At 31.6% G+C, this 72089-nt stretch overlaps 4 protein-coding genes across 4 annotated transcripts; 2 read left to right on the forward strand and 2 right to left on the reverse strand.

Annotated features, from left to right (window-relative positions):
- Positions 1–17014: 17014 nt before the first annotated feature.
- Positions 17015–25087, reverse strand: LOC133285421 (vacuole membrane protein KMS1-like). Its single transcript, XM_061482637.1, has 8 exons — positions 24702–25087; positions 21989–22200; positions 21496–21574; positions 20929–21228; positions 19116–19264; positions 18204–18320; positions 17623–17802; positions 17015–17481 (listed from the first exon to the last, which is right to left on the reverse strand). Exons 1-8 carry the CDS (start codon positions 24754–24756, stop codon positions 17314–17316), a joined length of 1260 nt encoding a protein of 419 aa, XP_061338621.1. The 5' UTR covers positions 24757–25087; the 3' UTR covers positions 17015–17313.
- Positions 25088–51280: 26193 nt separating this feature from the next.
- LOC133285452 (linoleate 9S-lipoxygenase 5-like) lies at positions 51281–56460 on the forward strand. Its single transcript, XM_061482683.1, has 10 exons — positions 51281–51416; positions 51580–51761; positions 52007–52299; positions 53606–53843; positions 53961–54299; positions 54392–54477; positions 54575–54682; positions 54795–55099; positions 55209–55472; positions 55552–56460. The coding sequence occupies exons 2-10, from the start codon at positions 51602–51604 to the stop codon at positions 56318–56320; spliced, it is 2562 nt and encodes an 853-aa protein (XP_061338667.1). The 5' UTR covers positions 51281–51416; positions 51580–51601; the 3' UTR covers positions 56321–56460.
- Positions 56461–57520: 1060 nt separating this feature from the next.
- Positions 57521–58405, forward strand: LOC133285416 (photosystem I reaction center subunit II, chloroplastic-like). The gene has a single exon (XM_061482631.1). The coding sequence runs from the start codon at positions 57603–57605 to the stop codon at positions 58239–58241; it is 639 nt and encodes a 212-aa protein (XP_061338615.1). The 5' UTR covers positions 57521–57602; the 3' UTR covers positions 58242–58405.
- An 8519-nt stretch (positions 58406–66924) lies between these two features.
- Positions 66925–68685, reverse strand: LOC133285449 (uncharacterized protein C24B11.05). The gene is made up of 7 exons (XM_061482671.1): positions 68570–68685; positions 68304–68467; positions 68170–68207; positions 67999–68086; positions 67682–67891; positions 67471–67536; positions 66925–67336 (listed from the first exon to the last, which is right to left on the reverse strand). The coding sequence occupies exons 1-7, from the start codon at positions 68613–68615 to the stop codon at positions 67163–67165; spliced, it is 786 nt and encodes a 261-aa protein (XP_061338655.1). The 5' UTR covers positions 68616–68685; the 3' UTR covers positions 66925–67162.
- Positions 68686–72089: the final 3404 nt, after the last annotated feature.

Raw genomic sequence — 72089 nt, forward strand, 5'->3', positions numbered from 1 at the left:
CACGGGGAAGACGATTGGTAGTGCTAAAGAGCAAGGTGGGTTGTACTATCTGGTGTCACAATCTCCTGCAAATAAAGTAACAAATCACATCTTGATGTCTCATGGTCAATCAACTGCTGATTCTTTGATTTGGCTTCATCATAAGCACTTAGGTCATCCTCCATTTAGTTTACTCAAATCTTTATTTCCGTCATTGTTTTTGTCTAAATCTGTTGAGTCTTTTCATTGTGATGTTTGTGAATTTGCTAAGCATCATCGTGTGTCTTTTCCTTCTAGTATATATTACTAAGAGTGTTGAACCTTTTGATCTTATTCATTCTGATGTCTGGGGTCCCTCTAAAGTCCCTCATGGTTCTGGAAATAGATGGTTTGTTTCTTTATTGATGATTGCACTCGTGTAACTTGGGTGTACTTAATGCATGAAAAGTCTGAGGTACCACAACTGTTCTTTCAATTTTATAAAATGATTGAGACCCAGTTTGGTAAAAAACTCAAGAGACTAAGAACAGATAATGGTACTGAATATGTTAATCATAGCTTTTCCCAATTTATAAGAAATAACGGTATGATTCATGAACTTACTTGTGTTGACACCCCCCAACAGAATGAGGTTGCTGAAAGAAAAAATAAACACCTTCTTGAAGTGGCTCGTGCATTAATGTTTCAGACACATGTACCCAAATACTATTGGGGAGATGTTATTCTTACTGCAGTATTCTTGATCAGCCGTTTACCCACTCAGGTACTTGACCATGTAAGTCCTATTCACTCTATGACTTCTTTTTTCCCTTCTATTCCAACTATGATGAGTATTCCTCCACGAGTGTTTGGGTGTGTTGCTTTTGTTCATGTTCATAAACATCATCGCAGTAAGTTGGACCCTAGGGCTATTAAATGTGTTTTTCTTGGTTATGTTCCTGATAAGAAGGGCTACAAGTGCTATCACCCTAGTAGTAGGAAATTTTTTGTTTCTATGGATGTTACATTTCAAGAATCTGAGTCCTTTTTCCAAGGTCCTCATCTTCAGGGGGAGAATCCTTCACCAGAAATCTCATCACCTCCCTTCTTTGAGTTTGAATCATCAGTGTCTACTCCTTTACCTATGTCAGTGTATCCTCCACCTGGTCCTGTTCCTCCTGTGTCTGTTTCTCCTTTGTCTGTTCCTCCTGTGTCTGATCCTCTTGTGAGTAATCCTCCTGTGACTGATTCTCCTGTGATTGATACATCAAGTACACCAGAGATACGAAAGATTATGACACCTGAAAGAAGGAAACAACCCACATTGTCTCAGCAACAACCTCAATCGTCTGAACCACTGGTAAGTCCTGAATCTCATATTTCTGATCATGATGTTAATACTTCTGATGACTTACCCATTACTACTGATTCTAATGATTTACCCATTGCTCTTAGAAAAGGAAAAAGAGCTTGTCCCAAGAAATCTTGTCCCTCCTGTCCCTCTTGTACTCAATACCCTATCTCCCAGTTTGTTTCCTCTGCTAATCTTTATGTGCAGCACAAAAGCTTTGTTTCAGCACTAGACTCTGTTGCAATCCCAAAATCAGTACATGAAGCCTTGAAAGATAGGAATTGGGCTCAAGCCATGCAAGAGGAGATGAATGCATTGGAGAAAAATAAAACATGGGAGGTTATTGATAGACCTACTGGAAAGAAAGCAGTAGGGTGCAGATGGGTTTATGCCCTGAAATATAATTCTGATGGAACTCTTGAGAGATACAAAGCTCGATTAGTTGCCAAAGGTTACTCTCAAACCTATGGCATTGATTATGAAGAAACATTTGCTCCAGTTGCAAAGATGAATACGGTGAGAGTTTTGTTATCCCTTGCTTCCCATTACAATTGGGATATAAACCAATTTGATGTGAAGAATGCTTTCCTCAATGGTGAGTTAGAAGAAGAAGTCTACATGGAAATTCCGCCTGGTTTTGATTCTGTGAAGGGAGAAAATAAAGTTTGTAAATTAAAAAAGGCCTTGTATGGATTGAAGCAGTCACCTCGTGCCTGGTTTGGAAAGTTTACTAAGGTTATGATGACCTTAGGATATAAACAAAGTCAAGGAGATCACACTCTTTTTTTCAAGCACTTCCAAAATGGGAAGCTTACTGTGCTCCTTGTATATGTTGATGATATTATTATCACCGGTGATGATTTTGTGGAGAGACAGATTCTGCAAACACGGCTTGCCTCTGAGTTTGAAGTCAAAGACCTTGGGAAACTGAGATATTTCCTAGGGATAGAAGTAGCTCATTCGAGCAAAGGAATCTTTATCAGCCAGAGGAAATATGTTCTTGATCTTTTCAAAGAAGCAGGAAAGCTCGGGTGTAAACCCTCTAATACTCCTATTAAGCAGAATCACAAGATGGGCTATGAAGAGCAGAGTCCTCCAGTTGATAAAGGACAATATCAACGGCTAGTTGGGAAATTGATATATTTGGCCCATACTAGACCAGACTTAGCTTATGCTGTTAGTGTTGTCAGTCAGTTTATGCACGATCCAAAGGAGAAACATATGCAGGCAGTAGAGAGAATTCTTCAGTATCTGAAAGGTACTCCTGGTAAAGGGTTGTTATTCCGACGTGATGGCAATCTATCTTTAGAAGTCTACACAGATGCTGATTATGCTGGATCCGTGACTGACCGTCGTTCTACCACTGGTTATTGCATGTTTCTTTGTGGTAACTTGGTGACATGGAGAAGTAAGAAACAAGATGTGGTCGACAGATCAAGTGCAGAAGCTGAATTTCGAGCTATTGCTCAAGGCATTTGTGAGTTACTGTGGCTGAAAATTGTACTTGATGATCTAAAAATAAAATATGAGGGACCTATGAAGCTGCTATGTGATAATAAGTCCGCTATTTGTATAGCTCATAATCCAGTTCAACATGATCGGACTAAACATATTGAGGTTGACCGCCATTTCATCAAAGAGAAACTTGATAGCGAGTTGATTACCACTCCATACATTCCCACTGGGCGTCAATTAGCTGATCTATTGACAAAGGGGCTTCCTTCAGATAGATTTCAAGAACTTGCTAGCAAGCTGGGAATGATAAATATCTATTCCTCAGCTTGAGGGGGAGTGTTGTAAATAGTAATTATGTAGTCATTTATTAGTAATTATGTAGTCATTTATTGTTGTTGTAAATAGTAATTATGTAGTCATTTATTAGTAATTATGTAGTCATTTATTTGTATTTATTTAGTCCGTTAACTTGTATATTGGGCCAAGCCCATTAGGTCAAAATTAGGTCAAGAAGTCTCTATAAATAGAGACCCCTATGTACAGATTCAAATACGATTCAATAATATTTCAAATACCCTTTTATTTCAAGTTAAATTGAAACATATAGCAAAATTTAAAAGAGATCACATAAAACAATATAGCATTGTTGTTAAAATCTCAATTTATCACTACGATTTTACATTTTTATGATTTTTTTTTATCAAAATGATTTTACTAATATTTCAAACACTTTTACGTTTTTACGATTTTTTTACATTACGATTTTATGTTTTACGATTTTTTAATCTCTATCCGATTTTACTTAAAATTTCGATTTTAACAACATTGCAATATAGCACTCAGTTGCCAATATTTTGTCAATATTAATATGTTTCGTATCAATTAATAATAACACGAGATTTATTAATCTCCTTTAATAGAAAATAGCTTACATCATGTCATAGAAACAAATTATGTGGGTCTCATCATTTTAAAAAAATACAAAATAAATAAATAAATATCACAATTTTTTATGCCTCATTAGCATAAGATAATTGTCTCCTATAAAAGGAGACAATTTAAACCCTAATAACATATAGCAAAATTAGTCATATCAATTAATATTTATCTCATTTTACATGAGAAAAATAATTTTCCTACACACACAGAAGAGGTGTGGGTCCCACCATTCTTTTTTTTTTCTCTCCACTTATCTGTGGATCCCACTTATAATTTTATTTCTACAACATAAGATAACTATTTTTCTACAACATAAAAAAAGTATTTCCCATCAATTATTAACATAAAACAAAATTTATTAATACTTCATTATTTTGTGCATGATACATCTCAAACAATAAAAGTGAATGAGTTATTAATTTTTCTTCTTCCAGTTTTTGTGCTATTTCAGGGTGTGCATGACAACCTTTTCGGAATGAGTTTTTTTTTTTTAATTTCTGTTCCCTGGAATAAAAATGGACAGAAAACTCGTTTGGTAAGACCAGTTTATTTTTTTTGTTCTTGAGATGAACCGGTTTAATTTTTGTGATAGGAAAAAAATAATAAAGAATAAAAAAAGTTCTGCTTTTTTTTACGGACACAAAATGAGAAAACATTTGTCTCTCTCAATCACACCACCACTACCATCATCACCACCACCACCACCATCCTGACACAACCACTGCCAGCATCGTCGCTGTCATTGTCACCCACCACCATCACCGTAACCTCCACCCATCGTCACCATCACTACTACCATACCACCGTCACAACCACTATCATCACCGTATTCATTATCATCATCACCAACGCCGCCAACCATCACCATCATCGCAGCTACTATCATCACCGCCACCACCACTACCATTACCACTACCGTCACCAACTACCACTACCATCGCTGCAGCCACTGATCAGCATCAGCATCACCTCTACCATCACCATGCCATTGCCACTGCAACCATGACACCATTGTCACCAACCACCACGATGATCGTTGCAGCCACTGCCATCACCTTTGCCACTGCCACCATTACAACCACCACTGCTGCCACCACCACACCATATGGAAAGGAAAGTGATGATTCAAAAAAAATCTATGCTTAATAGGAATTATTTTTTATTACATTATTTGTTGTGTTATCAAACACAATTCTCATTCTCGGAATAAAAATAGAACATGTTATCAAATATTTTTTTTTCTCAAAAATTATTCCAAAGCACAGAAATAGAAAAAAATTGTTTCTTTTTAGAAATAGTGTCAGGGGATAAATTGATTCTTATGCACACTCTTAATGTTATGAATAAGATTTTTCAACTTGTTTTGGTGAATAACAAAAATTTAGAGATTAATTGTGGTTTTTTCAGTATTTATATTATTTTAACAATCATATAATTATTATTTTTCAACTATTTCATTATAAATTCAATTAGTTCCATTCTAGTACTATCTAATTAATGAGCATGGTTATATTTATAATTTTTTTTTTTATAAATTCTTATAAAATACACTATGTATTTCGCGGAGTACAAACACTTAAGTATATACTTCCCAGAGTACATAATACAGTTTGTAAACAAAAACTTTGTAAATATAACATACCCTCTAATTAATATAAGGATAGCTCTTCTGATATCAATTTCTTGATTTTAAAGCTCAATTTCAAAATTTCTAATTAAGAAAAATATATTCTTTATCATTTGAATTAATAATTACTGTCAATTATTTTCATAATGTGTTACCATTTATTATTTTAACAAATCAAATACACCCAAAAACAACACAACACAAGAGTCGACTAGCATTGATAAAAGAGATATTAATGCTCTATAATGTTATGATTGACTCTTACCATAATATCTCATTTAACCATATTTCGTTTCAATTATTTCTTAAAAGCATAATTTTTCTTTAAATACAATGGCTTGGCATGATCGTACTAAAATTTTACTTGGTGGATTGCTGTTTGTTTTTCTTAAATTTTGTTATTATGAAAAGTTGCTCTATATATTTACTATATCTATTTGTAATATTGTTTCTTTATTTTGATTTTTTTTTTTTTTTGTGTGGAGGTATCTTTATTTTGAATTTATGTATGTTTGAATCATCTTACCTGATATTTTGACATTTTCGTTGTTTTTTATTTGATTTCATGATTTTGATTAATTTTTTAGGATTTTTCAACCCTTACTTTCTTATCTATGAAAGTGACAAAAGTTAATATCAATGTTTTAAAACTCGGATCGGTCATCGAACCGGTCGAGGTACTGGGTCACTGGTTCCACCGGGTTCAATCGGATTTACTGTTCACATATTAAAAATATAAAAATATTACTTATATTAATAAAAATTCACATAAGAAAACTATCAATGAGCTTCAAAAAATAAATTGATTTTCAATGATAGCAAATATTATATACTTCTAAGCTTATAGCTCTAGACCATATCCTAATATTGCATTAAAATTGCAATATAAGTTTAAATGCACCTTTTGTGCTTGACATGATACAGATAAATTAAATCATGATAACAAATAGTATACATGAAATATACACTAAAAAAAAGTGTCACCGTTATCATGATAACAAATAGTATGCATGAAATATACATTAAAAAAAAAAAGTGTCCACTCTTGAGATGGAATCATGAGACCATCAGTGTTTATCACTACTTAACTTCATGAGATCATTATAAGATGCAACTAAATTACATAAATGAACTGCACTAATCTAAAATACCTTATTATTTTCTCCTTACTTTTAATCATATTCATCTAAAATATGAATATGATTTAATTCAAGAGTTCTTATCAAAAAAAAAAAAAAATTACCAAAAAAAGAAGAAGAAGGAATAACCGGTCTAACCCGGATCGTCGGGTTTCGGCCGGGTCAACCGGTCCAATCCGAGTTGACTGCAGAAGCAGTCCAACTACCCGCTTGGACCGGGGAACCCACCGGGTCACCGAGTCTCGGGTCGACCCGGCCGGTCCGAACTGGGTTTTAAAACACTGGTTAATATGTTCGAAGAATATTGAAAAAAAGAATTATATATTTTTTTATACATTACTCTATTTTTAAATTAATTTTGTATCCATACATTTTTTTTTTGGGGGCATTTGATCATAGTGGAATCATGAGATTCTTCACCATTAAGGTTGGAATTAAGTAATCCTTATTTTAGAGGTGGCGATATATATCACACGCTACAGACACACTCAATATAAGATGAATTTAGAATTAGGTTAAAAAATTTCATGCAAATACGATATATATAACTCACAAATTCATATTATGTGAATTGACATAATATAAATAATTTGTCATCCTCGGACTAAATTACTTAATATGCGGGTGTACATGTACAGATAAAACAAATAATTTATTTATGATACGCTACAACATACAAGAAGATTACGCAGTTCAATTTTAGTTTCTTGAGTTAATATCGACACAACACTAATTTTTTTTGTCAAATTTTGCAAACACAAATTTGAAAATGAGTTTACTGAACAACAAAAAATTCATGTACTATTCGTATTGTGTCAGCGGATTAAAAATTGTCACTCATACCTTATTGAGGGAAACAGTGACATTGTCAAAAAAAATTATCAGACTGTCACGTGGCATATTTTGTTACACTGTGTAGTGAAATAAATATGCATGCAAATAATTCGCTACACTGTGTAGCGAATTATTTGCAAACATATTTTGCTACACAGTATAACGAAATATGCCACGTGATATTTTGACAAATTTTATTATTAGTGTGACAGTCTGATAATTTTTTTTGCTAACAATAATATTTTGATCACTGTTCCTTATCGACGCCTTGTTGAAAGAGAAGAAATTAACAAAATATATATTTTATTTGATAGGACAGTGTTGAATCCACTAAGAATTTCCAAGCTTATATTCAATCGAGATTTGACTTAACGATTAATTATTAATGAACGAGAGTTAACTTTGTATTTAAGTTGAAGGAAGGGGTAGGCGTTAAAACCCAATTTTTGATTTTATATCTTAATCAAGTGAATTTCCTGTGAGTACCGAATAATTTCTTTCCTTTGATCAGATTCCATAATTTGTTTGATAATAATTTATTTTTATACATAAATATCTATTAAGTTTTATGATATTTTGTGTTATAATGATATTGACTAATGTTTTTAATTTTTAAAAAATCCGGTGCCATATTAGTAATTATACTAATTTAGTTTTTTATTTAATTATTTGTTTGTTATTTTGAAAATTTTTCTCTTTTAACATACTTGATGTTGAATTATAATAAATCTTAATTTATTGTCTTCAATCTTGCTAGATAATCATTTTGGTTTAGTTTTTCTTTTTTCATTATTATATTAGTATTTATATGACTTTATAATATAATTTAAATGTGTACAGTATTGTTATTAAAATCGGATTGAACCGGCGGTTGAACCGAAACCAAACTGCCAACCGATTTGGTCAAGATAATGAACCGACAATGCAGTTGAAGCGTGAATCGATCATAAATCACAATTCAAACAGTATTAACCGATTACAGTCATTGTAACACTTATTATTAGGTCATAGTGAATTCTTTAACAAAATTTATCTTTTAATATAATATAAATTTAATTTAATATAAATTTAATTTAACTAATTCAAGCAATAAGGAATTACCCATTAAGAGAGACCGAGCTCTTGTTTAATATCATTGCGGTAGAGCACCCCCGGCTTACACACTAGTACAGTAAAAAAAAAAACCAATATCCTATCAGCATATTGAAAAGGTTACAAGACCGAAAAGTGACTCTTTCCCCTTTGCCTCGTGAACTAAGTTTGGACCACAGACAACAACATCAATAGGGCTTTTTTACATTACTAATCTTATTTTTAAAAAATTTGGCTGGATTAAGTTTTTAATCAAACTTATTATCATACTAATGTATAAGAACGTGATATTGAGTAGGGGTGGCCTAAATGAGCTGTCAATCCGAGTCAACCCGACCCGAGCCAACCCGGATCAAAACGAGCCAGCTCGTGGGTTGGATTTTTTTTAATTAAAAATTAATAATATAAAAAATTGCTCTACCCGTACCCATTCTGGTTTGAGAAGCAAATGCTTATTCTGCAACTCATGTTATAGTTGGAACACCTCGAGGTATTATAAAATCCGGCCATCTACTTCTATAGCTAAGTACTGTGCTAAGGATTGTTGGGTTCTTGCTGTTAAAAATGGGAAAGTTGTGTTCAAGAGAGATGGCTAACCAACAACTCGTGCTGACTTAAAAGGTTTCAACTTTTTTTTTTCTTGTTTTGTATTGAGATGTGAATCTCATTGACATGGTAGAGTTCTCAGACAATGAGTTTGTTGCAGGATTTGATCTGGATCAAAGAAATGGGTTGCTCGGTTCATTTCACTGGACACGTAGCAACCCGCGAGCCAACTCATTGGCAACATTTTGAGCTAACTCGCGAGTTTTTTTTGGGCCAACTCGTGAGCTTTTTTCCGAGCCAACCCGCGAGCCAACCCTAACCCGACTCATTTTTTTCGGGTTGAACACGGGTTGGGCTGGGTCGAGCCGGGTTGACCCGTTTTGCCAACCCTAATATTGAGGCCATCGTTTTAAGACATGCATGATAGACTACCGTGTTATATTATTATGTGCAAGTCAAATACTTTTGTGTCTATGCAAGCAGAGTTGCGGTTGAATATCTACCGTGTCAAACACTTTTGTGTCAGTATAGACAAAGACACGGTTGTACATATACCAGTTTTGTGGTGTCAGGTCGCACTTGTCACGGCTCTGAACATGATGTGTTTACCCCTGTTGTGTCACTGTGTAAAGTGGTTGCACCACTACTGCGTCCAGAGGCCATCCCGTATGCCTATTTAATTGAACCTCACCTTCCCCCACCCTATTATCACCTCACTTTCTCCCCTCTCTTTTAGTCATTTGTCCGAGGGAAGATTTTTTTCAAGGGAAAGGTTATATTTACGAACTTTTTGTTTACAAACTATATTAAGTATGATCGATCATACTTCAATCAAAAGTGTATGAACCTATGGAGAGCTACATTTTCATGAAAAATATCAGATGCAGAACCGCTTTTAGACGCGTCATGTCAGCAACCACATCTTGTGTCAAGGTCGCGTTAGTCAAACAACCATTTTTCTAATTGTCATGACACATAACACGTTAGTCAAGCTACCACGTTCAGACGCAATATGCCAGGTGACCTCTCTCTTGCCAAGGACACACTACTTATTACCACATTAATACTTCTTCATTGTTCAGCACGAAACACGTCACTGATTAGTGCGTGTCTTAAAACGATGACCTCAATATTGCGTTAAGTTTGACCAAGAACTTAATCCGGTTAAACTTTTTAAATACTATTAAGAAGATAAGCTTTATTATAAAATCATAAAGGATAATATAAATACTATTAGGTAAATTAAATTTTTTTTCCTATTTTTAGCATGTGATATATAAAAAATATGATGCTCCTATAATATTAAAAAAAAATTCACTTAATTAGGTACAACCTAACAAGCACGGACATGGATTTTTTGAAAAATTTGCATTTCGGACACGTGTCCGACACGGACACGTTCCGACACGCGGTCAACGCTCCGACACGTTTTTTTTTAATCTTAATTTTATTTTATTAATTAAATATAAAAATTATTTTATAAATTAATTTTTTTCTATTATGAAATTTTACATGAAAATTTAACAAAATAAGAAAAATTATTTTTATTTATATTTACGTTATGAAATTTAAATATTTGATTGATTATATAACTTATTATGGACTCTTATATTTATTAAATATAAATTAGATCATATATATTAAAAAATTTATTTAATATCAAAACATGTTCCAACGTGTCAAAATATTATATTTTTTAAAATTAACGTATCGTGTCCCGTGTCCCGTGTCGATATCGGTGCATCATAGGTACTATCACAAAATTCGGGGAGCTGGGTCCCACCCATTACTCTCAGTTGGTTCTGTGTAAAAAATTCCACGCAGATGCTATCCTCTCCACTTTTATTTTACACGTGTCCTCATCTTCTTCCGCCTATACTCTCCATTTTTTTTTCCTTTTGAGTATCGATCACTGAATAAACTTTAAATTCTAACAATTATAAATTTCAAAAAAATATTTAAAATAATAACAGTCAAGTAAATAATAATAGTCAAATCTTAAAAAAATAAATTAATGTTCGTAAATGTAGAGAATGAAAGAAAGGAGAGTGCAGTGGACCGGAGGATTAAAATTGAATGATGCGCCGCCCCACATTGAATGGTGGTCCCCACCCACATGCGCAGGTGCCGACGGTAGATTACGGTGGTGGTGAGACCCACCACCAATTCGAGTACCGGTGGGCGGTGGCAGTACCGTCGCTTTTGAACTGAGTAATTAAGTGCGACTTTTGGTGGGGGATACGGAGGACTTCATAGTAATTTATGTCTGCCGAAACGCAAAATATCCATAAAAAATGTGGATATTTACTAGGGGTGTTTGTGATCTTGATTGGATCGGTTTTGGAAGCAAAAATTATCTGATCTAATCCCTTCGGTTTGATCATATAATCATTCATTCGGTTTGAAATTTTTTTCAAATCCAATCCGATCCTATCTAATTTTTTTCGGTTTGGATTGATCGATTTTCGATTTTTTGAAAATCTTAAAATTTATTTCATGATTATTGTGCAAATAACATCTTTTGTATATATTGGCTATGTAAAAAAATAAATTGAAATACAAAAGCATTAGAGAACTATAATATAGTTTTTTTTTTTTTGCAATGAGATATGAAGCTCTACAAAGATAAAATTTTGTTGATGAGATGTGACTAGATTTTTTCTTGGGTTTAGTAGATGGGTAAATGAGTCTTTGGGTTTAGAAATTTTTAGGCTATGATTAGGGAAAGGCCCAAGTAGGTAGATGAAAATTAATATATTGGATCGGTTTTCATCAACCCATCCAAAAACCGATCCAATCCAATTAAAATCTGTGGGTTTTTTTCGGTTTTTGATTTTTCGATTTTCGGTTTATTCGGTTATCGGTTTTTCGGTTCGGTCACTGCAGTTTAAATCAGTTGATGAACACCCCTAATATTTACATAAACAATTTTTCAAAAATGTCAACAAATTTTTTGTTTGATTCACATTAATTTAGATTGGAAGGTGATAATAACGTGGGTTATTCGACTTTTCATTTAATCACCTATTTTTTTCGTAAAATTAAGTCATGAAATATAGTCGATATATAATATCCGAAAGGGTAGATTCCTTCCCCATTTTACCATATTTTATGAAGTGTAATGTTTATGGGAAATACTTCTATAATGTAACATGATAGAGAAAATAATTCCTACTAACTCATTGTGTTAATATTTCTTTTGTTTTTTAATTTTTTTTTATGGTGGGCCCCACCAAAAACATTTTGTGCAGAAAATAATTTACCAATCCTATTACATGACATATCATTCCCCAATGTTTATATCAGTGTTTAAAAAATCGGTTCGGACCAACCGGGTCGACTCGGGTCTCGGTGACCCGGTGAGTTCCTCGGTCCGAGCGGTCATTTAAACCTGTTTTGCAATTAACTCGGTTTGAACCAGTTGACCCGGCCTAGACTCGGCAACCCGAGTTAGACCAGTTGACCCACTTTTTTTTTGTAAAACTTTTTTTTTGGTTGCTGAAAATTCTTGAATTAAATCATGCTCATATTTTGTGATAAATATAATTAAAAAGTAAGGTGAAAATAAGAAGATATTTTGGATTAGTGCAATTCGTTTATGTAATTTAGTTGCATCTTATAATGATCTCAACAAGTTAAGTTGGGAGAAACACTGATGGTCTTATTTCAACGGTGTACACTTTCTCCTTAGTGTATATTTCATGCTTATCATTTGTTATCGTGATTTAGTTTATCTGTATTATGTCAAAGCACTAAAATTGCATTTAGCTTACATTGCAATTTTAATCTAATGTTAGGATATGGTTTAGAGTTAGAATCTATATAATATTTACTATTATTGAGAACCAATTCATTTTTTAAAATTCATTGATAGTTTTCTTATGTAAATTTTTAATATAAGTAATATGTTCATTTTTTTTAATATGTAAACAATATATCCAGTTGAACCCGTGACCCAATACCTCAATCGAGTCGATGACCGATCTGAGTTTTAAAACTGTAGTTTATATAACTTCTATAATCATTATTGAGCACGATTAATTGCACAAACTGTTATAGGCAAATGTAAATGTAATAATATTTTTTTGGTGGAGAATAATTTTTTTTTACTATGCAATGAAGTACATTTTATGTTTTTAATATACTAAATATTTTAAATTTTTTTCATTGAATACTTATTTTATTAAGTAATAATAAATTTAAAACACTATTTTAGGAAGATATAATTGCACAGGGAAATATTCTCGTGTAATTAAAAATATTTTTATTGTAATTGAATCATAAATTATCACATCGTTAAAAGATTGTAACTTTTGGAATAATTATTGTGAGAATGAATTTTTTCAAATAACGTGACATGTTTCAATGACAATATGAAAAATCTTTTTAGGCTAGTAGTGCATCTCAATTGAATCGATATTTAAATAATCTAAATAGAATAATGATTTAACTTTCTCAACTTGAAGATAAGCTGCAGCCTGCAGGTTTTAATGTATGAAATAAAAAACAACTATAATATAAAATCTTTTAATGTTGGGCCAGTCACATGGGCCTAGGTTATGTACTTATGTCCACTAAAACTTTGGAATGGTTTGATCATATGACACTTTCAATGTTTCTGTATTTGGGCATAAACAATGGGAAAAATGTATATAATATTATTTTAGAAAATTTTGTTTAACTATGTATTTATGATTTTCATCCCAAAAAAAATGTTATTTTGGTGAAGATTAGACAAAGTTATCTAAAGTGATTTTAGAAAAAACAAACCCATAAACAATTTGAGTTTATTATTTTTAATTTATCTCTTACACACACATAAAAGTATATGTGGTATATAATTTCTTTCTTTTTCTTTTTTCTTCACCCATATGGGGGGTCCCACATGCTTTTATGTTTGTGTAAAAAATAAATACCTATAGTATAAGAGACACTAAACCCAAATAATTTAACCCAATTTTGGATGTGGAAGCAAACTGGCCTATACACGGTTAAGGTTCGCACCCTTTCCCCAGCTTTTTTTACTTAAATAAGGGCTTTTTTGGAAGTTAATTGCTAGTATTTTAAAAATTATTGTACCAAAAAAAAAAATTATCTATCACTTTGGGGTGGTTTTTATCTCGTCGCAAATCACTGTCATACCACTGTCAGTTTTTTTTCACGTCATTAAAAATGTGGACTTGTGCCGTTATTAAAATAAAATCAATGACTTATATCACGGTCACTCTTATATTCCAAATATTATGTCTCATGGTCATGGAAATAGAAATAAAATAAAAAATAAAGTTGTGTCACAAAACAGCACTGTGTTGTTCGAGTTCGCGTGGCGCTTCTCAAAGTGATATTGATATGTATTCCAAAAAAAGAAATGATATTGATATTAGTATCCAAAAAAAGTGATATTGGTATCGTCACGTATCACACCTTAATATAGCATTAACTCGTTATAATTTAATATATATAATATTAACACAACAATATGTGAATAATATTTTACTATTAATTATTATTTGTTTATATTATTTGTGTTAATGTCAAATGTACGTATTGGTATTAAATTATATGTAGGTTAGTTCTATGTTGAGGCATGCCACTTGACAGCATAACGTTGAGCGGGTCCTATAGACTTGTATCACTTGAATGTGGTATTATTAGCTATGTAAATAGATTAGGTCGGTCTACATGCACCTATGACCTAATCTATATTAGTTTAGACTTGACCTATTACAAATAGTAAAATAGAACATGCCTAGACTTTTAAAAAATCTTATTTAAAAAATAGATCATAGATTTTTTTGTACATGGCAGGCACATAAGCCTACAGGCCGACTTATATAATATTATTTATTTTAAATAAAATAAATGAAATTATTATTTTAATAATTTTGAATAATAAAATATTATTATGTTAGTTATTTTTTTAATTGTTGAATGTTTAATAGTCTAACAGGCTTAGGCTAAGACTTTTATTTTTTAAATATAGGTCAGACTAGACTTGTAATTTAGTGTCTATAAGGTTAACAAGTCAGGTCAGACTCAATATTTTTTACACAAACATAACTTATTTAAGCTAAAACCTAGCCTAGTTTAACCGATTTAGACCTCTAGAAATTATCACGTGAGACAGTTCTCCAATTTTTATTTTTATTTCTGATTTTGATGAAATATATCTGAACGATCACGTGAAATTGCGTTTTTTGGGACCCGGAACAAAAAATGAAACTATTTTGACACATGCTAAACATCATCCCAAAGTGTTAAGTAATTTTTCATGCAAACCGATTTGGCAAATAGATTAAAAAGAAATACTATTGTTTGATAAAAAGCCCCCCTCCTCCGAAAATAAATAAATAAAATAAACTGATAGGTTACTTACCACCTTACTAATATATATATATTTTTTTTTTTTATAACAACCACCTTACTAATATATTAACCGCAAATAAGATACGAATGTATATTAAATGCCTTAAAAGAAACATTATTCTAAGTAGTTGCTGTGGACAAACAATAGATCATGGATCTTGCCACTTATAACTGATTCTCAAAAATGTTATTTTAATAGTAATGCAAGTAGGACCTGAACTGAACACGCTGCCCTTTTCTTCACAAATTATTTAGTTAAAGCCCTCTTACATAATTTGTGCGAGATATTGTGCAATTTTTAATAAGAGCACCAATGGAGGGCCTTAAAGGTTGCTTTAATAATTAGCCTTTGTCAAAAATTGAACACAGTCATCACGAAGTACACGAAGTTTCAAAATCTTTCAAGTGAATAAAGATAATATATTTTTTTCCGCGTACAAGTAATCTCCACCAGCACTGATACTTATATTCTATAAGGTCCAAGGCAAATAAATTACACATAAAACCAAAGGGTACGACTACTGTTAACATTAATTTATTGTTTTCTGATTATTATAATAGCGTCCACCTAACCATTATCTGAATCACATGGACACAAATTTCGATATGCTTTGCTGACTTGGACTGCTTCCCATTGTTTAGTCGTGGCGAATAATTTTATATTATGAATATTTAAATTGTACCATTAAGCAGTTAGTTGGATTGTTATGATTATCATAATGAACATTAATATAATATCTGATGCTCTAATAGTCCCCATTAGACACTAACATCAACTTTTACTGGGACGGGACTTCATTATCCATTCAATCGTCATCAATATTATTGTTGTAAATAACAAATAACAACTATCCTATTATTCAGGAGACACAAAACGCCAAAAAGAAAGTTAAAAGAGTATATAATATGCACAAGAAATTTGTGAGCTACCTAATAATAATTATTTTCGAGAAAAATGAGGGAACTTTGTATAAGTATCTACAAAATAATAATGAAACTCCAATAAATTCAATTTATTACCTAAATATCAAATCATATAAATCCTGCATAGATAATAAGCGACCACGTGATCAAAAGTCTCAACTTGGTTTCTAAAGTCCTTTACATTTAATTTTTAAGGATTTTAGGTCAAATTCTATCATAACCCACTTTCTTCTCTATGTGTATCAATGAAAAAGATGTATAGCTTGAAATCTAAAAGATTACGTAGATCAAAACTATCTAAGACAAAAAAAAATTATTGTATCAAAAAGGGTTAACAAAATAAAAATAAAGTACTAAAAATAATTATTGTAACTTTCTCTACGTTCTTTTCAGCTCACCTTATTATATCTTTCGGACATGGCTTTGCCAAGTTTGCAAGTTTCCAATTTTCAATTTAATTCACCTGCCTCACATCGTTTTCATTGTAATAAAGAATGAAGTAAACTACAAGTGTTCCCTTTTTTTCTTGTTTCTCCCTCTCTCTTTTCCCCCCCCTTTCCCTTTATTCACTATAAGTTACAAATTAATTTAGACATGAATCATGAATTGAAATATCTTTAGCACATAGTTGGAAAAAGAGGAAATCTCAATCCACAATCTCTACCGGGGGGCAACTAACATTTGAAAAATATGATGGCTAAGGCCAATTGACTGCGTTTGATATGAGAGCAATGTGTTGTTTGATACGCAGATAAACAAAGCAGTAATTTGTTTTGCCATTCCAAAAGAATAGTAGGATTCCAATAATTCCATCGTAAGTAGTAGCAAATAAGTGGTTAAAATCTAAAAGCCATCCCAAACAATGGTTGCCTAAAATGAAAGTACAAACTGTGTATATTCATTACTATAGAAGATCCTAATAAGATATGTCTGATTCTGGTTCGATTAAGTACTTTCAAGGGGCCTTCAGGAAATAGGAAGAGCTACAATTCAAATTTCAACATTTCTGCTTGCAAGAGGAGCCAAAGAAAAAAGAAAAAGAAGAAGCAATACAAGCAGAACATAAGCATTGTATTGCACGTCTAATCTGTTGATGGAGACGTGTTGGTTGATGCAGCTAGCTCATTCTCCTGCCGTTTCTTCAAATACCTTTGAGCAGTTGCATTCACTATCTTGACAAAGAAGTTTATAAGCATAAGCCACACAACAGTGTTCCACACTGAAGCAAATGAGAAATCCCATTTTTTCCTCTGAAGATAATAGATGAAGTAATTTTAGAAAAAGAAAGAGAGCAAATATTAGAACAAGACTCTGAGGCTGTTATTCAATATGAGCAATTCAACATTAAAATCAAATAAGAAACATCACGTTACATTGGAGTTAATGGTTACCTGGATATTTGGGGATACTGGATCGGGTGCTTTCAGATACTTATCTTTAGCTGCATGGAGAGTTTCAATCACACTGGGCAAGATAGAAGCAAAACCAGGTATATGGCTGAGAACCCAGACAAATTCATTCTCTATCCAATTAAGAAGCTGATTATTGCAAACTGAGATGATAAATACCGTCTGCACAAAGTACATTGTATAGAGTGTATCAAGTGAGAGTGTGAGAACAGCTAATCTTGACTATTTAATCTTACACATTAGATAATCTTGACTATTTCTTTTCAATTCTTCCACATCCCCTTTTTATCTCTATGCTAAATTTAATATTTTAACATTCTTTTATATAAACATTCACGGGAGACCAACTTCGGGGTTCCGTATATGGTAGTGTGACTCCACAAGGACAAATCACTAGTTGCCTTCCCTCCCTCTTCTTTCCACAAGGTCATGTAAAAAATGCCAATGCTTAAATGCTTTAACATTTTATTGTAGTTAGCAAGCTAAGTCTAAAGCAAAGGAAAGGCTTCAAAAAGGCCAAATGAGTACGTAACGGAAGAAGATGAATCCAAACTTATACAAACCTGTATGTGAGTTTTAATAATTGCCTTTCCAATCAAAGTTGCAAGAAAGAATTTCCAAAATGGAATCCCAAATTGTCCACACATAATACCAGCAAGGTCAAATAGAGGATTTGGCACCTGAAATATCCATTCAGTTAATGGCAGGTTGAATGTTCATGAAGCATATATAACAAATGCTATTGTTTTAGTTAATAATAAATGCTATTTAGTAATGGTGCACCTCGAACTAAGGAATCACCACTTTATTTTCTCAATCACAATTTTTATATTGAATATAAAAACACTGGCATAATAAAAAGAAAAAGAAAAAGAAAAAGAAACTACAGCACCCTGATGAATAATAATTTGGATATTACTCATTAAATTTCTTTTACAGCCGTGGATTAAGAAAGCATCAAACATAATCAGCATAAGATACAGTATTGACAACTATAATCCGCAGAACCAAAATAGAGAAAACATAACAGTAAAATAGTACAAATTGAGTAAACATTTTCAATAATTAGAATACGTTATCCTGTCAAGCTTATCCCTCTGAAAGAAAGGTCAAAAGAAAATCCCACTTGTATATGCCTAAAAGTGACAGTCATTGTCAACCCAATGGAAGTGACAAATGACAATCACTATTGTGTGGAACCTCCATTCTCCGAATAATCTCAAAAGCAAAAATAAAATCATTGATGTGATTGGATGACAAATTTGGGACCAAAAAGTAATTGTACAGAAGAATGAGCTGTTTCAAGGTGGAGTCAGGACTAACAACCCAACTCAGAATGTTGCTAAAAGAGAAAGATCTATTATATTATAAACATCATAGAAATACATCAGGAACTTTATTTACAAAAGAAACTGTCAATTCTATTTAATGAAGAAACAAAGGTCATGCTATTAATGAAGAAAGTCGATACTAACCGAAGCAAGTGCCATAATGCTAAGAAAATTCAAATGTTGAGAGTGTGATAGAAACCAACGCTTGATTCGATTCAAGTGGGTTGCCATGATTCCTTTATCTTCAGTATCCAACTCTTCAATTGCATCAAATTTGCTCCCAGACAAGCGTGCTACATGAATAATTTGATTAGAATCATGTGCAACCAATTCCTAAAGTAAGTACCTAATAAAGCACCAAACTACTGAAAAATAAATTAATTTATCATCCTAAATCAGACAAAATAGACCTCAGAAAGTTCAAGAAGAAATAGATAGACATCACAAAGTACCATCAAAATGGAATTATTGAAAACTAAAAAAAACTATAAAATTTTACCATGCAACGGCATACAGCCAAACATTTTCTTTACCAAATATGGTGCAAGAACATTTATATTGCAATAAAGAAAGTCATATGCTATATCAATCAAGCAGGGAGGAGGCAGAACGATAAGCATCTTGGGATGCACCACCCCAAAAGTTAGCTCAAAGGGTGGGAGTGCTCAAGGCTTTATAAAGCCCACATTAGTTGCCCATACAACCAATGTGGAATTTCAAGTCCCATACATTGCAAATGGAATCGTAACATTCCACCACGCTCCGCAGCCCACACGGGCTAGCTTTGTGCTAGTCTTTTACTAGCCTAGGGCGAACACTGCAACGCCGATGTCACCACCCGCACCGCTCGATTGTAATTAGGAGACATAGTGGAAGGCTCTAATACCATTTGACAAGAATCTTGGGATGCACCACCCCAAAAACTAGCTCAAAGGATGGGGGTGCCCAAGGTCTTATAAATACAACCAATGTGGGACTCCAAGTCCCATACATTGCAAATGGGCCCATACAACCAATTTGGAATGTTAGGACCCATTTGCAAGGTATGGGACTTGGAGTCCCACATTGGTTGTATAGGCAACTAATATGGGGTTTATAAGGTCTTGGATACTCCCACCCTTTGAGCTAGCTTTTGGAGTGGTACATCCCAAGGTTCTTATCAAATGATATCAGCACCCATTATGTTTCACACATTTGAACTTGGAACTGGAACACGGGGGTTGGATCCTTGGACTTGGAACCTCGGGCTTGGGCTGCGAAGCATGGTGGGATGTTATGACCCTTTTGCAAGGTATGGGACTTGGAGTCCCACATTGGTTGTATGGGCAACTAATGTAGGGTTTATAAGGCCTTGAGTACTCTCACCCTTTAAGCTAGCTTTTGGGGTGATGCATTCCAAGGTTCTTATTACAGACACAGATGGATTTCAAATATGGGATCATGGCTGATATGCATAAAGCCATTAACTAAAGGAGATAAGGGTGTAATTGTGTAAATATGACTACTCACGCATACAATAACTTTCAAACATTAGGATGAATAATATCCCATGGGCTTAAAAAATAAGATGAATATTTGAAGTTTATTATATCTCCATAAGTATATACTTGGATTGGGCAAATAATGGGAACTAAAAAGATTCAGAAGCAAAGGTTGAGCTTTACTTCAGAATAACTTCAATAGCAGCTAATATATAACAGTCTTGGAATAACAAATTCTTATAGCTTAAAAAACAAAAAAGGCTTTTAAGAAGGACTCAACAAAATCACAGAAGTTTTAGAGCTTCACACCATCCTAGTAATAAGGTATAAATACAAGCTAGACGTAAATAGAATATATGCATGGTAAGCATATCTTTCTGAACAGTAGTCAGAAGTAAAGTCAGATTTTTATATCAATTTAACAGTAACTTGGTTAAATTAAGAGGATCAGTCGTCATACAAAATACTAATTATACCTGCCCTGGAGATAAAGTAAGGAGGAAGCTCCCCAATAGCGGTTCCCATACCCCATAGAACAGCCTCCATCTGAACTTGAGCCAAAATGCTGCTAAGTGGAACCTGTGAACCATGTACTGACTGGAACATTGGCGGCCCAAATTCCGAACAGTCTTTATCAAGCCAAGAAGGACCTCTATCTAACTGTATTGTATCATATGGAGCAATCTTCAAATCAACTCGGCCACATTGCATGGCTTTTATTGTAAAGAAAGCTATGTGGGGACCCAAGTATAGAACAAAAGTATGCAAACCAGATCCTGAACCAAAGAAAATGACAAGGGAAAATTTTATCAAAAAGAAAATGGAAAAAGAAAAAAGTACAAGCCATATGATCACGTTGTTGGGATTGTTATTGCTTACAATTATGAAGCCTATGTATTGTAAGCAAATAATTTTCTGCAAGTCCAAATCACACAAGTAGCCTAAAGACCAACTGTATTACTAACTAACCAGGAAAAACATAATCAGGAACCCTCATCTAGATATGAGGATACATCACCTTCATGCATGCCTGTTTTACTTACCAAGACCAATTGAAGACGCAACCCCAAGGGCTACCCACCACAGTCCAAAGCGGAAATATTTAAGAAGCTCCTCAAGATGCTGCAAAAATAAAAAATAAAGAAAATGCATTTTTAATGTCTTACGAGTATAATAACTCAAAATAATCATAGATGTGTAGCCCTTAGGGTATTAATCAGTTGGGGGGTTAATTATTGTTAAGATTCAAGAGACAAAAGAAAATTGATCCTACATTAGTTCCCATTGTCAGATTAATTAATGAACTTCCATTTTAATTAGCATAATCTTCAAATAATAATATCAACATGAAAACTTAAGCTAGTTATAAGTTTTTTACAGCTTATTGCAGATTTGAGGTTTGGATCGCTAGGTTCACATTTCTAATGGTACTCACGTATAATAGGCAAAAAGACCCAGAAATATATTATTTCCCATGGAACTTTTTGTGATTTAGAACTATCATTCACAAGTTACTGACAGAATAAATGAAAATACCTTTTCATGAGGACCATCCAGGGTAATCAACATTATGCCAAGAGCCCCTACCACAAAACTGAAAAGCATAAGCCATCCACCTTTTGCCAACAGATATAATGCTGCTTTCTTCATGTATTGAGTAACAGCTAATGTGAAGAATTTTAGTGTTTTGAAGGGTTGTGTGGTTAGCGTCAAATTTTCTAGCTCCGTTTGGTGCTTCTTGTGAAGCCCTGCAAAACAGAAAATTTCTAATCAGCATATGGGATACAATAGAAGCTCAGAATTTAGACAGTGGTTTTATGTAAATTTTTCTAATCACGAGTTTGGAAGAGTACGAATGTCTCTTTTAATTTAACCTTCTCTTCAACACTCTCTTCCCATTACCAAATTTTTTTACTTTTAGAAACCCTTTTGACTTGCAAGAACCACTTTTGCTACAGTCAAAATCCCTCCCAAATCTCTTCTAATAGAATTCTCTTATACACTAATTGTTTTCCTTCTTATAGCTGCCACCATTTAATCATTGGATTTATAGCTTAATGTTTCTCCCTTTCCTCTACTTAGCATGTGTGTCCAGAACCAAAATCTATACTGGGTGGTTAAGCTCTCTACTGTTATGTGTTATGACTTTGCAAATCAATGTGTCTATTTTCCATATCAAAAAGAAATCTACTTGTGAGCTTGAAACTCTATTTTGTAAACAATAAGATACTCCTCCCGCTTATTAAAACAAGGGTTTACCATCATTAAATCATATACCATCACAAAGTCAATGTAATAGATTCCTCTAATCATTTGATTTTTCAGGACCATATCTACCATGAAACCTTGTGTACTCCCTTGTTTTTCTTCCAACATCCATTTGGACCTCCTAAAAATCCACGTAGACAAATATAAACTCCATGGTTTAACCAAGCAATAACTTTAATTAGGAATGACAATTTGGGTTGACATGACACGAATTTAACACAATCACAATATGAATTTGAAACGGGTCAAGACCTTCGACACGAACACAACTTACTTATTTTGAGCGTTGACAGAACACATGATATGAATAACCCACCAACCTCAAAGTGTGTTGCTTATTATGCAAATTGACACGACATAACACGAATAATCTGTCAACCTTGAAATGTTTCGCTTATTACACAAGATGACATGACACGATAAGACACGAATAGCCTGTATACTAAATGTTGCTTTCATCAATGTAATGTTGGCACGACACGACACAAATATCTTTTAAGAAAATTAATGCGGGTCAGGTTGACACACAATATAACACCAATTTTTTATTTCAGTTTTTGCCAACACGAACACAACACAAATTTGAAAACGGATTGACTTGAGCACAAATTTCTTGTGTCGTGTCAGAATGTCACATTGAAAATTGTCGCCTCTAATTTTAATTATAAGGCCATAACATTTCCTATCAATAATTTAAGCAATAAAAGAAGGAAAATCTAACATAAGGTGTAAGGCTGTAACATTTTCTACCATAATCATGCAATCTTAGAACACCAAAATCTCCTCAGCATGACACCTCCCTCTCCGCCACCCACCCTAACATCCACTTTTAGTGATTAAACAGATTAACAAATTCTATAACCCTAAATGTGGAATTCATCCACAGAGGAACTATTATGATGAAGGCTATAACAGTTGTGGATCTCAGTATATTTTTGGGGGATCCATGGCCACCCCCGGAATTTTAAAAAGAGCATGTAATCACTCAAGCATTAGTAAAACACTATATGACCACCCCAAAAATTCTTAGTTAAGATCAGCTATTGGGATTTAGAACTCCCAGACTTTCATACTACAGATCAGCCATTGGATCCTCTCATGTCTCTTTCACATGACCACCTCATATGATAAATTTCAGTTATTCATTGACAGATAATTAATAACCAACAATTAAAATGACAATTTTCAATTTTTTGTTTTACAAATTGTCATTAAAATTAAAACTATTGATCGGTCAATGAATGACTGAGATTTAACACATGACATGTCATGTTAAAGAAAGAAAGACATCACCTGTCCGAACGAATGTGGATGCCTAGATGCCAGCTGAAAAACCCTCCCTCCCATCTCCAACCCAAGAAAAAACAAGGAAGCCATCGCATAGATGGTTATCAAATGCCAGTCTTTTGTTGCCCATAACAGTTAGTTGGTAAACTCAACGCAAGATTAATGACCCTTCTTCACTTACCACTCCCCCATTTTAGAACACAAGCGCTTTAAAAATCATCCTCCATCACATAACAGAGACCCTCCCGTGACAATTCATGATCACATACATTCCCCAGCAGCACCGTCGAAGAAAACAAGTTTTTAGCCCATCCAAATTATCGAGAACCCGAGGCACCCAAAAAAGTTATGCTTTCCAAGAACTGTGGAAAACTGGAATCTTCAAAACCCTCTTCCACCAGTATCACCATTTAATTTGGCAAAAACTTTCCCTGTCATTCTAGTCCCGACCCAAACTATGATCAAAACATAAACAATTTCACAGATCCCAAAAACCAAGGCCTGAGATTTCACAGCAAAAAATTCAAACCCCAATACTATTCTGACATCAAAATCCTACCCCAACCGAGAACAACTGAAACTAACTAAAATATAACACGGTAATGAATATTAAATCATGACTATACTTTCAAGCAGAGAATCAAAATCCAACTGATAGGATAATAAAACAAAGAAATCAAATCAAATAACATGCCTGAGGTAGACATGTTAGTGCTTCCAGAAGAAGCTGCTGTTTCTACAGACCCCATTGTTGCTCACGCTTTAAAAATTGAATCTTTACTTTTGGGGAAGCAATATCTTCTCTCTTTCTCCCTCTAATTTTCCGGGTTGCCCCTTGCATCTACGGAATTCGGCTACAACACAAGTGAGTCAGAAATGGCCATGGATAAAAAATTTCCCTCGAATTTAACTACCCAAAAATAAAAACAAAAAATTGGGAGTTTCGATTGAAATGGTTTCAGTGAAATTTGCAGATCAAACAGAGCAAAATCGGAGCTTTGCTTCGAAGATTGGGCGCGGTGAATATTGGTTGCGCTCACTGTTTATCTCCTGCTACACTACAACAAAATATTAGAAAGAATTCTTCGGCGTGTTTGTCATTTCCTTTTTCTCTAACTCTTTTTATAATTTAATTGAGAAAAGTGTTTATCATTTAAAATGACACAATTTATATCTTTTCACCTTCACAAAGAGATGAGACTCGCATCTTTATTTTTTTGTCAACTCTCTCTCTCCTTCTTTATCTATCTTTTTCTCTTTTAAGATGACACAACTTTACATCCTTTAAAATGATATGACTTTTACCCAATTTAATTTTGATAATGTTACAAATGATTGGATAGTGATAAAATAACAAACCAAAATTATACTCTTTCTATTTTTATTTTTTTATATAAAATTATACTCTTTCTTAAGACGTTTAAGTACTACTATGCTCAATATGATTAAACCTTATTAACTTCTTAATTAAGAAAGACGGATCGTATTTCATTAAAAATTAAATTTTAAATAAAAAATAAAAAATTGATATTTCTCGTATTATAAATATATATAAAAAGGGATATGTTATTCTACTTATTATTTTTTCTGGCTATCTTTGTCTATAACTCTTCAATACCGTTAGATCATAATCTCAAGAAGAGAGAGAAAAATAAATGTTAGTTAAGATTATAATCTAACGGTGTTGGAGAGTGATAGGCAGAATAACTTATCCCATATAAAAATATGTGAAGTCCATGTGAGGTGCTGTAAATAGAAGAGAAAAAAAAAGAGTCATACATACTTTTATATGTATACAGAAGATAATTTTATTTCCTACATATGAGAGACATTAAATCCAAAAAATTATTTATCCTATTATTTTAACAGAATAATATTCATGCAGTTACTGCAGATAAGTTATCTGCATTTATTCCCAAAACGACGTCGTTTTGGGATTGAAAAACTAAATAATTATAAGGGTTCACTTTTTTGCAGTTACTGCAGATAAGTTATCTGTAGTAAATCTAATACGACGTTGTTTTAAGGAAAAAATTATGGTATTTTTGTAATTTTAATTTATTTCAGGGTTATTATAGTATTTATAATTATAATTTTTTAATCTTTCAATCCAAAAACGACGTCGTTTTGAAAGTAGATGCAGATAACTTATCTGCATTAACTGCAGAAATAATTTTCTATAATTATAATTATAAAGACTATCATAACCCTGAAATAAATTAAAATTATAAAAACACCATGATTTCCGCCCTAAAACGACGTCGTATTAGGCTTACTGCAGATAACTTATATGCAGTAACTGCAGAAAATGCGAATTACTGCAGATAAATTATCTGCATTTATTCCCAAAACGACGTCGTGTTAGGATTGAAAAACTATGGGGCTGTTTGGTAGGGGGCAAAAAAAAATTAGCCAGGAAAATAGGATAGGAAAAATAATAGGCAATGTTTGTAGGAGTATGGGTGTAAATAGGCTATGTTAGACTAAGCTTTGACTTAAATAGGCAAGTCTGTGTAAAAAACATTTGGTCTGATCTGACCTGTTAGCCTGTGTAGGCTCCAAATTACAAGTTTGGCCTGACCTATATTTAAAAGATAAAAGTCTTGGCCTAGGCCTGTTTAAGCCTATTATACATTCAACAATTAAAAGAATAACTAAAATAATATAATTTTATTATTCAAATTTATTAAAATAAAAAAATTTATTTTAATTATTTTATTTAACATAAATAATATGATATACGCCGACCTGTAGGCTTATAGGCCCGATATGTATAAAAAAGCCTATGACCTATTTTATAAATAGATTTTCTTAAAAGCCTAAGCCTGTTCTATTTTACTAATTGTAACAGGCTAAGTCTAGCCTAATATAGGCTAGGCCGTAGACCTCTGTAGGTCGGCCTACCCATTTACACCCCTAGGTAGGAGGATTAAAAAAAAGGTGTATGGGAAAAAAAGGTGTCCGTGTTTTCATTTTGTTCATGAGTTGGTTCAAAAATTTTGCAATCTTAAAGGTGGTTACCTTTTTTTCTTTGTCAGTGACAAATTCTTAACACTTTGTTGTGACTAAAATGCCCTTGCATTAAAGTGCATTTATCAAACCTCAATTGGTAAACCATTGTTTAGGTGTGGAAAAAGGTAATTTCAGTAAATATTTCCATCTTTTTTTTACACTATCAACCAAACATACCTTACTAAAATTAATCCAAGTTTTCCTGCAAAATTTTGAACTACTAAACACCTTTTCGTTACTTACTCGGCAACAAAAGTTTCTCATCATATTCTCATGCAATTTTTCTTCCTGGTCAAAAAAAAATTTCTCGTACCAAACGCTCCTTAAATAATTATAATTATAAAGACTATAATAACCTAAAAATAAATTAAAATTATAAAAATACCATGATTTTCGCTCCAAAACGACGTCGTATTAGACTTACTGCAGATAACTTATATGCAGTAACTAAAGAAATAATTGTTGGATATTTGTTATACTCAAATTGATTTATTGATTTAAAATATATTTTGATGATTACAAACAATTTAATGTAAATTTAATTGATAATATTTTATTATCTTGAAATTATTAATGAGCTAATTGTTTGAGATTTCAGAATAATATTTATTATGATTTGAAATAGTATTTAAGATAATTGAAGATTGCATGAAGATTGGAGAAGATATGAAAGATATCATGAAGAGAAAGAAAAGCATGGGATCAAGTCTGATAGCTTCAAGGACAAAATAGTAAATTTAATAACTTGCTTGGAAGAGATTGATTGAATCTAAAGTACAAGCCCATCACCGAGTGGATCTTGAAGTCAAAGAAAAATACAGCCCAACAAAGAGAACCAATTTAAGAACAGTTGGATTCAATAGAACATGTAATCTTACTTTGATTGCCTTAGACAGTGGCGGACCCAGGAAAAAAAATTTATGTCCACACAATCAGTGCGGGGTTCGGGGGCAGCGCCCCAGAATTTTTTTTTTTATATAAAAGTTTAAATCAACGCTTGAACCCGCTCATAATCTAGTTGCTTCCATAACAAGCTGCAGACAATAGTTTGACCAATTATTTTCCCCCTAAATCTTATCAATCCTTCAAAACAAATATGAGAATATACTCCAGTACATCCATACATCATCATTCTATTTTGGGATATGTTATTTTACCTAACATTTTTCTGCCTACCTTTGCCTACCACTCTCCAATACCGTTAGATCAAAATCTCAAGAAGAGAGAAAAAGATAAATGTTAGTTAAGATTCTGATCTAACGGTGTTGGAGGGTGGTAGGTAGAGGTAGGCAAAAAAATGGTAAGTAGAATAACCTATCCCTTCTATTTTATAGTGGTGAATAAAAAAGTTAACACTACCTATACAGAAGTAAAACAAAATCACAGTGAAGGTCTCGTCTCTAGATATTAACTTATTTGAGAATGTCAGACCTACAATCAATCATCTCTTTTTATAAAAATAAAAAAGGAAACAAAGGATGAAGAGAACGTGGAAATGAGTACGTGACAAGGGAGGAAGAATAAGTTTTCTTTCTAATCAATGTGCGTTGTTGCGTTGTTTTAATCATCTTCGTACGTTGTTACGTTGCTAACTAATATAAGAATAAATATCCTTTTTGGTCCCTAAAAAAAATTTGGACCTCACTTTAGTCCATTATAAAAAAAAAATTAGTCACCTGATCCCTATGGACCCACTTTGGTCTTTCTGTGGGACTAGTGTAGGTCTTTTTTGAATTTGTGATGGACCACGATTTTAATTAAATTGATCTACTTTAAATTTTTTAAGGACCTCGAGACTAATTTTTTTTTTGTAAAGGACTAAATTGAGAATCATGTTTTTTGTTAGGGACTTAAAAAATTATTTACTCCTAATATATATATTGAATCAAGAGACAAATAACAATCTACAAAAAAAAAAAAAAAAAAAAAATTTAAAATCAAAAAGTTTATGACCGCACTTGCGGGCATTTGCCCGCAAGTCGGTCCGCCAATGGCCTTAGATATTTGAAAAGCAAGGATAAAAAATGGTTTTACAAACAAACCTCTGGATGGATTTTCTTATCTAATAAACCACTATTTTCAAATATTGTGGTTGTTTTTAAAATCTTCTAGATTCTGATTCAAAAAATAAAAAGGTTGTTTTTTTTAAATAAAGATAAAGAGATTATCTGAAAATCAGTCTTCCAGTCCTTCAGTCTTTCGTGATTATAAAAATAAAATTTCATTCCAAAGGATTACAAGCAGAGCATAAGTTATAATATTGTGGCAATCAAGGCACGATCAAGGTCTCTCTTTTAATGCTCATAGGTTTGCTATTTTACCTCTCTTCTTATTCAAGAAGCACATGGTATTTCTATTATTAAATCTTTTTGTTAGCTTAGAGTTAAGCTATTGTGCGTAAGTGATTGATTCTGTCTGAGTTGACAGAAGGTGAGTTATTGGTGAAGTCTCGTTTGGGTGGCTGAGTAGTCATTCAAATTTGGGTGTGAATTGTATAAGGGTAGTGTAGGGCTAACCTTGTATTATTGTTTTTGGCTCTTTTAGTGAAGTGCTTTTGACCAATTGGAGAGTTTATCCAGATTGGTGCCGTGGGTTTTTACTCCTCTTGAGCCAAGGAGGTTTTCCCACGTAAATTGCTGTGTGATTTTGGCATGTTTTATTTTCTATTTATTATCTTTCGAAATCTGGTTTTGTTTTTAAAAGGAGGCAAAAATTTTATAAACTCAATTCACCCTCTCTTGAGTTCATCTGGGACCAACAATAATTAACCCATATTTTAAAGGTTTAATATCTCTTATATTATAAGAGATAATTTTATAAAAAATATTAATGTTATGCCACTGCAGACAGCAATCTTATGCTGAACATTCATCGATCAACGTGCATTTTTTTTTTTAAATATAAGTCCTACCACTAAGTCTGTCTTTAAGGCATAAGATTGCTTTCTACAGCGACATAAGGTTTTTTCTCTAATTTTATTTTCTATTAAACCTTATTTAATGGTTTAATTTTTTTTCATGGTATATGAGATAATATGTCTTATGCAATACACAAAAAAGTAGATAAAATTTTAAAAAGAAAACAAAAAAAAAAGTTTCATCTATTTTTTTATGTGTTACATGAGATATTTTAATAATATTTTCCCTATTTTAAAGGTTAAATTGTTTCCGATAATATTATCTCATGTCACCTCGGTGAGATTGAAAAAATAAAAAAATTGTCACAATTTTTCTCTCTCTAGCTCTAAGTTCATAATTGTAAAGAACCATGGGATACACCACCCCAAAAGCTAGCTCAGGGGTGGGAGTGCTCAAGGCCTTTTTAGGCTAGAAGCGTGGAATTACACAGGCCCAATTTTTTGTTTACCTTTTGTGCTATTTTTATTTATTTTAATTCCACTTTAAAGCGGGGGACGGTGAAGCTTTGATACCATGTAAAGAACCATGGGATACACCACCCCAAAAGCTAGCTCAAGGGGTGGGAGTGCCCAAGGCCTTATAAAGGCCATATTAGTTGCCCATCCAATCGATGTGAGACTATATATCTCAACAATAATCACCTCCATGTTTGTCTAGAGTTTTTTTTTTTTTTTTTTTGCTCCCTCACACATTTCTCCACTTTGATTACTTTTGCTTGCACTGTAAATTTTCATCCAATGTGTGGCATCACTGTTCCTTCGCATTTGCTTGCAGGTGCGGGTTCTGTATTTGCAGATGCGGTTTTTTATTCCAACCAGAGGGGAAAAAGAACCCAAAACTGAACCGAAGTTTTTCAAAGAACTCAGATGATTCACTCGAAGAAAGAATCACTACATCAATCACAAAATAAAAAATCTCAACGTTCAGAATATAGAATTCGACCTTTTATTTTTTTGGTTTCGAAACTTCATTGTGAGAACTTGGTATTTGACTACGTCAAATTTAATAAAAAAATTTGCTCCAACATAAAGCCACGTAGTTTTGGGACGATGGTATATAATATTATGGGTTTTCGTTTTATCCTTTAACATAACACAACAAACTTTTCTACCCTCACAACATTTTGTGGGACCCACACTTTTTAAAACAAAAAAATAAATAAAAAATTAAGGCACGCAAAACGAATCTCTATAACATTACACAATCACTTTTCCTACAATATAACTCTTATAAAACCCTAATATTATCTCAGTAGAAACAATAAATCCTTGTTTTAATATATATATATATATATATATATATATATATAAAAGGGGTTTAATTTTTTTCTTTTAAAAATATATAGTTATATCATTTTAATTAAGAGAAAGATATAAAAAATAAAAATTATGGGAGAGAAAGTGAGTATTTAAAAAAAATTATAAATAAAAAATAATAAATTTTATCTTTTTCTCACTTAAAATAACATAATTATATGTCCTTTGTCCTTTGAAAGGACGTATATAAAGGGATATACTTACTTTAATATGAATGTGGCGGAAAAAAAAATTTCTACCAATTAAAAGCAGGAATATTTAACTTTATGTATAATATAAGGGAAATAATTTTCTTATGTTGCAGAAATAAAATTGCAAGTGGAATCCATAAATAAAAGGATAGAAAAAAAAAGTGGGACCACCCATATTTTGTGTGTATAAAGAATTTAATTATCTCGTGTAAAATGAAATAAATATAACCCATAATATAATATGGGTAAAGTATTTCTCTCGTCACTAGAGATAAGTCATCTCCAGTGACTCTTAAAACTACGTTATTTTGAAATAATGAAAGGTGTTTGATAATTTTATTTATTCATTTATTATATGAATTTTATCGCAATATTTTTTATTAATTCTCCTAAAATTACAAAAATATCATTCATTAATTGAAAACGACACAATTTTGAGGGTTCAGTGAAGATAATCCCATTACTGAAAAAATACTTTGCGGATATAATATTTAGTAACAGGTGAAATAGTTTTTTTTTTTTTTTTTTGTGTTTTATGATTTTTGTTTATAGTCGTCGTATAATATGAATAGGAGATTAACTCAGTCATAGAGTCAAGTTATAAGTTATTGAACCCAAGGTTTGATTGCAGATTAATTAATCAAATTGAAAATTTGAGAAGACATGAATTTATTAAAAAAATTATATGAAAAATTATTTTATAGTTTTAACACAATTTAGTTGTAATTTAACATTATAATAAAATTAATATTATGTTCGTCAATATAAAATGAAACTCCTAAAAAATTTATTTAAATAACTGGAAATTTTTTATAACCCAATAAGTAAGAAGAAGAAAAATGCATTGCATTAAGTGAGGAAAAATCTTCTCAAATAAAATAAATTAACCCAAAAAAAGTAAAGATATAATTTTGGCAATAAATAAGAATTGAGTTGTCAAAGCACTGTTGAAAAAACCGGTCCATCAACCGGCTTTATTGCTCAAATCGATTTTGAAAAAAATAATTCCAATTTTGGAGTTGCTGAGATTCGAACTCAAGTCTCATACCCAACAATAACTTACCACTAGACTGAGTTTCTTTGTTGGTTAATATGCACCATTTAATATATATATATATCATATCATTTAATAGAATTATTTAAAAATTGCATCTAGTAAGAATCAAACCCTTGTTTTGAAGATATAGATTGTAGTATTTACCTCTAAGTTACATTTGGTTCTTGGTTCACTTGCACCATTTAAAATATTTATTATATAATTAAGTATAAAATATAAATTTATATACATATCCGATTCATACGGTTGAACCAATGACCCACTAATTGAACTAAAGATTCACTAACTCGATACCCCGACCGAGTCAATCAGAGGTCCGAGTTTAATAACATTGTGTCAAAGTCCTGAAAGAAATACTCACATATCTTAATTAGGAGCATATTTGTTGCGCAATGAGAATAGGTACTTCCTTACAAAAAGGAAAACATATAAAAGAAAATAATTACAAAAATAGTATAAATGTTATTTTTTATATTTGATAAAAAATATACTAAATACTCGGTATATTTATAAGAAAAAAGAAGTATTATTTTAAAGGACACAAACTTGTGTCCTTCTAGGTAATTTACACAAAGTATGACCGGTTATAGTTTGTATAAATCTGAAAAAAAATAATAATTTTCTCTCTCCAGTCACATCGCTGATGTGTAAAGTAATTTTTTTTTTTAAATTTATACAAAGTATGACCGGTCAGACTTTATGTAAGTCACTAAAAAGACACAACTTACATCCTTTAAAAAGACACACATTAAATCCATATTTATAATACTAAAAATATTTTCCTTAATTAGATTGGCGCAGAAAGGCCAAGTTTTTCGATTGAACTTACAAGATCAGTATAAGTCATCCGATCATAATTTTTCATATATTTGAAATAGATACTAATCCTCTTAGTCATCCACGAGTTTTCACTAAATTATTATAGTCTCCATTACAAAAAAAAATATTATAGTCTCAAATTATGTGCATTATAAAATCTCCTTGATCACTAAATTTATACTTATTTACAGAATAAGCTATCTTTTTATTAGTGACACGTGAAATAGTTTATCAAAAAAAAAAAAAAAAAAGTGACACGTGAAAAAGGTGCCTACATATAATTCCTATATATTTTTTAAACTAAAATGTAAGAAATATACCAAAATATGTTATTAAAAATGAACATTTATATCTTGAAAAATCCAAGTTTTTATTTTATTATAATAGGTGTGAGAAGAGAGGATGTAAATTAAAATAGAGACAAATAACCTCGGTGTGATTTAAAATTGGAGTCAAACAATCCTAAAATAATTTGATACCATAATACGATTAGTACAGGCCAGAGGCGTTAACGGGTCGAGCCGAGCCAAACTTTTTTTTTTGATAACAGAGTCGAGCCAAACTTTAGTATTAAAAGATCAAGTCTGTGTTTAAATATGTCAGTCTGACTAAGCCTGTTATATATTATGAATATAATTATCGGCTTGTAACCTAGTTTATTTACAAAAAATAAAAATCTGATTTAGTCTGTTAAAAAAAATAAGACAACAAAAATTTATTCAAACAGAATATACAATCAAAAGCACTAGTAATTCTATAAATATTCATAAATTAAATGTATATTAAAACAACATAATATAGAACAAAATCATTTAAAAAGTATGTTTAACCAATAAAATAGGTGAAATGGATTGAGGAGAGAGTGGACTATTATAAATAGTATAAAAAATATAAAATAAAAATAAAAATAAAAATAAATATATTAGGATAGCCTAAAAGGCTCTAAAATTGAGTTTTTGAATTGGAATCTGAGGTCTTTTTATTAAACGGGCTTTTATACAAGTTTAAGACTGATTCCAATAACCAATTTTAGCTAAAGCCTTCATGAGCCGAGCTAAAGAGCCCTGATACATTTATCATCCCTAGTACAGGCGCAGTGAAGAAATTAATACAAATAGTAGAATTATTATCTTGCAAGCATAAGTTTTTATGCAAACGACATCGTTTTTGTCAAAACATATTAGAACCAATTTAATTGCATATAATGATAAATCATAAATCATAATGATAAATAGTAATATTAAGAAACGGAAATTTTTTCTTTTGATTAGAAAGACAGAGAATAAAATTTATGCTGAGAAAAACCTATACATGAGTGAGTTAGTTGCACAATAATAAAAATATCATCTCATTTTTAAAATTATCTAATCTTTAGCGAATATATAGACCTCCGTCTAAGATTCTCAGCCTCTCACAATCACAATCAGTTGAGTCAACTGACATAAATATTTAGTAGTTTTTTCTTTCAAATAATTTCGGTCCACTTTTCTTGACAATGATATTTTTTTCTATTATTTGCAAAATTTGTGAATTTATATTTTTAAATATATAAAAATTTAATTAATTTACAATCATGATGGTTTTATATTTGAGCTTTGATTATCTCGTATTGTGATTCAATGATGAGCCATACACTTATTAAAAAAAATATTTACACATAAATTGAAGTATCATAGCATAATAAAACACTTATCATACAACATAATAAATGTTTTTTCCTTTATATTTCTGTCTTAGCAAAGAAAAGCGAATTTGACATACTGATGGATCTCACGTTAAATATTTTTTTTATTTCCACTATTAGTAACATGAAATTGGATATCACGGGATAAAAGCATAGCTTAGATTTTAAATCATTTTCTATTTTCTTTTTAAATTGGAGGCCGTCCGCATGAGTAGCAGTATATTCCTTTTATTTTTTTTGGAAAAAAAAGTAGTCTATTTTTTCTTATAAATTTTGTTAGAGTATAATATAAAGGAAAGAATGTTTATGCAGTTATTGGAGATAAGTTATCTGCCTTTATTCTCAAAACGACGTCGTTTTTGTATTAAAAAATCTTAAAAAATTATAAATATAAATACTATTATAACCCTGAAATAAATTAAAATTAAAATAACATCATGATTCCTGTGCCAAAATGACGTCATATTGAGCTTACTGTAGATAACTTATCTGCAGTAACTGCAGAAAAAATAAATCTTAAATATAAATCAGTAGAGAGGTCTTCACCTAATTGCTTAAGTTTTTTGATAGAATTAGTTCTTTATATGATTTCAAGTCCAATTGACTTACTTGTGAGAGGACGAATATAAAATAAATCATTAAAAAAACTTTTACCTAATAATTTAAACTTTTAGGTTAAATTAATTCTTTATAAATTTTTATCACATAATTTAAAGAATTTGGAACTTCCAACCTTTAAGATGGAATATCCCATGTCCAAATATTGGAATATACTCAAAGAATTCCCAAATTACTTAAAATTGATATTATATTTTATTTATTTAATTTTTTAATAAACAACTGATCCAACGATCCCAACTAACTAGTTGCAGTACGAGAAAACTGAACGCAACTTGTTTTTTCTTGTCATTCTTTATTTAATTTTATAATAAAAAAAATTATCCTCCTTTCATTGTCTCTTTAAAATTCCTCCGTCCATACATATCCTGAGACGACGTCACACACGGCTTTAAAGGAATAAGAGAAGAATAAACGTTTATGCGGAGGTGCCGAAGCAACATTGATGATCTGATACTTAGTATCAAAGCATGAGCTCCATTAACATCATAAAGAGCTAGACCATAATCCCACGCAATAGTTTGCCTCAAACGTAATAAAATATTACCAATTAAAATAAATTAAATCATGATATTCAACTCGCATTTGTAATATGACGTGACAGTAATATGAATAAAAGGATGGAAAAGGAGGAACACTCATCATTAAGAGAACAATGAGTGATATTCGACTATTCATAAGGATATGCTTTCTTTCTTTAGTTTCTGACACAGGATATCAGAATATGCTTCTTCATAAATATATTTGTTGTTTTATATTATTAATATTAATTTTTGGTCTTTATTAATCGTTTCGAATTTCATATTGGGCCACAGAGTATGTTTGTAATTGATGTGTGTAAGATGTAGTTGATTAATGGGCTTTTTATTATTTTGTACAAACCCAAGAATTTTATGTATGAAGCAGGCCTAGACGCTAGAGCCCATAGAAAAGCTTATTGCCTAAAGGGCCGTACAGGGCCCAACTAGCAAATCCAGCAAACATATTAACTTCAAACGAAGTCTGTTTGATCCATGAAGCTCAGGTGTGGTGTGTAGAAAATCATACTCAAGTTAGACAAAAGAAAAAAGAAAAAAGAAAACACATTCAAGTTAATAGCTTCCTCAGAAGATGATGATAAAGAAGCAGCAATCTTGTATTTGATGATTTAAAAAGATTTCGGGTAATGTTACTATTTTTTTTTCTTTGCTCAGATATGTTTGAGTTTGAAATTAATTCTGTTTAGAATACGAAAATTGTTTCCAACAATATATTTTTGTGAAATTGGACTCAAAATTATTTATCACTTAAATTGCAACTGTTAATTGATATTAATATGATTTGAACTGCTAATTTTAATTATTGACTCAAACAATTTTTCGTTTGAATATTTTTAAAATATGAATTTATTTATTTTATAATATTTTTTTAATATAAGTTATGGGTGTTTAGAAATTCATTAAAATTTAAATAAATATGAGTTGGTTTATTTGATTTTAGTTTTAGATATTTGAATTGATAATTTTACCTTTATTTATTCATTCTATCTTTATAATTAAGGATAAGAAAGTAAAATTATTAAAATGAAATAAATATTATTTATTTTAAAATTGTTCAAAACATAAAAATTGATTTGCAAGCCACTTTCAAATCTAAGCTTGTTAAGTGTCGCAAACATAAGATTTGATTCTAAAATTAAATCAATCATAATTTTAATAACTTCAGACCCAAATAAAAAATATTTTATTTTAATTTATCAGTTACTTAAAAAAATAAAGAAGTATTATTTTTCTCCAATTTTATCTTTACTTTTTTATACATTTACTGAAGATTTTTTTTGGGTACGAGGCCCGAAAAGCAGCATACCCAGCATCCTTTACAATAAATTTTAAAAAAGCAAATAATCTTTTCGTTTAACATGAATTTTGAAGAAAAAAAACGGTTTCAAATATGTTAAAGTCAAATTCATTATGATTTTAGCATATTTTTATTTTTCATTTTAATATATTTGTAAGCTGTTTTTTTTCAAGTTTCGTAAATTTATTTAAAAATATCGTAGACAGTGTATAGTACGTCACAGATTAGGCAACATATAAGAATGAATCCTTTCTACTCAATGAAATATGAAAGACAAAATTAAAAGAATAATAGTGTGATAATTTTTAAATAAAGTGTGGTTATATTTTCTTATACTTTAAATTATTAATTTTTTAAATTCTGATATAAATTCCTGAAATAATAAATGATTTAAAATATAAATATAAAATAAATTTTTTAGATTTTCAAACCACATGAGTCCCCGTAGTGGACCCTCTTTTATTAAATAAAATATAATATGATCATGTTGAAAAATCATAACAATATAAAGATGAATAAATGATGATAAAAAAATGAAAAGAAAAATTAAAATATATTTGTAGTAATTACCATTAATTTATCTTTATATAATTATAATATTGACATGGCCATGTCATACGAGTCGCACGTAAAATTGACAAAGTAATTAAACAGAACACGAGTTGCAAATTGCAGGAACTCTATGCTGAAACACCTATTAATTTTGAAAATAAATTAATGCGGTGACAAATATAGAGTAATTTTTAATTTAATTTGTAATTACTAAAAATTTTATTTAACACGATTAGATTGTGGAGATTGTAAGAAAAATAAATCATTAAAAATATTCTTACACGTATTAAATGATAATTTAATCTTCTAAAGAATGACGTAATAAATCATACTTAATTGAAAATTTTAAAAATAAAAACGCATACACTCACACTTTCGAAAAACAAATAAACTGAACCTATTTTTAAATAAATTAATTAAATTATATCTATTATCAATTAAACTTAAAATATATTATAATTTAAAATTATTAAATAATTTTTAAAAAATACATCATCATTTATTTATTTTTAAAACAATCTTATTAAAAAAAAATCAGCCCACACCACCATTAATTAATTGCACATTACTACCCTTCCATTTCGCACATCATGTCCACATAAAATCGAAAATTTTCATTTCAAACCTAACTCACATTTCATTACTCAAACAATAATAGTTAATGAGTAAGGATATATTGATAAACTTATTTTTTACAAACTTATAAATTATATTATCTCTGACTGATAATACTCTATTCAAAAATATATTACCGGTCAAATATAATATAATTTACGAGAATTTATAAATATAATTTTTCCGTAAGTTAATTGTAATAACTGCAGCCGACAGCAATAAGTGATGTGGTCCTCTTCCCGTAAGAGTTGAGTACCCTGGCTGGTATTTCTGGAGAATGCATATTGCATACATTGCTGTTTCAGGAAAGCATTATAATTTATTAAGCGTTTTACCAATGTTAGCTAAAAAGTTAAAAATAAAAATAAAAAAGATCTTATCAATGTTAAAATCAATATTTTTCTATTGAAAATAACTGTCAAAAATAAAATTTATTTTGGCTGTAGTTTATTTCTTGTTTTAAAAAATTAATAAATATGAATTTTAAGCTCTAAATATTTTTACCCAATTGAAGAAAATAATAATATTAAATATTTCAATAAAAAAATTGATTATATAATTATATCGTCTTATTAAACCTATTTAATATATTTTTTAATTCCTGTGTAATTATTTTAAATGAGATATTTTGAAACTAATAAAATGTCTTATTGCTTTGTACGTCGTGTGACAGAGTAATGGCAATGGCAGGGCTAAATTCCGAAAATTAAGAGGATGCAAATAATTATTAAAAATTATGCTTTGGACCAGCCTATTGGATTTCTGGAGGCTTAATCCCTACATTTTTATTACGGGTATAAAAGCCTTTTTTATATTTGATTTTCCTTTACCAAATGATGGCGTATAAAAAAAATCTAGTTTTCCTTTTATGCACACGCGTTTCGTGCACCGGTGAGGGCGTGTGGACTCAGCACAATCCAGAGTTCAAGTAGGCATAAAAGTTTGACACTCCTACCATTAGAGGCTCTTTGGTATGGAGGAATTTGTTGGATGTCCTGGAAAATGAAAGTTGGAATGGTTTATTTTCACGTTTGGTAGAAGAAAAATGAAATTTTTTTCCGGGTACCGTTTATTCCCTGGCATCCATTTAACACTAGCAACAACAGATTATGATTCCCATTTAATCGGTGGGTATTATGAGTTCCCATGATTTGGTTTGCACACGTTGAATTTGGCAGACAAAATTACCCTCAAACTTCGCTAAAACTTCACGAGTTATGGAACTTCGCTAAAACTTGACATATAGCAAAATCATCCAATAATCATGATGCTGAAACATAAGGCGTTGTTATGATTGCAAATGCATTTAAATGTATGCTTTCCATATACTGTGAATTGGCACTCGAACGTTAGGTCACCAACGATGCAACAGGTCTATCTTTGCATTTTGTTTTGTTATTTTTTTAGTTAATCTTTTTTTTATAAGTTATTCTTGAGGAGGGTATTTTTGTCAAATTTTATCATATTCCCAGCAATATTTTGTTTTCAACCAAATACTCATTCACCAAAATTAACCAATGTTCCCGGTAATATTTTGTCCTACCAAACATCATTTTTGTAAAATTCTCAGACATTTTTTGTTCCACCTACATACCCAGTAATCGTGATTCCAGGATAAAAAAAAATTTGTCGAGTACCAAACGCCCCCCTTAAGGTAATTTTTTCTCTTCTATAAAGCCCTTCATCACCATGAGCTTATTAAAACCAAATCCAAATCCTTAGTTACTTCTTGAGCTTCAGCCCATCCAAATACTCTATTAGATTTCTAATTCTTAGCATCAATGCTTTATTAAACTCCTGTTAAAAAGACATGTGAGGAAAATAGATCTTAATCTTTACCTCCATAACATATCAACTTATGATATTAATTTATTAAAAATATCACAATAAAATATAAACAATAACGAGTTATTATGTGTCAAATTAAATAAATACATTCAACAATTGTCTTGATATTCTCGTGTCAACCTGCAAAGATAGTAAGAGAATTAGAAATTTGAAAAAATATTATTTAATATGTTAAGTTTAAAGAGTAGGAAATGGGGAGTACTAATATTTTTTTTTCTTTAAAAAACAGTAAAGTCTTTTAATTTTTTTATACATGATAAGTTTTTTTCTTTTTTTTTTTATTCTTAAATTCCCGGAAAAAGCTGTGGGCGCATGTTGGATAGCTGATATCCGTTCTTTGATTTCTTTCTTAGTGTATACGAGTACTTAATGGGACAAATGTATAACAATCACAACACAACCCAAAAAATTATAACATATACTTATTATTATTGATAACCAGTCATGAGGAATATTTTGCAGCAGCCTGTAAAGGCAACTGCAATCTTTACTGACATTATTATAAACTAACCGGATATGAATGATGTTGAGATATTTAAGTACGAGAATTCCGTATTCATCGATAATGGATTAAATAAAGTGTATAAAAGTTTAAGGCCTCGATTTCCAAAAAAAAAAAGAGTTTAAGGCCTCGTGAATCTAATATCTTAAGATTTTGGATTAATATGTGGTATTAGATCCACTTGATATATTTTATCCACTTTGCTTATTGGTGGTGGTCCTACTGTCACGAGCTTCTCCTAGACTCTTCTGACAATGGTATCAGAGTTAGGTTAAGCTCAAGCTAGCCTGAAGATTGGTTAGATGAGGGTTTAAGTACTTTGGGGCTGAATATTCAATTGAGGAGAAGCATATCAATGGTGGATTTCACACTTTAGGGAAAAATTGTTGGGTTATTCAAGTGTGATGAGAACTCCCACATTGATTGATAATGGGCTGAGTGAAGTCAATATAAGTGAAAGGATCTATCAACCCAATGCCTTACGGATTGGGTTGTGACATGATGTCGAACCCACTTGGATGATATAACCTTAGTCCATGTGGTCCCCTGCCAATGAGCTCCTCCTGGACCCGCCTAACAGTGGTATAAAAGCTGGGTTGGGCTCGAGCTAGCCTGGAGATTAACTAGAGGCAGGTTAAGTATTTTGGGCCTGAGTACTCAGTTGAGAGGAAGCATACCAGTTGTGGGTTTCACAATTGAGGAGGGATTGTGGGTTTCACAATTGAGGGGGGATTGTTAAAATATTCAAGTGTGATGAGTGATATTCCAGTATGATGAGTCTCACATTGATTTTGGGTTAATGTCAGACCCACTTAATGTATTTGATCCACTTACTCCATTGGTGGTGATCCCTCCGCCATGGATTTCTCTTGGACCCTCATGATAAATGACTTGTCATTGAATATTATTATCATTTTAAATTGTCTTGAAGAACCAAAGAAATTATATGGAAAATTACTCTCTTTTCATCGTATTATTTCAAGGTTTAATATTTTTCATATTGTATGAGATAAATTTATTTGTTATACGTATATATGTGGGGCCTATACTTTTTACACATGCCCCACATATTTTTATGAATATGTAAAAGATAAATTTATTTCAAACATGAAACGTATTATTTTATATTTTTGTTTCTTTTTGGATCATCCCATTGCCCGCGTGCTAATGTATACACTTTTACAACCTTTTGGATGGAGTGACTTGAGGTCTTCTGGAGGCTGGAATTGAGTGCTAAATTATAGTGTATAACTTTAGCTTTTAGACATCCTTTTCGTTTTCAATTTGATCCATTCCGTATTTAACAAGAAAAGAAAGGTATCAAATACCAAGAATTTATTGTTTTGGAAAAATGATTATATATTGCTTCTCATGGAAAAATTAGGTTCATCAGGTCATATGTAATCCTAACATAAACCATCATTGAGGTTTGTGGTATTTTTTTATTTTTTATTTTGTACATATTTGTGGTATTTTCTAGTATTGGAAGGGAACGTGTCTTTTCCTAGTCTAAACATTAAGGGAGCGTTTGGTACTTAGATTCTTTTTATTTTTCTTGGAAATCTGGGTAGAGAGAATTTGATATCCACGTTGGGTAACAATAAAAGCTACACTTTTTCAGATAACACTTTTGCCCTTTTTTGTAGTTAATTGTAAACTCTGGTATGGACAAATTATAAATTACTCCATCGATTAGTTGATATATATTTTTGCCATAGAAGTAAAAAAAGTAGCGGAATGATCTGGACGATATTAATCATGTTTTTTTGTGTACTATATGTAAAGTTGGGGTTATTTTGCAAAAATAATCTCGCATTCTTATTACTATTTCACAATCAACCAAACATCAACTCATAAACTTATCCAAATATTTCAGGAATAAATTTTGGTCAACCAAACACACTTTTATAACTTATTCGGGAAAAAATATTTCTCACCACATTTGAATTTTTTTTTTCCTATACCAAATGCCCCCTAAGGTACAAAATAAAATGGTGTGATGTTTCTCATCCAATCCTAGCTAACCCAAGCCCCCTTATGCTCGCTTGGATATAATAAAACAAGTTAATAAAATAAATTTATCATATTTTATTGACTCACTAAATAATAGATTAGAGCAAGATATTATATCATATATCTTTAATATTGTCCACCAAATTAGTCATCAATTTAAAAGAAGAAAAAAACAATACGGGTGGGGAGGTTGTGAGAAATGGTTCTGCGCTACTCTAGAAAATATTTTGAAACATACTTTAACTTTGTATAAATTAATTTAAAGGTGTTAACTATAAATTTTTAATTAAGTACCTTAATATATTAAGATAAATGAATATAATATGAAACTATCAATTGCAAATAAAATGTAAAAATGGTTCGTCTATTTTTAAGAATTAAGTAATCACGAATAAATCACAAATCACTCAAGCGTAATTGATACAGCAGTAAATTGTAGTATTCATAATAAAGCAAACCACGTTAAAAAACCATCAATTGAAGAATTAAATATGACAAAGGTAAAATATTTGTTTTTGAACTTAACAAATATTTTATTTCCCTCGTTCCAATTCGATTTTGAGAGAATAAAAATTGGGACTTTGAGGAAAAGAGAATGAGTGAGTGCATTTGAAAAGACTTAGTATAAAAGTAATTTTATGATAAAAACTCAAAAAAATTCAAAAGCTATTTTTTCACTTTAAAAAAGTAATAATTTTTTATTTGAATTATTCTTTTGTCATCCTATCTTACTTTAAGGTAGCGTTTGGTAGAAGATTTATTTTGAGATTGATGGAAAAGTGTAAGTAGATATTGGAAAATACCACGTTTGGTTCAGGTTTTTGAAAAAAATACTAAGCAAATAGAATAGATGGGGAAATGACTTTTGTGTTGATTTTTGGATGAAATTCACTGTTACAGAATACCACTTGAGATGTGGTATTTTGAGATAACTGGGGAAGTGAAAAAACAGGTGCGAAGTTTCTTCCGAACATAGATTTTGTAAATTTAAATAAATTTCCCTGGTAATATTTCGGTCAACCAAACAATTTTTTTTACATTTTCCTACCAAACTCACTTTCCAACCATTTTCCTAGTAATTCATTTCCCTAGTATTCAAAAAAATTCTTCTCAACCAAACGCCCCCTAAACTCCTAATCGTGTTACTAATTCCCTTACAAGAAAAACGACTTATTGGTGGCTTATGTTGCCCCAAATATCAAATTGTTGTTCACTCGATAAGGTTATATTAATAATTTTATATTTTTTTAACATGTTTTTTCATATAAGAACCCATTGAACTTAAAAGTAAGGTGGATGAGGCACAACGTATATGTGCTAAGAAATTTCAATGTACTTAACTATTTATTAACTGAATGATTGGTGGTGAGGATCAAACTCGTGACCTCTTAATTACGGAGGCTCTAATAGCATGTTAAAAACAATTTCAATTCAAAAATTTACATTAATGATTTAAATTTTTTTAACACGTATTTTCCCCAAATTACTTTAATATCAAAACTCTTCCCTTCCACTACAATTTATTTACCAATCTTATTAAATCCGAATTGGTCATCAACTTGGCCGAGATACTACGTCAATGAGTTATAGTGGATCATTGGCTAAATTGTTTAAAATTGAATTTATAATAAATAAATATGACAATCAAAGTATTTTGGCTTTGCGATTAGCATGTCACTCCTCCTGGTTGATTAATTAGCTGAATCGGACCAGTTAGTGATTCAGTGTTGGTTTTAATTAGGGGTGTTAACAGGCCGAGTCGAGCTTTGATCTTAAAAGGCTAAGTCTGTGTTTAAATGTGTCAGTCTGACCAAGCCTGTTACCTGTTATGAATATAGTTATCGGCCTGTGGCCTGACTTATTTACAAAAGATAAAAGCCTGATTTAGCCTGTTTTAAAAAATAAGACAACAAAAATGTATTCAAACAGAATATATAATAATTCCATAAATATTCATAAATTCAATGTACATCCAAATAGCATAAAATAGAACAAAATCATTCAAAAAGTCTGTTTAAATAGTAAAATGGGGTGAAATGGATTGAGGAGAGAGAAATGAAATATTACAAGTAGTATAAAAAATATAAAATAAAAATTAATATACTAGGCTAGCCTGAGATGCTTTAAGATCGAGCTTTTGAATTGGAGCCTGAGGCCTTTTTATTAAATGAGTTTTTATACAAGTCCAAGGCTGATTCTAACAATCAATATTAGGCATGTAAGTTCAGACCTTCACGAGTCAAGACAAAGGTCTCTGGTTCGTTTATCACCCCTAGTTTTAATAACAGTGCTATTTACTACAACTTAAATTATTCAAATTGTTTTGATTATAAAAATTTAATTATTTTTGAATTCAATCTTTTTTAAACCACAATAGTTAAAAAAAAAATCAACCATAAATCAATTTAACAATAGTGATTGCTATATCGACAATTAAGGAGGTGATTTAAGTGATAAATAAAGTTTAAGTTTAATATAGTAAAAGACTTTCTAAAATATCAAAAGTTTGAATAAAAAAAATCATTTCTGAGATAATTTCAATACTTTAAAGTAAGGATTGGGTTTCATACAATATAAAAAGGCCTTAAAAACTATTTATAAACCATATATGAATAGGAGAAAAACATTTTGTTAAGCAAATTGAGATATATTTATCTTTGTCCACCCCAAAACTACGTCATTTTGTTTATTTATTTTCTTATATTAATTGATTCACATTTGAATGGTTATGATTTCATTTTTTCTCTCTTTCTTTATCACCATTAATCTATCTTTGTACGGTTATAATTTAATAGTCAAAGATAAAATTATCTAAAACAGCTTGAGAAACGATAAGCTCATGAATAATTAATATATGAAATTCTTTTATAAAGTATAATGATTATATTATATATTGGGAAATATTATACCATCATTTCAACCTTACCACTTTTATCACTTTTATTGTTGGAACAATTTCATATCATCACTTGAAAAAGAGAAAACAAAACTACCGTTGATCTAAAGTTGATTCAACAAGAACCAAACTGATGATAAGAGTGGTAAGTATAATCATATTTTATATTATTATAAAAAATAGTTTTTATTATAAAAAGAGGAATGATCCGTTTATAATTTTTTTTTTTTACAAATTACATTATGTATACTCTCGAAAGTATATAGTGTAACCTAGTGTACTTTCAAAAGTACATAATCTAATTTTTAAGAGTTTGTAAACAAAAAATTTATAATTATAATTCTCTCCTTATAAAAAATAGTTATTTTCGCGGAAGGTTGCCTCGGGAGTCTCGTGATCAAACAACCCAAATATCGTTAATAATGACAAAATTAGAATCCTAGAGAAGTATTACTTACGAAATTAGAATAAGCTCTCGATGGTTCACGAAAGATGATAATATTAGTATATATATTTAAAAAATTAATAAATCAATTATTGACAAATAAAAACATACATTACCAAACCACACAAAAAAAAAAAAAAAAAACGAAAATCTCATATAAGTTTTCTAAGAATCACTTCTCCCTCTCCAAAATTTTGAATTATTTATCTTATAATTTAAAGTTTCTTTATCACTTACCTCTCTAACTTGGAGGGTAAGTGATAGAGAAATTTTAAATAAAGGTATAAATGATTACAAATTTTAGAGAAGGAGATAAGTGATTCTAAAATAAATGTATAGGATTTTTTTTTTTGAAGTTTTCTAAAAAAAAAAAAAAAAGGTACATTACCCCATTCTTCTTTCTTTTCCTCTCAATATTTGAGGATTTGCTAAGCAAAGCTTACATAGCACGTTAACTGTTAATTGGCCTGCTAAACGTTAATAGGCTTCCTAACATCGATCCCACACTGAATTAGAAATAGTATTTGGATAGATTTTATATTTTATTGCTCGATAGAATAAGTCTTCTCTTTTTCTTGAAGTTAGTAACAAAATTCTTTAAAACTCTAATATGATAATATTATATATTTTTTAGACCAAAAATAAGTTTAATTCATGAGATTAAAGTTCAATGGCGATGCTCCATTAATATAAAGGGAGGTGTGTATCAGTAGAGATTCCAACATTCCAATTAATATGAAACTGAGGTGGATAATACAATATGTTAAATTGGTATCAGACGGTGAAATTAAACACTGTACTTTTATGGCAACTAGAAGATGATCGTATCTGTTATTATAATCATGAAATTGTAGGTATTTTGTGGGATAAAGTAGGTTGTTAAATCATAATACGTATTGTATATCGTTTAGTTGGTTTTTTGTATTGTGTATCATGAATTGTATTGAATCGCAAATACAGAAATATAATAAAAAATAACTTTAAAATATACAATATAATTAAGAGGAGTGTTATTATTACAATCTAAAAGTTTTACAACCTATTTTTTATCGTTTATTTTCGTCAATCAAACGGTTATAATTTATTAGAAATTAATAGTTATAATAAATGTGACCCGATAAATCATAACCGTTGGATTGACAGAAATCAACAGTAAAAAAATAGGTTATGTAAGTATAACGCTCCTCTATAATTAATATTATGTAAATCTTCAAAAAGAATCCAATAAGTAAAATACATAAATAATTAAAGTGCAAATCAATTATTCTTCTGTTCATTAATAATTTAGACTAATATTATCACTATTATTACTGTCAGCATCTATCAGTGACATAACTAATCCATCATCCATTTTCGAAAAGGATCCTTTTAAGTTTTTTTTGTAGAAATTCTTTACGGAATCTATTTTCGGACGAAAGTTTCACCGAAAAATTTCGCTCAAAATTTTTGACAAAGAAATTTTTGTAGGGACATATTTTATCAAAAAAATTTGATGACAAATATTCCGTCAATTTTTTTGACGAAATTCTTTTTTCCGTCAAAACTTTTGATGGAATTTTTGTTGTTGAAAATGTTTAACAAATTATTTTCGTCAAAACTTTTGACGGAAACTAAATCCCATCGTAAATTTTGAAAGAAAAATTATTTTTGTAAAAAGTTTCATCGGATAAAACTTCCGTCGCCTTTCGATAAAAAGTATTCCGTCGGAAAAATCTTTTTTTGAAGAAATTTTCATTGTTTGCAACGTAGAATTTTCGTTAAAAATATGATTTTTTTTAGTAGTGTGAAAAATACATAAATAATTTTGTTTAAAATTTTTAAATTTAATTTAATTTATAAAATATAATTATTATATTAATTTTTAAAAGGGATAAAATTGTAAAAATATTTCATTGACCCCCCCAATTTTTCCCTTTACCATTTTTTTAACTTCCAAACAAGAGAATGGAATACCCTCCAAACCTTTTCTTCCTTCCCCTTGAATTTCCTTTCTTTCCTTCGAGTCCTTCCCGTTTTCTAAACTCCCAAACAAACAAAGCTTAATCTATGGCAAAGGATGAGAATTTCCAATAGCACCAGCCTCTGCTTTTTTTGCGGATTAAGAGTAATGACATAACATTAATTTTTTTCCACATACATTGGCCCAATTAAGTTAAAATTCAAAGAGAATTCAGTGGTCTGTCAGAGTGTACCACGTGGAATTGAATTAATGTAATGAATACTTAACAAAATAGCAGGTACGTAGGTTCTTCATATTTACTTTAATAATGTAACATTTGATGGTTAAAGGCTAAAACTTTATATTTCCTTATAAAATATGATTGAACAAATGTACAGAGCAATGAATGAAAAGGAAATTAGGAAAAAAGTGTCATAAATAGGGACATATTTCATAAGTAATATTTAATGAACAAATGGTACTTTGTGTTTTAGCAAGAAGATATTTTAAGAAATTATTAGTTAAACAATTTTTACATCACAAACATGTAATATTACTTATATGTAGTGACAGATTTGTGATTTTTTATGATACGTGGTGAAAATAAAATTTTAAAATTACATGCATTATTTAAAAAAAAATTATTTTAAGAAATATCATGAACTCATCCTGAATCGAATTAGTCATCAAGCGATAATCGATTGGAATATTTAAAAAAAATTATAGGTATTATTAAGATTACTAGGAGATTTTAAATATTATAAATATTTTTAAACGAGAGGCTAAATATTAGTATTAATAACCTATTATTATTAAAAAATATTATTTTATATATAAAATAAAAAAAATAAAATTTAAGAAGAGACGACGTCAACACATAAATTATATGTAAGTTTTGTTATGTTAAAATTCTGTCAGATAAGCCCTTGAAGAGGTAATTTTGTTATATTAAAAGTTTGCAATCAGATTAAATATTTGAAGAATAACACAATAAACTTCAATTTATGTGCTGATTAACGTTATTTTTTTGCTGGATACGAGGTAATAAGAATTTAATAGATAGTCATACAAGGAAATGGCTACTTAGGTGTGTGTACAAGGATTATATTATATCGCACGGATTTGAGTTTTTTTTCTTTAAATGTTTATTAGCGCGATAATATTATATATATAAAATTTATAAATAGTTATAAATTTCTTTTTCCGTTATTTATTTAAAACTTATTGTTTTAATTTTATATTTTTTCTTTTATAATATAATACGGGATAAAATCAACTTATATTCGTAAAAGAATAATAAATTTTACTCCAAATCTAAATAATTGATTTCTGTGTATCTAACAACTGAGATTTATTGGATCTCACTCATTAATTAATTATTAATTCTTAATAAATCTCTACCATTAGATTCACTAAAATTAACTATTATATTCTTACCCTGGTAATCCTATCCCATATAATATTGTTATGTTAATAAGATCCAATTTTTAAATAATGTAAAAATGTTAAATTTTATTACTTATATCTTAGATTACATTAAAAGTGCAAATTCTTAGAAGAAGGAAGATAAATAAATTCTGAAATCTTATTATCATTAATTGAATTTTAAACTAGCCGACTTTTTTTTTTATTCACAACATTTAAATTAGGGTGCTTAAATTAGTTTATTCTGTATTTTGAAATAATTTTAATAAAATGTTTTTTTAAGAAATAGTTGTTTTTAAAAAATAATTAACATTTTTTTGAGTTAACCAAACTCTAATTATTTTTTTGAGTCAAGTTGACTCTCAAGTATCTCACAAGCTTCAAATCTTTGAGCTGGCTATAAGATTAATCTGGAGTATGGAGCAAATCAAGGATAAAAACATTTAAACTCATCGCTAAAGATAATATGTAAATATCAAACCGAGACTCTTTTTTTTTTTACTTACTCAGTTCCCTTGATCCAATAAAAAAAAAATCATTACTAGTTAAATGTTGAAAAAGGCATTTGTTATATTACATGACAAATAAATAATTATTATAATTAAGAAAAAGATAATATCAATTTATTGAATAATATGTCATCTTATTTTTTTATATTATATAATTTATCTTTTATATAAAATAATAACTATTCATTTATCGTATAAGGTGATAAATACATTTCCCTTAAATATTTTCTCATTGCGACGCACATGCAAAGGAAAAAAGAACTTTCGCAGTGGTACGGATTCAAGTTCCTGTGCAGCTGTGCTATCTTCGGTAATTCGTGGTACTTTTTGCTTATGCTGCAATCTGATCAGTACAAATTGCGATCTTCACCGCACTCGGTGGAAATTAAATATTCTCTTCCAATTCGGATCACGTGCGGTGCTATGAAATAAAAATAAGTTTTTGTCATCTTCCAAAGTCAAGGAGAAAAGAACAATTAATTAATAAAAATCAACGCAGAATTGATTTGCTACGCCTACTTGTATATGTATACTCATCCTAAATATATATTATGAATATCTAACGAAATCAGTGGATCTTATTACTAATTTTATTGTATGTTCAAAATCAGTTTATACTAAAAACTTCAATGTAATATGTAAAGAATTAATTTAACTTAAAAATTTAAATTAAAAAGTGAAGATAGATCAATCATTTTTATATTATATATTCGAAGCATAATATGTTAAAGTTAATAAAGTGTATTCCAGGATCGGGTCTCAGATTCTGCTCTTAGATGGAAAAAAAGCCTATTGGTCTCATCCTACCACTTTTAACTAAAACAATGTTTTTATGCAATAATGAAACAAAACCAAATATGCTATTTACTTAGTAGTCAATTGTCATTTACTCTCTAACAACCGTATAATATAAGATTACTGCAAGATGTGGATAAAAATAAAAATTTCGTAATCAAGCGATGAAATTATACAATGAGATGTAGATGTGATGTGTAGCCGTGGAAGAATCGGATGCTTTAATTACACATTAGTAAAGAGATAAAGATGAAAACTCCATGAGGGTTCCCAAACCCAATAAAGGAAGGCAAGTATTATTTAAAATCGGAGTTCTTTCCCAACTGGGTCAGCACTTTTAACAATTCATACAGAAGCCAGGAGTGCCAAGTCCGATTGTAAAGAACAGCAAGTCTCCTTTAACAAATTTGCCATAAACAGTGAGTAGTTATATCTGTATATTTGAATATAATAATGTATGTTTAGTCTCCAGTACTGTATACCCTCTTACAATCTAATTTATGATTTTTAATTAATTGATTATTTTTAATATGTTAAGAATCTGTCTTTGTTATTTTGTATTGATGTGTTTGTGTGTCCCAGTTGGGAGATACCAAGAAGAATCATGGAGATCAATCATAAGGCGGTTAAAGGGAGAGTTGTTCTAATGAAGAAGGGACTTTTGGACTTCAATGACATCAAAGCCAATGTTTTTGATCGAATTCATGAGTTTTTGGGCAAGGGTGTCTCTCTTCAGCTCGTTAGTGCTGTTACTCCTGACCCAGGTAATCTTTCCCCCTTCTGTTTTTTCTCTCACTCTCTGGGGACTTTTGGCCATAAACTACTGCTAGACATGCTTGTATAGAATGTGCCATTTCTTCCATGTTTAACCATTGCAACACCATCATAATAGTAAAATTGTACAAGGAAAAAAAACTTTGAATTATTTCTGTTTGACTTCATAAATCTGGTATTGGTGTATTTGTGGTCTGAGTTAAGAACTAAAGTTTTGATTTTGTATGTTTATTAGCAAAGGGGCTGCGAGGGAAGCATGGAAAAGTGGCATACTTGGAGAGGTGGATTTCAACTATTTCATCTTTGACAACAACAGTAGATACAGAGTTCTCAATTACATTTGATTGGGATGAGAGCATGGGAGTTCCTGGTGCCTTCATAATCAGAAACCATCACCATAGCCAGCTCTACCTCAAGACAGTCACCATTGAAGACATTCCAGGTCATGGTCCTGTAAATTTTGTCTGCAATTCTTGGGTTTACCCTGCTCATCGTTACACGCATGATCGTGTGTTCTTTGCAAATAAGGTAAATGGAATTCAATTCTGAGTTAATTTTTCTGAATTGCTTTTTTAAGTCCTACTTTCCGATGGTCCAATGCTCCCTGAAGTGGTTACATATGCAGGCCCACACAACTCACATATGAACTTAGATTAGATGAGGAAATGATTATATTTGAAACGATAATAGAACTTAATGTAGATTAACACAATAAAAGAAAAAGCTTAATACACAATTTTATGATTACATATAGGGGAAATGACTTGAACTTTTAAAGCATGGAATTTATCTCCTTTTATTAATTTATAATTATATATTAAAGGTATCATATAATTATAATATTAAAATTATATTTTTTATCTTCGAACACTATTTATTGATGTGGAAAGTAAAAAATATATAATTTTAATATTATAATTATATATTATTTATAGTACATAATTATAAATTGTTAAAAAAATATAAATTATATATTTTAAAAGGATAAATTTTTAACCCTTGTATTTAATATTATAAAAAATTTATCCATTCAAATAAAAAAATAGAATTTCGTCAAATTTTGCTTTTGAACACTATGATCAAAGGGATTTAATTTTTTCATGTCATAAATATTGATACATAATGTGGTGGACCTATCGTCTATTAAAAAAAATGATAACATTGTTTTCAATGTAAAAGTGATATAAGATAATTCTCTTCCTATTATTAAAAGAAGAAGAATGGTATAAAAAAAAATATATATATAGTCTTCACTTTTCTGTGGCGAAGTTAACGATGTTCTGCCAGCTAGGTTTGCCCGAAAAATCATTTTCTTCATAGACTGGGGTCTGATCGTGATTTAGACATCACAATTCTTTTATAATACATAAATAATTTTCTGGGCCCAAAAGATTAATTTTAATATTTCACCGACACACACACACACACACATGGATGTGTCGATGGATGCAAAACAACTGTCGCCGAGGAACTCGATAAAATCCAATCAAATCCTTCCAAATTTGAGAATATTTGCAAAACCAAACCATACAACACATGAATTTTCAAAAATAAATAATTTTTTATTTTCGAACATTCCAAACACAAAGATTTGTTTTACAAATCTCACATAGTTAAATCTCACTTCTCAACATTTCAAATACCCTCTCGTTAAATATTTTCAAATCAAATTATTAGCTTCAACTTAACGAAATAGTTAAAATAACGATATAAAATGTGATTGTCTCCACCCAAACACACTCAAAAGTTTTCTGATATTGTATATGTCTTAGACATGCACGATACCTAAATAAAGGTACTTGAAAGTTTGAAACAACCTGGCTTTGTGATTCAGGCTTATCTCCCATGTCAAACACCCGAGCCATTGTGCAAATTGAGGGAAGAAGAACTTGCAATCCTCCGAGGAAAAGGGGTCGGGAAGCTTAATGAGTGGGACAGAGTGTATGACTATGCATACTACAATGATTTGGGAACCCCAGATGATGGTCCAGAATATGCACGCCCTGTTATTGGAGGATCACAGTTTCCTTATCCCCGTAGAGGAAGAACTGGTCGTCAACATACCAAAACAGGTTAGCAACAAAGCTACATTTGGAGTGGTCTAATAACAATAACATTCATATTTGTGCTTCTTTTAACTTAAAATAATTTCCATATTCACTTTTGATAATGAGTATTCATGACTGCAGATCCCAAAACGGAATCAAGATTGCATCTTCTAAATCTAAACGTTTATGTTCCAAGAGATGAACAATTTGGCCACGTCAAGTTTTCAGATTTTATCGCTTATGCACTGAAATCCGTTGCTCAGGTTTTGCTTCCGGAGATTAAATCTGTGTGTGACAAAACTATTAATGAGTTTGACACCTTTCAAGATGTACTTGATATTTATGAGGGAAGTTTTAAGCTGTTAAATGGACCTATAACGAGTAAACTTAGAGAACTCATTCCCTATGAGGTGCTTAGAGAACTTGTTAGGACTGATGGTGAGAGATTCCTCAAATTCCCAGTGCCTGACGTGATCAAAGGTATTCATTCTTCTAATGCTTTCCCATATTTCACGTGGCTTGGATTGCCTCGTTGGTATGATTTTAGACACACTTGTAATGTATGATTGCAGCTAATAAGACTGCATGGAGGACAGACGAGGAATTTGGAAGAGAAATGCTTGCTGGGGTTAACCCTGTTATCATCAGCAATCTCCAAGTACTATACAAAACAATGACCCTTTATAATTAATTTTATTAGTGATTCAGAACCTTTCTGTCTCAGCAAGTGACCTAAATCTGAATGCTACATGCAGGAATTTCCCCCTGCCAGCAAGCTAGACCCGAGCGTCTATGGAGACCAAAATAGCTCCATCAGAGCAAAGCACATAGAAAATTGTTTGGATGGGCTCACAATAGATGAGGTACTAATTGGGACTCACTTGTCCCTTGACACGAAAATGAAGCCAAATCCATATTGAAATGTGCTATATTTCAATCATTATATCAAAACAATCAAGCATCTTTATGTTGCAGGCGCTTCAAAAAAAGAAGCTATTTATATTAGATCATCATGACGCATTGATGCCATACCTGAGTCGAATAAACTCTACAAACACAAAGACTTATGCCACTAGAACACTCCTGTTTCTACAAGATGACGGTACATTGAAGCCGCTGGCTATTGAATTAAGCTTACCCCATCCACAAGGGGAACACCACGGAGCTGTGAGCAAAGTTTTCACTGCTGCACAGGAAGGAGTAGCAGCTTCAGTGTGGCAGCTGGCTAAAGCTTATGCTGCTGTTAATGATTCAGGATATCATCAACTTGTTAGCCATTGGTATGAGATCCAGAAAAGAAATCTCAATGATAGCAAAGTGTTTCAAACTTTGTTCTGTTCTATTTCTGACCTTAAATAAAATAACCATAAAACTGTGACTCATCTGCAGGTTATACACTCATGCAGTAATTGAACCATTCATTATAGCTACAAACAGGCAGTTGAGTGTTCTTCATCCAATACATAAGCTCTTGAAGCCACACTTCAAGGATACAATGCATATAAATGCCTTAGCTAGGCATACTCTCATCAATGCTGGAGGGATACTAGAGAAAACAGTTTTCCCTGGTAGATTTTCCTTGGAAATGTCAGCTGTTATATACAAAAATTGGGTATTCTCCGAGCATGCACTACCTGCTAATCTGCTTAAGAGGTGAGTTGAGAAAATGACTTGTATTGATTCTAGTCCAGTCTATCAAAACAAATTGTAATTCTATTCCATTGAAATTCAGAGGAATGGCAGTTCCAGATTCAAGCTGCCCTCATGGACTTAGACTTTTGATAGAGGATTACCCGTTTGCTGTTGACGGGCTAGAAATCTGGGATGCAATTGAAACATGGGTGAGTGAATATTGTAATTTCTATTATCCATCTGATGAATTGGTTGGGAATGACACTGAACTCCAGAACTGGTGGAAAGAAGTTCGATATGAGGGTCACGGTGACTTAAAAGATAGGTCATGGTGGCCAGAGATGAAGACTAGAGTTGAGCTCATTCAATCATGCACCATTATCATCTGGCTGGCGTCTGCATTCCATGCAGCTGTGAATTTTGGACAATACCCTTATGCTGGTTACCTTCCTAATCGTCCAACAGTTAGTCGCAGGTTCATGCCCGAGCCAGGAACCCCAGAGTATGAAGAGCTTGAGTCAAACCCTGACTTGGCATTCCTGAAAACAATTACAGCACAGTTCCAAACTCTCCTTGGTGTGTCACTGATTGAAGTTCTGTCTAGGCATTCAACTGAAGAGCTTTACCTTGGGCAGAGAGATACCCCTGACTGGACTTTCGATGCTGAACCATTGGCAGCATTCGAGCGATTTTCACAGAAGCTGTTGGAAATTGAGAACAATATTATGGAAAGGAACAATGATAAAAGATTGAAAAACAGAAATGGACCAGTGAAGGTACCTTATACCCTTCTCTATCCCAATACCTCAGATTATTCTAGGGAGGGTGGACTCACTGGGAAGGGAATCCCCAACAGTATATCCATCTAAAACTGCTCTGCTAGGCTCTACTCTCTCATTGAATTCTAGCTATTCAAGTATCCAACCAAGGATTTTGGGTGTTGAATAAACAATTTAAGTACATCTACCATGATTACTTTTTGCAGGTTTTTTTTATTGTATTGTTATGACAAGACTAGATTGAGTATGTGAAATTTATAGTTATTAATAGTCTTCAAGTATCATGTTGGCACTGCTTTAGTTAGTTTAAACTCATTCTATAATAATAGTACCTTGTTAACTGGTTTTGATTGCAATTTTGTGAAATAAGAAGCAAAGGATGACATAACACAACATAATTCATAGAATAAGTATGAGGTAGGTTGGTTTAAATATAGAAAGAGCGGGAGAGAAGAGGGAAAGGGTTAGGAGCAACCCATTGTGCCAAGAGATGAAAACCACATGTTCGCGTGAGTTTTTTAATAATAAAACCAATCTTTTTAATATAGTTTTTTTGTTCGTTGGGTGAGTTTCACGCGAATCTTACTAAATAAAGAATAGATTTAGGTGTTCACAAAAAAAATAAAATAGATTTAGGTTATGTAATGAAACATACCTAAAAAATATTTAATAATAAAAATGTGTTAAAAGAGTGTATCAAAAATACAACCATGAGTTAACCCTAATTGAAGATTCTATCACTTTTTATACAAGATGTATTTCTTTTCTGGCTATATATAACTGTAGAGATATTAAATAGTAATAGTTCAGTTGATATATAGGAACTGAATAGGTAAGGGTGAGAGTATGCGTTTGATTTTCTCAAGTATCATTTTTGAAAGGAGTTCAAAGTCTTAATTTCAATTCCGTCTCAAATAAGATTATTTTTCATGAAAAATATCCGTGGTTTATCAAAAAAAAAAATATATAACTGCAAAGATTATATAATATGTCTGCAAAAGAAAAAAAGAAAGAAAGAAACTGGGTCAACGGAAGTATTTCTTTAGATTGATAGGCAACTTTCTTTCTTCTTTCTTCTTTTTTTCCTTTTTGTCATTGTTTATTTTAGGAGAAAAGATATTTGAAAATCCTTTTTTTTTTTGGAAAAAAAAAGAAAGAGGTGTGAGGCTTGGGTGATAGATCGAATCAAAATTATACATTCTAATTGGTCCAAGCCATATCACCTTATCCATATCCACATCCTCACCACTCATCCGAAACTTCTTAACAAACGACTCCCTTACTAGCCTGTTTTGTATCTTATTGATATCTCACAAGCCTTACATAACACACTTCCCTCACACAATCTCTCAGCCTTTGAATCCAATTCTCCATGGCCATGGCAACCCAAGCCTCCCTCTTGACCCCACCTCTCTCTGGTCCCAAAACCAGTGACCGTGTCTCTGTGCCATGGAAACAATCATCCACCTTGTCCTTCACCAGCCCCAAGCCCCTAAAGTTCACAACTTCACCAAGAACAATCAGAGCAGCTGCTGCTGATGAGAAAGTAGAGGCACCAACAAAGGAAGAGGCACCGGTTGGGTTCACCCCACCTGAATTGGACCCAAACACTCCCTCCCCAATCTTTGGTGGCAGCACTGGAGGGTTGTTGCGCAAGGCCCAGGTGGAGGAATTCTATGTTATCACATGGGACTCTCCTAAAGAACAGATCTTTGAAATGCCCACTGGTGGAGCAGCCATCATGAGGCAGGGTCCCAACCTTCTCAAGTTGGCTAGGAAAGAACAGTGCTTGGCTCTTGGGACTAGGCTGAGGTCTAAGTACAAGATCAAGTACCAGTTCTACAGGGTGTTCCCTAATGGGGAAGTCCAATATCTGCACCCTAAGGATGGTGTGTACCCTGAGAAGGTGAACCCGGGTCGCCAAGGGGTTGGCCTCAACTCCAGGTCTATTGGTAAGAATATAAGTCCAATTGAGGTCAAGTTCACCGGCAAGCAAGTTTATGATTTGTAAGCTATGGGATGCTTAATTGGGGTATATTCTGATGTATTTATAATCAAGTTTATGTGAGAAATGTTAAAACTCTGTACCTTTATTTTTACGGTTATTTCCTTTTTTTTATTTCATGATTATTGTGTCAACAGCATGTTATGGAATATTATTTTTCTTTAGCTTGATGAAGCCTATATACCAGAGTAGTGATACCAAAACCAAACGAGGATAGGTTGTTTAAGAGAGAAATAATCGCCGTTGTTACCTGTAGATATCTGTGAAGCTGAAAGGGACCATCTTAATATGCTTTCTGGCAAGACAATTTTAACATGTATCATGTGATGATGAAAGAATACATGTATGGTAAAAATTGATAAATATGAAGTAAATATCCCTTTTCTTCCCACAGAGAAGTGTTCTCCACTAACCTCAGGACAGCAATCCCAAAAAATAAAAATGAAAAATGAAAACATTACGATCATCCCAGCTCTTCAATTCCACTCCTTTAAACAAATCAACGGATTCAGAGTAAAATTTCCCTTGCAAATAACTCGAAACATAAAATTGATAAATAACACATCCATATAAAAAAATTGAAAGATAACACATCCATCGACAACAAAACATAACTATCTACAAATCATAAGTACATTAAGTCCAATTTCAGACAAACATTATTTAAATTATCATATGTAAATTCTCTATACCTATGAAATGTGGGAAAAAACAACAAACACAAAATTAAGGATTTCCACCCAGGATCTGACGTGATAATTGAATGGTATCATCCTCTTTAATATTGAGCTGCTCAAAGGAAATATTTTCATTTAGCACAAATGTTTCATAAGTGATAAAACGATAATCATCACCACCAATCCCCAATCCCCTATCTTCACATTCATCCTCTATTTTCTCTGAGGTCACGTAAACACATTGTGAGCTATCGAGGAGGCCCTGATGGTCGAGCAATGGGTCTAAGACTCTTAAGCACATAATGGTCAAATGTTGCCTCTTACCGTATCTCCTCCATCAGTTGAAGAATAGTATCATGGTTGACATCTACTTCTACACCGAATGCTGTATCGGTTTCTATTTTCACTGATAACTTTATGAGATTAATGTTTGTCACATCGTGGAAGATAAAATTAGGGTTTATGATTTATGTGTATATGAAAAATAACTTTATTATCGTAGGCATCATCTTCTGGAACATCTCTGTATCCTCCTCTGCTTTCGGATTCTGCAGCAATGGGTGATGCGCACGTTTTCTCTTTGTGTTTGGTCGAGGTTTTTTTAGTAGATACCTAGGCATCATAAATAGGATTTCTTTGTTTTCCATATTTGGTTCACAATATTACAAAATTTTGATAGGAAACACATTTTCCTAGACTTTAATATTTGTGTGTATAATGGAAAGAAAGTTAGTCTTCAATTTCTCCACTTGTATTGTGACTTAGACCGGCTAAACGAGTAAAAGACAACTAAAAAGCTAAGCTGACCGTAATACTCTTATCTTACCTAATTTGTCCGGTAAATTTTTTTTCAACCAAACAACTTTTTTTACATTTTCCTACCAAACTCACTATTCAACCATTTTCCTATCAATTACATTTTCTTAGTATTCAAAAAATTTCTCCTCAATCAAACACGCTCTTTGTTATTTTCATTCATCACAAATTGATTGTGAATACAATCATAAACACCGTTATTGGGTATTGGTAGCTCATCAGTCTCCTTGTTGGGCAATGCCATCAACTTCAATTTCTTTAGTGGAGATGCATGTTCTATTGGTTGGGATTGCTATTCCCTGCTGCGGCGTAGGATCTGTAAGCCACGGCAGAGACGCAGGAGGTAGTGGGCGAAGGTGTGCCGCCCTCGAGTTGCGTGCCGGTGAAGAAGAGACGTTTTCAATTTTGCCCGAAATCTGGACATCGAGAGTGATGGTCTTTCCGGTGACGAAGATTTGCATCTATATAGTCAAAGTCAACAGCAACAAATAAATCTAAATCAAACAAGCACCACAAAATTATATTCCAATTTAATCAAATGATTTTCAAGAACGGATCTGAAGAATTCCATATGAAAACCCTAATTGGTTTGTAAATAAGATATGAACTGTTTCGCTGATAATAATAGATCTATTTCCTTCAAATAATAATTTTACCAAGATTCTTTAACATCACTGATCAGTATAAAAATAATAAATTTTAGGTCAAATTTTAATAGTTAATTTCTGTATATGTAACGGTTGAAATTTACTAAGAACTAATAATTAATTAATAAGTGAGATTCAATAAATTTTAATTATTAAATACATAAAAATCAATAATTATAGCTTAGTGTAAGATTTATTATTTTTATGTTAAATTATGACAATATAATTTTACACACGAGGGTATGAATCTTATCTTAACAGCACTCACCGCAAGGTATATAATCAAATGCAGTAGCTAACTTCGTTAATTTCCGTTATGATTCACTTCCAGAGAAAGAAATAATTTATTTTATTATATAATCAACTTATAAAAATAAACGCATGATCGTTTCATATCAATATGAAAAATAAAACACTTTATTTATTATTCATGTGAATTATTAGATGTTGTAAAATTATATATATATATATATATATATATATATATATATATATAGATTAATATTTTTTCCTCTTACGGGAGATAACTATAACTCCTGCAACCCCAAAACGTCATTTTAGGGTTGAAAATGAAAAATAAAGGATATTTTTGTAAAATTCCAAAAATAAGAGAAAAATAAAATTTTTAAAATACCCCTTATTTTCAATCTTAAACCCCAAAGCGACTTTGTTTTGAGGTTACAAGAGATGAAATTATCTCCTGTGATAAGAGAAATATTTTTTCCATATATATATATATATATATATATATATATATATATATATATATATATAAGCCAGGATCAACTTATACTTGTGTAAGAATAATAAGTCTTACATCAAATCTTAACCGTTGATTTTTATGAATCTAACGATTGTGATTTTTTGGGTCACACTCATTAATTAATTTTTAATTCTCAATAAATCATAATCGTTAGATTTACGGAAACCAACAGTTAAAATTTGGTGTAAGACTTGTTATTTTTACACTGATATAAATTGATCACACACACACATATAGGTCAGGATCATTTTACACTGGTGTAAGTTATACTCTTAATCTTGACTGTTGATCTTATTTATATTTAATGGTTCTGATTTATTGGATATTTGAGCCGTTAGATGTAAGAAAATCAATTATCAAGATTTGGTGTAAGACTTATTATTCTTACATTGATATAAGAATATCTCTTTCTCACACACACAAATATATATATATATATATATATATATATATATATATATATATATATATATATATATGGGGTTAACATTTCTCCAGTCATTTGAGATAAATTTATATCAAACTACTCTTTTTTTTTTTGGAAATACAAGGAAAATTAAACAAAACAACTAAAGACACAATCTGGGCATAGCCACACCAACAACATCATCCCTCAAAACGGATTCGCAATAATTTGGAGGAGCTGTAAATTCTTGCAAATCCCAACCAAAGGAATGAGCATGACCAGCTAGAGCATCCGCAAGACGATTTCCTTCCCTGTAAGCATGGGAAACATGAACAAGCCAGTCCTTTTGCATGTAATGACGAATCTGATGAACCAAAGTAGCCAGAGGGTGTTCCTGATTACAGTCTTTGTTGATAAAATCAATAGCGACCACCGAGTCTCCTTCCAACCACACTCTACGATAATTTCTTCTCCAAGCTATCTGAAGTCCTAAAAGGCAACCCCAAAGTTCTGCTGTAAGAGAATTACCCCAACCAAGGTATTTTGAGAAGCCAACAATCCAACTCCCAGTATCATTCCTAAGAACACCTCCACACCCAGTACACATTCCTCCCATTGTACAAGACCCATCTACATTGATCTTTATCCAACCATCTGGAGGAAAGGTCCAGCGAATATATCGCTCCTCTTTATTCCTTCGATGAAGACCAGAAGAAACAAAAAGAACTCTAGACTGCAACACATAATCATGGTAACACCAAATCTGTCGAACAATGCTATAAGCATTAGCCTGAGATCCTTCAAAAATCATTTTGTTTCTGGTATTCCAAATGAACCAACAAGCAATACCAAAAATCAAAGGCCACTCCCGATTATCTCCCATATCACCAACCACGAGGTTTGACTGCAACCAATCATTGAAACTCTGGGAGAAAAAATTCCTTTGCTTTACCTGCAAAACAAGAAGTTTCCAAACATCTCTAGAAATATGACAATCACGAATAGCATGTATGGAATTCTCCTCTGAAACTAAGCATCTGGAACACATGTTTGAATCAGCCATATGCCTCTTAACACGCTTCACATTAGTCAAGAGCTTATCCCCAACAAAAAGCCAAAGAAAGCAACGGATCTTCTCAGGACCAGGCCATTTCCAAATTTTGTCCCATGGAAATACATTATCTACCACTTCCGTTTGTGCAATGAGAGAGTAAGCTATCTTCACTGAAAACTTACCGTCGCTAGTCCCTGTCCAAATCACTCTATCTGGACCACCTTGTAAGAAAGGAGGCACAAGGTTTTGAACTTTTTGCAAAACTGAGCTAGGTAGCAGGTGCTGAAATAAATTCCAGTTCCAACTCCCTTGACTAGTTACACATCCAGCTACCGTCCATGAAAGACAATCTTCAGGAATCGGATGCACCGTAAGCTGGTAAAGAGGAGTACAATTAGGAACCCAACGATCATTCCAAAAAGACGTGTTCTGTCCATTACCAAGAAGAACTCGAGAATTATCCACCACAGGCTGCCAAACTCGAGCTACTACTTTCCACAGATTCGATCCAGTTCTAGAGACTCTTACATTTGGGAACAACTGGGTGCCCACTTTGTATTTATTTTTGAGAACTTTACACCACAGAGCTTCAGTATCAGTCATCAACCCATGAGCCACTTTCATAATCATAGCTTGGTTCATCCCTTTCAATTGTCTAATTCCTAGACCACCGTCCTGCTTCTTCCTACATAAGGTATCCCATGAGACTAAATGAGTCTTCTTACAATCTACTGTATCTCCCCATATGAAACTCCTAGTTTTACGCTCCATGTCATCACAAGTAGTTTTAGGGATTATGGAAGTTTACATTGGATATAAAGGAATTGTAGAAAGCACTGATTTTGCCAAAGTCACCCTACCAGCAAGAGATAAATTTGATTGCTTCCAAGAATTTAATCTTCTGTTAATTCTATCCAACACATAGCTAAAAGACCTTTTCCCAATTCTTCTGTGATGAAACGGGATACCCAAGTATTGCCCTAAATCAGATGTTAAGGCAAAACCCATCTGATCACTGATTTCCTGAGCACGACTGTGATGGGCATTATTAGAAAAAAAGATCTTACTCTTGTTACTGCTTACCCTTTTTAAAGTTGTATTTTTTCTCTCTCGAGTCACATTTCAGAACTTGTTTACTGACGTGGAAAGAAAGAAAAAAATAACTTTAACATTACAACTATGTATTATTCGTAGTACATAGTAAAAGAGGTAGCTTAAGATAAGTTTATCTCAAGTGGCTGGAGAAATATTATATATATATATATGGGAATGATCCGTTCACAAATTGTTTTTACAATTTTTTGCAAATTACACTATGTTCTCCCGGGAGTACATAGTGTAGTTTGTAAATAAAAAATTTGTAAATATAATACTCCCTATATATATATATATATATATATATATATATATATATATATATATATATATATATATATATATATATATATGAACTACTTTTTTGGTAGCCGCTACTATCTGCAGCTGAGACAACAAAGTGAGCTTCTTTAAAAAAAAAAAAAACAACAACCAGAATCTGCATGGGTATCTTGGTCTGTTGTATGTGCAGCGGCTGCAGAAATAATTTTTCTATATATATATGTGTGTCTCTCTGTGTGTGTAGAGGTGACAAAATGGGCTTAGCCTGACGAGGCGGGTTGAGTTTTTCAACTTGTCGTCCCCCAAAGACCCCATTTTTTGTTAACTTTTACTGTTCTACTTTACACCTAACTTAGCTTTACTATTTAATTATAAAAAATCATATAAAATTTACAGCATTTTCCAAGTGTTTCTGAACTCTTGTTTTCAATGAACTAAAATTGTTATAAAAATTTATTTACCAGCATACTTAATCAAACTAAAAAAAAAGTTTCTCTAACTTTTAGAAAGCTAAAATGTTATGTTTACTACGGTTAATTTTAAATTATTCTTTGTTGAAACTTAACATATAAATAAGATGTAATTTAAAAATAAAGAAAAGTACGTAGTAAAATGAAAAGTTATTATCCTAAAAATTTCTCATTGATAAAAAATTCGCCACTAATGTTTAGAAATGATGGTGCTACAATATCAAATTAACAGTAAATGGGAATAAAATTAAAAACAAAAATATGAAAGAAAGTGCAATAGTACCACAAAATGAAAAAAAATGTTAAAATTATAATTAAAAAAGGAAGAAAAAGAAAGAAAGAAATTTTTAAAAAAAATGTGGGTTGGTGGGCTTATAGGTGGGATGGCTTTCTCAGCCCACTATCAAAAATAGGGCGGGGCGGGCTGCCTCGTTTGTATGCAGGTTGATGGCGAGGCGGGGTAGGGTAGGGTGGAACAGGCTCACTTTGCCACCTCTTTCTCTCTCTCTCTCTCTATATATATATATATATATGTGTGTATATATAGAGGTAGAATTCTTTGACACCAATGTCAAATTTGAAATTTGACACCTCACTTGAAAGCCATTAGATTAAAAAAATCAATGGTGTCGCATGCTTACAAATCAGAGTCGTTGATCTTTTTTGATCTAACGGCTCTCAAATGAGGTGTCAAATTTGAATTGTCAAAGGATATTACCATATATATATATGTGTGTGTGATTTGTGATTTATCTTGCTATAGGAGATAAATTTATCTACAACAACTCCAAAACTACGTCATTTTGAGAGTTAGGAGAATTAATGAAGGGATATATTTTTCTTATGTTGTAAGAAAAAAGTTATCTTATGTTGGAGAAATAAAAGTATAAGTGGGACCCACATATAAGAGGAGAGAGAAAAAAGAGTGGTGAGACCCAACCCCTTTTTGTCTGTGTAGGAGAGTTGTTTATCTCATGTAAAATGAGATAAACATACCCCATTAACGAATGATGTTTTGGAGTTGCCAAAGATAACTTTACTCTCAATTCCCAAAACAATATAGTTTTAGAGTTGTTGGAGAAAATTTTACTGTTGTGGCAGGAGAAACACTTTTCCTATATGCATGTGTATATGACACAGTCATATTTATAGCAAGGAAAAAATATTTCTACAGCCATTTTAGATAACATTATCTACAGCTATCCCCTTTTAACTAAATCTGACCAGTAAGACATAGTTATAATAACAAAGCTGTTTTTTTTTTCTCTTTTCAGACATTGTCAGCTGACATGGTAGAGAGAGAATGCAATTTTTATGTCTTAATGGTCAGATTTAGTTAAAAAAGATAGTTGTAGACAAACCCTATCTAAATTAACTGTTGAAATATTTAACCCTTACAACAATCACTTTAATTTATTATTCAAGTAAACTAATATAAGAGGCTTATCATGATACACACGGTTTAACATGCTTTTTTAAATGTGAGTTGCACAAGAGGTCATATTCCCCTCTTTTAAAATTCAAATTCTCTCAACTTATGCTCCCTGTTAAGTGCATGAAATTGATCCAAAATTGTCATATACGCTGTAAAATGCTTTATTTATTGATCAAGTCAACTAACAAAATATCTTGGATGGCCCCGGTGCAAATAGCTGCCCGGTAGAACCATTATTACTTAGTACGGGGAGCATATGCGGCTTCCTTGTACCCGCATCTCTTTATATTTCTCACACACACACACGCATGATCTTTTGTACATATTAAGGTCATACAACCTCACACTTAGGGGCTGAAAACAGTTATTTCATCACGTTTTACATATTTAAAGGGAATCTCCATCTTCCATATAAAAGGGACCTTGCCTATCTCACTATTAACTTTCTCCATTCACTCTTCATTTCCCTTATTCTGCAAAATTCTCTCCTTAGATAATTGTAGCACTCAAATACCTCCCCTTTGCACCCTCAGCTAGACTGGGGCTGACACAATGACACCTTACAACTTCAGTCTACATCATTGCCTCTTTCGTCTCTCTCAGAGATCAACCCTTTAGGAAAACTTCCTACCTGATAGTCTGATATAGTTCACATCTTTTGACGTAGGAAGATAATCAATCACTCCGCAAAATTTATATTTAATAGAGATGGAAACTGACCCAATGTTAATCCACCGAAAATGCATTTTCGAAGTTATCGGAGTGCAGTTGATGTGGAAAGTTTCTCTAAAAGCTATATATATAAAAAATAAGTATCCATGAATTAACTGGCAGGGCTTTTTTTTAGCTTAAATAGTATTTTTGAGTTTAAGTATAGTTGTGTTAAAAAATTAATAGAAAGTGTTTTGTCACTCTTGCAATATTGTTCAATTCGAATCAGATTAATAAAATAATTGATGAATCAGCGAAGAAAAATAAATAATGTAAAAGCTTAATCAAAACAACAATAATTTAAATTTATTTGTTAACCATTTGATATCGCTGAAAGATGCAATTTGATTTTATTTTTGGACGATTCATGATTCATACAGGTAAATAATACACAATATCTTACAATATTCACATGATTAACATCACACCAATAATTAAGGGGGGCTTTTCCTATTATTTATTTTCATTGTCTTCGTCATTAGCGATTGATGTTGTGTTAATTGCTTGGGTAGTTGAGCGTGTTCAACGTCATATCAGGCCTTAGCCCACACCCAAACAAAGGGGTCAGTTTTCAAGCTCCGACAACAGCACTGGTAAGTACAGCATCCAATTCGCTCTTCGTGCGTGCGACCCTTTGATCGTCACCGTCCATTCCGCTTGCCCATATTTCCGGAATTACTTGTGCAACATTATTCACACACTCCACAACATAGTCTGCTTCTTTGATTTTCACTGTCTTCCCAACCTTTTACAAACCCAAACAAACACACACATATATCAAATAATAAGATTAAATATCTTATTAATCATATAATAAGAATAAACATAATAATTAGATACTAATTATATGCACCGTACGACTTTGGTTTATGGAATTACCAGAACGGTGTGGAGACCCATTTCTTTTCCCGCGGCGACATTGCGAACGCTGTCATCCAGAAACAGCTGCAATATATAACATAAAAAATTGAAGCGTATTCGTCATTTTTTTTTTTTATATTAATGAAATCAATTATAATAATATCCAGTTTTCACTATCAGAAAACGACATCTCTAACGGAGATAGTTACGACGCGTTTCGTTGCCTTACCGTTCGACGAGGATCCACGTTGGCAGCGTGGAGTGCGATCTTGATGGCGTCCAGCGACGGTTTCAGGAGGACCGGGAATTCGTCGGGTCGGGTCGAGTCGGGGAGGTTCGGGTTCATAGTCTCGAAGCATATGATTTGTTCGAAACAGTCCTTTATCCCAAGTCGATCCAGCACCCTCTGCGCGTGAATCCTGTCCGAATTCGTAAAAATCTAAAAATAAAAGAAAAAGAAAATGATGATTTAAGAATTAGGAAATTAAGAAAATAACGACAATTTAAATTTAATGGAAAGAAAACTTGCATTTCAAATAAACATACAATTTTCCTTTGCTTGATGGTACGGAGGAGGTTCCGTAGCTGAATATCAGGTTTGATCACCTCATAAGGTAGCCTTCCGTGTACGAAACTGTTTGGAGTGAGAAAAACGAAAAGTTAAAGGTTTGGATTTTGGTTATGCAGAAACTGATCACTCGAAGAAGGTTCTCTCACCTGTGGTAATCTTCTGCGCTGATATCATAGCCTAGTGCCTGCAAGTAACAAATTAAGAAGGAAATAGAATTGAGACTATAATTCGAGTATTGGAAGATAGAGTGATTCGAATTTATTGGATTATGTATACTAACTCGCAAACCGGCAAGGGTGCTTCCATATGTTTTGAAGAGTTCAACTCGGAGGATGGACGATTTAGTCTCTGAAGATCCGCATTTCTCCACCAGAAACAGGTCGATGTTTTTCTTCAAGGACTGGCCGATTCCGGTGCTGCTCGGGTACAAGGTGTCGTCTAAATCTGCTTAATCAAATTTTTCGAGAAAATGAGAAGGAATAATTTCGAGGGAGTTGTAGTGGTAGATGAGAAGAAGAAGGAAGAGGAGGAGGAGGATGTACTCACCGAAGATGACACATTCGAAAGGAGAAGATTTGGCGCAAAAACCCATTGCTGCAGATGAAAAGAGTGAAATGGGAGAAAGTCGAAGCAAGCTTCAATGGAAGAGAGGATAGGAGGGGAATTTAAAGAGACGGAAGGGCGTTGTAGAGTGAAAGAGAGGTGGTGACGTGGAGCATGTGGATTGGATAGACACAAAGATCGCTGAGTCAGCGTTTCAAATTCTATGACGAAGTTGGTTGGAAGCCGAGTAGACGGGGGGGTCCACCACACTCCTAACCACCATACCCGCGGGAAATTTGTACATGGGCGATTATACCCCCTCGCAACGCTGTATTGTTATTCAGATTGGCCAATCAATACACGACAATGAATTAAAATTATTCTCATGTCTATATCACAAAGTCTGTAATTGATGAAAATTGAATTGTATTTATAAAATTTTACACTAATCTAAAATTTATTTTTACTTTATTCATATGTCTAAATTAACGTAAATATGCTCATAATATGAGTTATTTGATTAAATTTCTATATTTTTTTTAAAAAAATAGATATAAATGATTAATATGATAAATAGTTATACAAGTCATGAAGTAAATCAGCGTCGGAATATGTTTCATCATTGAACTTTTTTAGAAGAAAAAAATATTTTTAATGAAGTTATGGTTTTGTAATTAAAGCAATAAAAGTTTTAAGGTGATATATAATAGGTGTTTGTTTATATTCCAAACAATTTTTATACCTATTTTTTGATTAATGAAGAAAACATGAGATTGGGTCTCTAAAGTCTAAAATGATAAGAATAAAAAATGAATTCATTAAAAGTTTAAGTTATGAATAATAGTTCACTCAAAATGGGATGCAAAAATCGGGGCAAATTGGGAAGTTGGCATTGTCTTACCAATCATGTCACTGCTTTGTGTTACACATCAGATATGCATACTTACTTATTTATTTCGAGCTTTATCAGAGGAGTTATTCAATAAAATTATTGACGCAAACTGATATTTTTTTAGTTATAAAATATGGTTGTGCTGTTTGAGATATATAAAAAAACATAAAATAATTAATTAAGTTTCGTCAACGCACTTAAAGATTTTGAGTTAAAGTGATGTTTTATATGATATCAGAGCTCTAATGACTACAAAACCATGAATTTGATCCATGCTTCAAATCTAAAAGATTCCTGTACAAGAGAGATGTTAGAGAATATAAAAGTTACAAAATAATTAATTAAATCACATCCAATATCTTAAAATTTGTGATTGAAGTGACTTTTTATATGTACCTTATCTTCTTTCTTTTTCATTATAGAAAACACTTAATTTCTGTTTGATAATAAAATAAATTTTGAACATATTTTTTTTTTAAGAAATACTAACAAAATAATTATTTTTAAAAATAAATTAATACAAATGCATACTTATTCACCTTAACCCACATATTTAATGACAAACAAACAATGGTGCGTTTGATCAAGGAAATATGCTGGGATTTTTATTTTTTTAGTTAATCCAATCTTAATTTTTTTTTTATGTGAGTTAGTTTTTTTCGATATCTTTATAAGTTTGGACTCTTTTAAGGTTATAAAATTAATTTGGAGTGCGGAACAAGTTAGGGATGAAGATATTTAAATTCTTTTTAAATGTGATATGTAGAAATTGAACCGAAGCTCTTTTCTTTTCACTTACTCAATTCTATTGTTACCAACTAATCTACTAGTATTTGGTTGCTGATATGTTTTTGGATTGCAGTAATACAAATTTTGAAGAGAGAAAAGGATTTCTTGGTGAATAAGTAGAACACGTTATATTTGGAAATTAAAATTACTTATTTATCCAGCAACAATATTAAGGAAGTAAATTTTTTTGATGAAACAATATTGTGATATATGCAATAATTTATAATTGAGTAATAGTAGTACAAATAAAAAAAAATTGAGAGGCCCTTCTAAACTCCATCTGGGATCATAAACGACAATTTTCAGAAGCAAATTTTCAAACTCCAGGATAATTTGCTAACTAAGCAAGATTCAAATCTTTGGTTTAAAGTATATTTCTGTTCTGTATATTCAATTCGGTTTCTTTCCAGCAAAAAAATATTTTCTTATGAGTCATGAAACTAAACCGCGTATGTTTAAAAATAACATGTGGCATACTTTTATGGACCTAGAAACATGGTTTAATAATGGCATGTGAAATGTGTGACTTGCAGTCTTGTACAATACTTTATCCGATCCCTTTCCACCCTGCTTCGTGACGAGAAAAGATAACTCAAATTATCAAACACTAACATCGATAACTCTTTACTTCCTCGTATTCAAAATTACTGGATCAAAATCTTAAGAAGTGAGATCTTATTTTTTTTTATTTTATATTTACTTTACTTCCTTATCTCAATACTGGTGATTAGAATTTCAATTAATTTTTATTCTTTCTTTTCTTTTAATATTCAAATTCATTAATTTTAGAAATAAATAAATAAAGTAGGTAGGAAAAGAAGATAAACATAATATCTTTTCTCTATCTCAACATTAAAATAAAAGGAGCTTATCAAAAAAAAAAAAAAAAAGGAGCTTAAAGTTTAAGCAGATAAGGTTTCCGAGTAAGAACAAGCACTCGATTCTTGTGCTGTAGTATCATTCGGACTATATGTATTATTGATGCCCATGCCTGTTTCATGTTTGATAAATCAATAGCCAACAGCTGGCGCTTGGTTTTGTTCTGATGTTAATTTTGTCACGAATTTTACTTTTGTCAAAACTTGTGCGATCAAGGAATCATTATATAAAATTAGTTTTTCATCGTCTCGATTCTTGAGAAACAAAAAAGGTGTAAATCTCGTCAAATTTAAGGGCATATCATAACTCTTCAGGATAGAATCGAAAATTTCACAAGTAATGTGGAATTAGGCTCCTAATAACAAATAAAAACACGATAATACATTCGAATTGAACGAATCTAAATTGATGATGAGCTTTGTTTTTTCTCCTCTCACTCCTTTTTTTAACTAAATATGTGAGACGTTTGTACTAAAAAAAAAAAAATGAAATGTGAGACGTTGTTATGACAAAGACTCGCTTACGCAGTTCTCCAAAAAAAAAAGGGCTCGCTTACGCAATCTAGTCTTTCGTACCACTGAAGAGATGTTTTCATTAGAGTTCGTTCCTTCCATTTGCCCATTTCTCTTTCTTGAGATAAGAGGCCTTAACATTTTAATAAATAATATCAAGAAAAATGTTTGGTGGATTTCTAAAACTAGACTCGAGTTTCATATTCGTAGACTTGAAGATATGAATTGAAATTGCAAGCTTGATTAGATCTAACTTGGTTTGAGTTATTAATCGAGATCAAAGACTAACTGAGTTCTACAATTAGACATGCTTAATCAAACTAAAAAAGGCGAATTCATTTCTTGAGTTCAATGAGCTGAAATTGAGGAAATTAAGAGTAGGAAGAGTATTTGATCCAAACCCTATTTACGCAAGATAAAAGCTCAATTTAAAGGAGGCACAATCACTCCA

Source organism: Gastrolobium bilobum, unplaced genomic scaffold, assembly GCF_033153095.1.
Source record: "Gastrolobium bilobum isolate Gb01-03AN ecotype WA unplaced genomic scaffold, APGP_CSIRO_Gbil_v1 utg7290, whole genome shotgun sequence".
NCBI lineage: Eukaryota > Viridiplantae > Streptophyta > Magnoliopsida > Fabales > Fabaceae > Gastrolobium > Gastrolobium bilobum.

Excerpts from the sequence above, each read along its gene's own strand:
- LOC133285421 (XM_061482637.1), bottom strand. The coding sequence starts at position 24,756 with ATGGGGTCTGTAGAAACAGCAGCTTCTTCTGGAAGCACTAACATGTCT. Across the intron at positions 21,229-21,495 it reads TGCGTCTTCAATTGGTCTTG|GATCTGGTTTGCATACTTTT; the intron begins GTAAGTAAAACA and ends TCTTTGGTTCAG. Across the intron at positions 18,321-19,115 it reads GCATTATGGCACTTGCTTCG|GTGCCAAATCCTCTATTTGA; the intron begins GTTAGTATCGAC and ends TGGATATTTCAG.
- LOC133285452 (XM_061482683.1), top strand. The coding sequence starts at position 51,602 with ATGGAGATCAATCATAAGGCGGTTAAAGGGAGAGTTGTTCTAATGAAG. Across the intron at positions 53,844-53,960 it reads TCGTCAACATACCAAAACAG|ATCCCAAAACGGAATCAAGA; the intron begins GTTAGCAACAAA and ends TCATGACTGCAG. Across the intron at positions 55,473-55,551 it reads CCTGCTAATCTGCTTAAGAG|AGGAATGGCAGTTCCAGATT; the intron begins GTGAGTTGAGAA and ends ATTGAAATTCAG.
- LOC133285416 (XM_061482631.1), top strand. The coding sequence starts at position 57,603 with ATGGCCATGGCAACCCAAGCCTCCCTCTTGACCCCACCTCTCTCTGGT.
- LOC133285449 (XM_061482671.1), bottom strand. The coding sequence starts at position 68,615 with ATGGGTTTTTGCGCCAAATCTTCTCCTTTCGAATGTGTCATCTTCG. Across the intron at positions 68,468-68,569 it reads TTTCGAATGTGTCATCTTCG|ATTTAGACGACACCTTGTAC; the intron begins GTGAGTACATCC and ends TTGATTAAGCAG. Across the intron at positions 67,337-67,470 it reads TGGGTCTCCACACCGTTCTG|GTTGGGAAGACAGTGAAAAT; the intron begins GTAATTCCATAA and ends GGTTTGTAAAAG.